Source organism: Sturnira hondurensis, unplaced genomic scaffold, assembly GCF_014824575.4.
Source record: "Sturnira hondurensis isolate 20B ecotype Veracruz unplaced genomic scaffold, ASM1482457v3 Scaffold0014584, whole genome shotgun sequence".
Lineage (NCBI taxonomy): Eukaryota > Metazoa > Chordata > Mammalia > Chiroptera > Phyllostomidae > Sturnira > Sturnira hondurensis.
In genome coordinates, this window is record NW_028087215.1 from 2541858 (window position 1) to 2596940 (window position 55083).

General features: G+C 38.9%; 1 protein-coding gene and 2 long non-coding RNA genes across 4 annotated transcripts; 1 reads left to right on the plus strand and 2 right to left on the minus strand.

Moving 5' to 3' along the window:
• Positions 1 to 24251: 24251 nt before the first annotated feature.
• LOC118999110 (opiorphin prepropeptide-like) lies at positions 24252 to 33694 on the minus strand. 2 transcript variants are annotated; one of them, XM_037063468.1, is made up of 4 exons: positions 33570 to 33694; positions 31712 to 31780; positions 24883 to 25372; positions 24252 to 24777 (listed from the first exon to the last, which is right to left on the minus strand). In XM_037063468.1, the coding sequence occupies exons 2-4, from the start codon at positions 31763 to 31765 to the stop codon at positions 24332 to 24334; spliced, it is 990 nt and encodes a 329-aa protein (XP_036919363.1). In that variant the 5' UTR covers positions 31766 to 31780; positions 33570 to 33694; the 3' UTR covers positions 24252 to 24331. The 2 variants fall into 2 exon arrangements, with proteins under 2 accessions (XP_036919363.1, XP_036919362.1); XM_037063467.1 differs by having other exon boundaries at positions 24252 to 25372; positions 33570 to 33692.
• An 11638-nt stretch (positions 33695 to 45332) lies between these two features.
• On the plus strand, positions 45333 to 48846 carry LOC118999112 (uncharacterized). The gene is made up of 3 exons (XR_005069038.1): positions 45333 to 45360; positions 45574 to 45575; positions 48778 to 48846. It is a non-coding gene; the product is annotated as an uncharacterized LOC118999112 (long non-coding RNA).
• Positions 45347 to 52486, minus strand: LOC118999111 (uncharacterized). The gene is made up of 3 exons (XR_005069037.1): positions 52345 to 52486; positions 48774 to 48841; positions 45347 to 45358 (listed from the first exon to the last, which is right to left on the minus strand). It is a non-coding gene; the product is annotated as an uncharacterized LOC118999111 (long non-coding RNA).
• Positions 52487 to 55083: the final 2597 nt, after the last annotated feature.

Here is a 55083-nt window from a genome sequence, read left to right on the forward strand (position 1 = left end):
CGTGTGACTTTCTCTCTCCTCAACTTAGGAAAATTTTCCATTATTACTCTTTCAAGTAGGTTTTCTATCCCTTGTTCTTCTTCCTCTCCTTCTGGTATTCCTATTATTCGGATATTATTACGTTTCATGTTGTCTTGCATTTCTCTTAAATTCTCCTCATTTTTTCTGATTCTCTTTTCCATTATTTGGTCTGTCTGGGAGATTCTTTCTATCCCGTCTTCTATCTCACTTATGCGATCTTCCGCTATATCGATTCTATTCTTCATACCTTCTACTGTGTTCTTCAGTTCAGAAATTGTATTCTTCATTTCCTCTTGGCCTTTACTAATGGTTTCTATTTCCTTTTTCATGTTGGTGTAGTTTGCAGAGAGTTCACTGTAGCTCCCCTGTAGTTTCTGGTAGCTCGTTGTAAGCTCTTTGAATTTCCTGATAACCAGTGCTTTGAATTCAATATCTGATAGTTGGCTTGCCTCTATTTCATCTAACATTTTTTCTGAGACTTCCTCCTTTTCTTTCATTTGGGGATTGTTTCTTTGTCTTCCCATTGTTTGTGTTGTTCTTCTTGTTGGCTTCAGCTTCTTAAAGTGATCTGTTCTGGGTTCCTGGGTTTATGGTGTGAACTTCTCTGGTAAGATGCCTGTGAGATTCAGTGGTGCAGTCTCCTGCAGGTATCTTGGTGTTCTCCACTTCCACCTACTCCTCTTGTTGGTTTCCAGCTGGTCAGACCTTTTCTTCTGCTCTCCCTAGCTGCAGCAGCCTGGGGGGCTATTAGTGTGGCCTTTCTCTCATCTCGGTGAACTTAGCTGGTCTTGCCAGTGCCCTCCCAAGATCCAGAATGGCGCCGCTCTCCCGTGCCCCGCTGAGAGCAGGTTTTCCCCCAGGCTTCCCAGCTCTAGCTTGGTGTGAGAGCATGCACTCCCAGCCAGGCTTTCCTGGTCTTGCAGGCTTGGGCTTGGACCTTTCCCAGTGCTGTGGCTGCACACACTGGGCAACTCACAATTCTTCCAAGCCGGCAGCCACAGCCTGACTCCCGGTTCTTCTCAGTCTGAGCCCAGCTGGGTAGGGATGGAGCTGGTGACTGGCGCTCTTCCAGGAGCCCTGCCAGCAGCCCGCAGCTCCCCGAGGCTGTGTGAGCACCGGCTGGAGTCCCCCGCTATCGGGAATGCGCGCCACCGGGAATGCGCACTACCGGGAATGCACGGGACTCCTAGACATCCAAGCTGGTAACCACACCAGACTCCCGGTGCTTCTCAGTCTGTGCCCGGCTGGGTAGGGAGGGAGCTGGTGACTGGTGCTCTTCCAGGGGCACTGCTAGTATCCCGAAGCTCCCCGAGACTGTGGAAGCGCAGGCTCAGGCTACTGGGAATGCCGGGGCCACTCAGTTCCCCAATCTGGCAACCACAGCCTGACTCCACGGGTTATCAGAGCTCTCTGGTTTGCTTCCCAATGCCCACTCCTCTCTCTGCCACTACAGGCAGACTGATCTCTCCTGGTGTTTTCCAATCTGCACCCTGCTGGTTAGAGAGGATGCCGGTGACTAGTTCTCTCATAGGGTTGTTGTTGTTGCCCTCCCTCGGCTCTCAGAGATCAAGGCGGCCCTGCCAGGGCCCTGGCGCTGCCCGGTGAAGGGCCCGCAACCTCTGTGCTGTTCCCTTGTACCTTGTTGACCTGAGGTCCGTCTCCTCTCCTCAACCTCTGGTCATTCAGTGTCCGCTATACTTTCTGGGGTCCTGCCGTCCCATATGCTGGGTCCCTGTTGGGTGTTCGCTGTGCTCCTCTGCAGAGCAGCCTAGTTTTTCTCCGGCGCGTGAAGGGAAGCGAAATCCTTTGTCCTACTCCGCTGCCATCTTCCCCTCAACTGATGTACCACAGTTTTTGGATCCGCTCATCAACTGATGGGCACTTAGTTTGTTTCCACCTCTTTGCTATCGTATGTTGTGCTGCTATGAACGCTGGGTGCATAGGTTCCTTTGAGGGACCACATATTACATTTACTTGTTAAGTCTTTTAATTTATTTTATTCTAAAACATTTTCTTCTCTTTTCTCCCATAATATTGATCTCTTGAATGACAAGATCAGTTGTCTTATAAATACTTATCCTTAGAAATAAATTTAAAAACCATTTTTCTAAAGGTTTTCAAAATTAAATATTTCTACTATATAAAATCATTGAGTTGGAAGTGTGATTGTACTTCTAGACAATTTGTTCCTTTTCATGTATGGTTTCTGAGCGTAGGTCTGGTTATGTTGTTCTGGTTTGATTTCTTGCTTCTCCACTTATCAACAATATAATTGGTAAGTTATCTCACTTCTCTAAGTCTCATTTTTTCTATCTGAAGAAATAGGGGTGGTTTCTACCTTACAAAGTTTCTGTGAGAATAACATTAGGTAATTTAAAGGGCCTGATATGATGCTTTTATTTTTTTATTTTTTTCTTTTTAATATATTTTATTGATTATGCCATTACAGTTGTCCCATTTCCCCCTTTCATTCCCCTCTACCCCACACACCCCTCCCCCACCATCCTCCCTTTAGTTTATGTGCATGTGTCACAAGTTCTTTAGAGTCTATATTTTCCCTACTATTCTTGCCCTGCCCCCTGTCTGTTTTCTACCTACCATCTATGCTACTTAGTCTCTGTACCTTCTCCCTCCTTCTCCTCCTCCCACTCCCCTGTTGTCTTACATGTAATCTCCATTTCTATGGTTCCATTCCTGATCTAGCTGTCCTCTTAGTTTGCTTTTGTTTTAGGTGTGGTTGTTAATCACTGTGAGTTTGCTGTCCTTTCACTGTTCATATTTTTATCTTCTTTTTCTTAGATAAGTCCCTTTAACATTTCATATAATAAGGGCTTGGTGATGATGAACTCCTTGAATTTTACCTTATCTGAGAAGCACTTTATCTGCCCTTCCATTCTAAATGAAAGCTTTGCTGGATAGAGCAATCTTGGATGTAGATCTTTGGATTTCATGACTTGGAATACTTCTTTCCAGCCCCTTCTTGCCTGGAAGGTCTCTTTTGAGAAATCCGCTGACAATCTGATGGGAACTCCTTTGTAGGTGACTGTCCCCTTATCTCTTGTTATTTCTAGTATTCTCTCCTTCATTTTAATCTTGGCTGAAGTAATTATGATGTGCCTTGGTGTGTTCCTTCTTGGGTCTAAATTCTTTGGGACTCTCTGAGCTTCCTGGATTTCCTGGAAGTCTATTTCCTTTGCCAGACTGGGGAAGTTCTCCTTTATTATTTGTTCAAATAAGTTTTCCACTTGTGGCTCTTGCTATTCCCTTTTTGGTACCCCTATAATTTGGATGTTGGAACGTTTAAAGGTGTCCTTGAAGTTCCTAAGTATCTCCTCATTTTTTTTGAATTCTTTTTTCTTCATTCTTTTCTGTTTGGTCATTTTTTCCATTTTTCTGGTCCACTCCCTTGATTTGAGTCCCAGTTTCCTTTCCATCACTATTGGTTTCCTGTGCATTTCCTTTCATTTCAATTAATTTAGCCTTCATCTGTTCTTCTAATTTGTGACTAAAATCAACCAGTTCTGTGAGCATCTTGATCACCAATGTTTTAAACTGTGCATCTGATACATTGGCTATCTCTTGGTCGCTTAAAAGTATTGCCTCTGGGGCTTTGATTTGTTCTTCTGTTTGAGCCATAATGTTTTGATCTGTTTGCTCCTCTTAGATATGAGGGGCGGAGCCTTAGGTATTCACCGGGGCGACCCAGTTGCTAGGTTATGACGCTGTATGTGGGGGCGGAGTCAGAGAGGGGCCATGGCGTTTGTTCTGCTCTCTCTTGGATTTCAGTCCCTCTGCTGTTTCCTGAAAACAAACCAAGCCCCCCTGGTGCCAGGTCCCGGGTGTGTGGGCCTTTGTACCCTCCAGGACCCTGTGGGTCTCTTCAACAAACTCTCTGTGAGCCTGGGAGCTTCTCCCAGCACCTCGACCCCGAGAGTTTTTCCAGTCAGCACTGTTAGGCTTTAATTCCTGTCACTGGGGCCCTAGCCTTCGTAGTCTGTCTCACTGCTTGCTCCTTCGCCTGGTTTATTTGCACACGAATGTGTGACCGCAGTCAGTCAGCCGCCCTCACTGGGTCTGCTTGCTGCCACCCTGCGCCTGGGATCTTCCAACGGCCACCTGCATGCCTGGGTAGGTCCGGTCCGGCCGCTTTCTCCCGTGTGATCCCGCTCCACCAGCCGCTGACTCTGCCCCTCTTACTGATCTGGATGAATGGTTCGTTGTTGTCGGACTTCAGTACAGTTCAATTTTCCGTGTTTTGGTTGCGTTTTTGTTAGTAAAACTTGTTGTCTTTAAACTTTGTTGTGCAAGGAGGCACAGTGTTTCCACCTACACCTCCATCTTGGCCAGAAGTCTCTCATGAACAGTTTTACGTAGTCATATAACTCGCTTTCCGTTTCCTTACAGTGCCAGGGCCTCCTGAGGCCTAAACTAGTTGTACGCAGTCGGCCCTCGCCAGCCGGCCTCTCAGAATGCATTAACCAGCGAAAGAATCCTCCACTGGCTCCAGAACATGTGCGTCTCTCACCTGAGCTGCCTCTGCTCTGGGTATGATATGGTGCTTCTAAATTATAAGCTCTCAGCTATTGAATTGCTACCAGTGGGAAATAGTAGTTTTGACATAGCATTCAGTTAGAAAATATGGGCCACAATATCAATTACTTTCCCTCTTTTTTGTTAGTAACCCTTGGTGTAGATTCACGCTTGTTGTGGTCAACATTGACTGTGGAGTAGAAGTTTTATTTATTTAAGTTGGAGCCACTTGGCGCTTTAGGAACTTATGATCAAGCAGCAGCATTTGTACTTCATACACATTTTAACCTTAACATGTAGAAATTACCAACATACAGACTGTAAACCACCATTGTCCTGTATTTTAAGTTAGCATTGGGTGCTGCAACACGCAGCCCTGCATGGTAACCTCGTGGTGAGCTCACTGCCCACGGAGCTCTGCTTTTCTGGAATGAAACAACTATAGCTGGTTTCTGCTCCTCACCACACGTTCACCTTCGTACCAGAATGCTTCAGAGCTGGAAAAAAGAAAGTTTGTTATCTAATTCAATAAGACCAGATGTAGATTAACTGAAAAGTTTATTAGAGTTCATAGAAAAAGGCTTTTACCAACCTTCTCTCTACCCTGATCCCCAGCCCCATGGATTCTTCAGATTATTTTATGTTTTCTGATCCTTTGTAAAACCTAATTAGAATATGGAGAATATTAATTATTTTAATCATTGCATTAAGACAGCTGAATCACTCTTATTTTAGAATTCATTTTTCTAATTTAAAATCTATCTCTGTTTTTATGAATTTGGTAGTTGGCTTCCTTTAGAGTTTAGATAAGGCATGTCCAGGATTGGAGAGTCTATGGAATTTGCTTTCAGGTTTAGAGAAATAATCTGGATTTAAGAGTAAGAAAATTTAGCAATCACACAATGGAAAATTGACCTGGAAAAGTGGTGGGAAACCCTATCTCAGCTTTGGCTAGCCTTGGTAGGGACAATATAATCTAACTTATGTCTGTATGTGCCAGAAAAAGGATAGAGAATAATGTGCACCTTCTTTAGTTTTGATTTCCTGCTATTACCAATCACAATATTTTAATGTGCTTTAATCTTTTTCATTTTCAAAGTACTTCCACATAGTCCATAATTATCAATGATCTAGAACAGTTATTAGAAGCAAATGTAGTGTCCTGGGACTCTTTTTAGGGACACTGATTTAGCTAAATGTAACAAAGCCAGTGGACTAACAATAGATAATGGTGACATTGATAATATGGCTTTCTCAAAGTATGTTTATCAGGGGAAGGTTAGGTAAACAGTTTGTACTTCCCAGTAAAATGCCTTATTTAGTTTCCGTTTCTCTGACATTAATCTTCTTTTGCCATGACCATATCTTTTGTTTAGCTATGTACTAGCTTCAGTTTTATAAAACTGACACTTTTTATCCTGGAAATAAGCTTTCTCAAACTGTTTGTTAGGGGAAGGTTAAATAAATAGTTTGTGCTTCCCAGTAAAATGCCTCAATTGTTTTCCATTTCTCTGGCATCAATCTTCCTTTGCCATGACTGTACCTTTTGTATCAGCTGTATCCCTCTGGCTTCAGTTTTATAAAACTAACAGTTTTTATCCTGACTATCATTTTCTTCTTAGTTTTTTTGATATCAAGGTTTTTATATTGATGATTTCCTTCTGGTTTGGGTTTAGCAAAGCCTAAGCTAAATCATTATATTGATTGAGGCACTTCTTCATTAAGATAAATTGCAATTATTTTTCTCACTGCCATGTCTGCCTCTGGAGTTTTGGGTCTCCTTTAAAGAGGGCATTTTGTATTGTAATAGACAAAGGCAGAATTAGAAGTTCTTGGACTGAAGGGGAAAATGAAAAAAACAAGTCATTCTATAGGGGATATAGCAGGACCAGTGGGCATTCATGGCAAGAATGGGGAGGTGCTCCCATCTATCTGTAGTCACCTCACCGTAAAAGGATTGCTTGGGTGAGTGGTTAAGTGGATTAACAGCATTTGTGTTCATTACCTTATTATTTGAATGCAGATTTTAATAAATAGAACAGTAGATAACGGGGCAATGATCTTTTGGCATACTCTGGAAACCTGTGAATTTTTGTAAAGGGTAGAATCTTACTTCCTGAGCACAAGAGGAAGGTTGATTGATGTCTGTAATGAGAATGGTTTTTAAAATGTGGTATATAGTCTTCTAAAAAGCTTGCTTGAAAACAGCTTTTTCTCTATAAACCTCAATTATTTTTTTCTGGGAGTGATAAAAAACTAAAAGAAATGTTATAGACTACATTAAGATGTTTGTAATTTTGAATTCTATATAACAAAATATCTTTAAAAATCTGATCCTTTTTCCAAGAAGTTGCTGAGAAAAAGATTGTGTTTAAATTCTACCTGATCTAAGAAACAGATTAGGTAAACACTACAAAAGAAGGAAAGATTCAGAGTTTCTTTTCAGTTAAAACACAACAAAATGAAGACATCTTACCACAGAGATACTCACTGGGAAATTGCATGGAAATACTGGAAATCCATAATTTTTCATTTATTTTGTGCTAAATATAGGAAAGGAAACAAAACAAGAGCTTTAAATGTGGAGAAATCTTTTCTCCAATTAGCTGAGCACAGTGAGAAATATGGAAGGAAAGATACTAGGAAGGGCAAAATCAACTTGCAATGATTTTAATGTTTCTCTGCAGTCGTGGAAAGATGGATCCTAATATGTGTCAGGAAGGAATTTGTTCTCTAAAGAAAATGAATGAATAATAATGGAAGGTCTAATTGAGATGAAAAACATAGAATGATATGTGTATTACAATGTAGGTTTAGTGAAAATAGTAACCAATTTACTACTAGAGCAGGATTTACTAAAACATAGTATATGGACCTAATTTGGTCTGTGGCCTTGTTTTATACCCAGCAAATAAAGGTGTTTACATTTTTAAAAGACTGTAAACACACACACACACATACACATGTACCCACAAAGACCTAAAGTATTTGCTGTCTGGCCCTTTCCAGAAAAAGTTTGTTTGCTGATCCCTGTTTTAACTAGAGAAACGTTTCAAAGGAAGTCTATTTTACCATTTGATGTTTGGGCTTATCTGTTTTTAAAAGTCCTTCGAGAACCAAACAAGTATTTTCTGGAAAAGGTAGGGGTATTTCTGCATTGATTTGTATTCTATTGAGCTCCTCATTCAACTGGGCTCTGCCTTTTGGTGAATTAGTTCTATGACTATGCAAGTTATTTACCTCTTCTGAGAATTAGTAATATGGTCCTGATTTTCCTCATAGTCATATATGTATGTGATTACGGGATCAACCTCACAGGCTCTTTGTGAAGATTAAATGTGGTAATGAGTATTGCATGTGTTTAGCTGTATCTGTCACAAAGTCAGTGACCAGTAAATGTTATCTGTTATTGTCTGTAGAATTGTTAGATGCAAACATTCCAGAATTATGGCAACAAAGAAGCAGATTTACCATGCTATTAGGGTAGAATTTTTTGTGGCATCCATGCTTTTGCCCAATGGGGAAATTTGGGACCCATTCAAGAATTTGCTTTTCTACTCCAGGTCGTGGAATTTAACTCACAACTGTGTCACAGGTGAGCAAACAGTACTTGCAGTTTCCTACAGACTTTGGCAGAAAGCTCAAAGTGGAGAAACATGAAACATGCAGAGACACAGCACAAAAAAAAAGGGAGAAGAAAAAGAGAAAAAAGAAGAAAAAGCTGTTTTCATGTTGAATAAAGCAAAATTACCAGTGTTTTACAGAGCTTCCTGAAGAAAGTAACATCTTTCACTTATACCTGATGAAGGGAATTTTAGACCACTGCCCAAGCAGGAACTGAAATAGCCACATCTCACCCCAGATTGGCTTGAGGCAAACCTTAAATGGTAGCTGAAGAAGCTCGTATTTATCGAATACTGAAATGTCTCTAATGAGAGAAGCTGTCCGAAGTAGGATGGCCTTAGACATTACTACTGCATCTCAAGGAAGCACCTATACCATTACCAGAGTGCCGAGTGTTCATCCCTGATGGGTCTGCTAGTGCACTGTTTTTGTTAAATCACATGAAAACGCAAGTGAACACCAGAAGTGATCTCACCCCTAGCTTTTGGGATTTAATAAATCAGCAATTTGGATCATGGGGCTATTAGTAGGAAAAAACTGTTACTTATTTTGTGAATCATCACCTTAATCTGTGTTTTCTTTTACACACGTCTGTATTTTCTGTGGTCTCTACCTTTAATGCAGCCAGCTCAGCAGTCAAACTAGCTGCCTCCGTGCTAGTGAAACCCTTGCTGATCGCTCAGGGAACAGTGTGGAAGGGGATGGCGGCGGGGGCTGGGGGTGTAAGACTTTAAGAGTTGTTTTCCAGGGCAGGGAGTGTTAGAAGATTTCACTGAGGGGATATGATCAGCAGTTGACCTGTGAGCTGGATCTGGGCAATGTGAGACTCCTTTGTCCTAGGGATGTTTGCCCACCTTTCCACAGCCAGAGTCATTTCAAGGATGGAACCTCGAAAGAGTAAGATGTTACTGAGACTATCTGGACTGACTGAACCCAGCTAAGTCCTCTGTATGAACTTTTCAGACACTGGTGAGCACAGAGATCCACTCATCTTGCTGCCTCTAAGGACAAGCCTCCTAAATTCCCTGGCTTATTAAACCTGATGCCTACCATCTGGAGAGGTCTGAGTTTTTCTTAGCTCTGTCATTGTCCTCCCTGTTTGGAGGCCAGAGTACAAACCAATAGTATTGTTTTAGGCATAGCTGTTTTGTTTTGTTTGTAGATACTCTTTATCAGTTTGAGGGAAATCGTTTCTCTTCATTTACCGAGTTTTTGTCACAAGTGAGTATTTAATTCTGTTGAAAACTTTTTTTGAATTCATTGAGATGAACATAGGGTTTTTATTTTAGTTTTTCCAGGTGGTGAATTATATTGGTTGATTTTTTTTTAATATAATTTTTATTTAATTCTTGTTCAAGTACAGGTTTCTGTCTTATAATCCCAACCCTGCCCGCCCCCCACCCCATGCTCCCTGCCTCCCTCCCCTTTCCACCTCCCACCCTTAGTTATTGTCCATGTGTCTTTTATACTTGTTCATGTGAGTCCATTCCCTTTTCCCCTATGATTCTCTCCCCTCTCCCCTCTGGGCCCTGACAGCCTGTTCCATATTTGAGTGTCATTGGTTGTATTTTGCTTGCTTGTTTGGTTTGTTTAGATTCCTGTTAATGGTGAGATCATATGATATTTGTCTTTCACCGCCTGGCTTATTTCGCTCAGCATAATGCTTTCCAGTTCCATCCATGATGTTGCAAAGGGTAGTAGTTCCTTCTTCCTTTCTGCAGCATAGAATTCCATTGTGTAAATGTACCATAGTTTTTTGATCCAGTTATTGACTGATGGGCATCTAGGCTGCTTCCAACTCTTGGCTATTGTAAATTGTGCTGCTATGAACATCGGGGTGCATAGGTTCTTTTGGACTGGTGTTTCAGGATTCTTAGGGTATACTCCCAAGAGTGGAATTGCTGGGTCAAAAGGTACGTTCATTTTTAGTTTTCTTAGAAAATTCCATACTGTTTTCCATAGTGGTTGTACCAGTCTGCAATCCCACCAACAGTGAACTAGAGTCCCCTTTTCCCCACAACCTCTCCAGCACTTGTTGTTTGTTTCTTTGTTTATGATAGCCAATCTGACTGGTGTTAAGTGGTATCTCATTGCGGTTTTAATTTGCATCTCTCTGATAGCTAGTGATATCGAGCATCTTTTCATGTGTCTCTGGATTCTCTGTATGTCCTCCTTGGAGAAATGTCTGTTCAAGTCCTCTGCCCATTTTTTAATCGGGTTGCTTGTCTTCTTTGAGTGGAGCCGAATGAGTTCTTTGTATATTTTGGAGATTAAACCCTTATCTGAGGTATCATTGGCAAATATGTTTTCCCAAGCTGTTGCTTCTCTTTGTATCTTGATACTGTTTTCCTTAGCCATGCAGAAGCTTTTAATTTTGATGAGATCCCATTTGTTTATTCTTTCCTTTATGTTCCTTGCTCTAGGGGACGTATCAGTAAAAATATTGCTGCGTGGAATATCTGAGATTTTCTTGCCAAGGCTCTCCTCTAGGGTTTTAATGGTTTCACGGCTTATATTTAAGTCTTTTATCCACTTTGAATTTATTTTGGTGTATGGTGTAAGTTGGTGCTCAAGTTTCATTTTTTGCATGTAGCTGTCCAGTTCTCCCAACACCATTTGTTGAAAAGGCTGTCTTTACTCCCATTTTATGTTATTGCCCCCTTTGTCGAATATTAATTGACTGTAGAGATTTGGGTTTATTTCTGGGCTCTCTGTTCTATTCCATTGGTCTATGTGCCTGCTTTTGTGCCAGTACCAGGCTGTTTTGATTACAGTGGCCTTGTATATATTGGTTGATTTTTAAATGCTAAATCAACATTGCATTATTGAAACGGAGCTCACTTGGTCATGATGTGTTATTTTCTTTTTTTTTAAGATTTTATTTATTTATCTTCAGAGGGGAAGGGAAGGAGAGAGGGAGAGAAATATCAATGAATGGTTGCTTCTTGTGCATCCCCTGCTGGGAACTGGCCTGCAACCCAGGCATGTGCCCTGACTGGGAATCGAACTGAGATACTCTGGTTCGCAGGCCCGCACTCAATCCACTGAGTTACAACAGCTAGAGCTGTTATTTTCTTAATCTACTGCTTGATTGGGCCAATGCTCACAAAGCATAATGGTCTTAAAATTATGAAATTTTATTTGATCAGCTGTATTTTGTAGTTTAGTCTGGCATTGACCATATCTTATACCAGCTGAAGAGAAGGATGATTTGGGGTGTTTCAGGTAATGGAATAAGATTGAAATTTCCTTGCTAATTTTTTAGCAGTTTTACATTGGTGAGATTTGGTTGCTTTAGGTTTTCGGTGATCTGTTGAGTTCCTGGCACTTGAATTTACTGGACTCTCCGTGGTGCAGGAGATGTTTGGTGGGCATTGGGTTGAGGTCTATGCTTGGCTAGCAGTAACCCCTTTTGTCCATTTTCTTTTGTTTTCAGTTTGGAACCTCTCATCTTTATTGTTTGAGCAGTGCTGAAATGGTGGTTTCTCTGGTCATTTTGCTTTTCCATAGGGTTTTTTTACTTTATGTGGTTGCTGTTTAATAACTATATATTTTTGCAGTTTTGAATGTCTAAATATTTTCTGTTGGCATGATATGTGTGGCTTTGTTTCTTGGTGACCACTTATACATGAAGACACTTTGGTTTGGCTTGTGTTCTGTGGAATAATAGTACTTGTGGAATATTAAGATGCCTTTGGCCCTCCCCTTTTTCAGGTATTTTACCTGTATGAGATTTGAATGTGCTAGATTTTTTTTTTTGGTGAGCATTTCCTTTTGTATTATTTTAGGTTTGGTGGCTCCTTCTTTGTGAAAGAAATATCTGATGAGGTTTTGCTTGATCAAGTTGATCTTTTTCACTAGGCTGGATTTTTTTTAGGCTTCAGTTTATTTGTTTGTTGTTTTGTCTCTTGGGCTTGTTTTGTCCAGTAGATTTTGCTTTAGACTTTGATAATGGGGCTTTTCCTATTTGAGAATTAATGAAGTTATGTTGTCCTTGGCTAGTTTATAAAGGAGTTTTTATTTGACTATTGGGATATTGCTTTGCAGTTTTAATTTTCCAGTTTTGATTTTGCAGATGTTTTCTGTGAACCTAAAATTTGTTGCTTAGTTTGATATCGACCATATTTTTTACCAGTTGATGCTGTAAATGTGTTAGTCATATCTGGATTCTGTTGAATATTTATACTGGGAAAAGATTTAGATTTCCTTGGTAATTAATGCTTTAGGACTTTTGACTAGATAAGATTTGTGTTGATCTTGTTCTTGAGCTATTATATTCATATTACTTTAGAGTTGGTGGTTTTTCTGATGTTCAGGTTTTTGACTAGCTTTTAGTTATCTAATTTGATGGTTATTTGTTCCACTTGGGTAATATCTCTTTACAACATGCTGTTCTTCTTCCATTAACTTTAATTTTGTTCAGATATTTTTGACTGAGATTTTGGTTGTCTAGGTATTTTTGAATCACTTAACAGGTGTAGCTTAATTTGGGGCTTAATTTTTTTGGAAATGGGGGAGCTTTGGCTTGATCTGATTTTGGATGACTGTAGATAACCGTGGGAGGTTTATTACCTTCAATTAACTTTTCAGCAGGTTGATTGATATCAGGTTTGGTAATTTTAGATCTTGATTTAACTGGTAAATTCAGATAATTTGAGGGTTGTCGGCTACTTTGTTGTATGGTAGAGCTTTGGCTAGATTTAATCCTTGCAGATAAGTGGGTTTGAGAGCCTCCATATCCTTGTTGAGCAGGTGAATTTTACTGAGTAAAAATCTGACCAGTTTTCCCGAAGGAATGTGGGTGCTGAAGTGAAGACAATGCCTATGCAGATGGGTTCACATGCCATCTGTTTTTCATCCTGTTTTGTCTCTGTTGTGCCATGTTTGTCTTACAGGAAGGAAAAAATGTGCTAGAAAAATAAACTCCTCACTTGTGGATTCAAAATCTTGGATGCATAAGCTTTCTTTATGCATCGATAAAACTCTATTATCATTGGAAGAACAGGAGAACTCTTTTCTCTGAGATAACTACTGCATTGGGAGTAGAGCTTTGGTTCAGGAGGACTCCCCAGATATCACACTGTGGCTCCCAGCACAGAGTCACAGAGCCTGCCCCATCTTCTACCCCTGGCTGATGTTGTGAAGGACACGAAGCTCTAAATTCTCTCACCAGTTGGTGCACTATGTCATAAGAACATAGCCTCTAGTCTAGAAAAACAGGTCTACCATTTACTGTGTAGCTACCATTTACTGAACTGTTCTAAGAAATGGGCTACATGTTATTTATATTACCCCCTTGATTCTAGCAAAAACCCTGGGAGTTAAATAAAACCACCTTCATTTTATTGATAGAAAAACTAAGTAAAAAATTTAAGCAACTTGTTCAAAGTCTCAAAGCCAGTAAGTGACAAAGCTAGCGTTTAAAAACACGAGTCTCTAAACCCAAAGCTTCTATTTTTGTTTTTATCTGTTATGCTGTCGTGAAAAATTTAAAAATAATGCATTTTTTTCTCTAAAATTTCACAATAAAGAGAAGAAAACTTCTCTTTTTTGGAACATTTCTTCTTTAATATGTTTTTATTTTTGTTAGTCCTTTGCCCTGATTTGGGAAATTAACTAAGCCGCAAGAATAGAATAATAGAATAAAAGAGAATCGCACAGTTAATTTAAAAAATGACCTCTTTATTATAACAAATAGATGTTATGGTTAGGTTTCTAAGTAGGAATAATATGAGCCATGATATTCAGTCATTAAGATAAACATTCAATGAATTTAAACCCATGGTCAAGTGAGTGAACATTATTTGATGTTAAAAGTATAGAAGTCTAGAAAGGCCCATTAACAGACCTGGCTTTTCTAAATGGAGTGTATGAGTACTTTCCTTTGTCATATTTCCTACTACATATTTTGAAGGTATATAGGAACAGCATCATTGACTTCTCTTTCCCTGAAAGCACATCAGAAGTTCATCCCATCACAGTGCCTGGAAATGTTCATTAACCTGAAAAGTCCATAGTTTAAAGGACTGACTCTGTGTCTCTATTGAAAATTACCAGTACCTACCCTTGTCATGTCCTTTCTTTCCAATGTAGTCAATTTAGTTAAATGGATTCTTGTCAGCTACTGTGTTTGAGCGTCTTCACAATCCAAGAGTGAGGAAAAGTAAGGACACAAATAAGAAGAGCCAGTGAGACAACAGTGATTTTTATAGCCTGTTTTTTTCTATTCCATTCTTTTTAGAGATAGGATATATTGTGCTAAAAGAGAACATCATGACTAAATTTGATTGAAGAGTTCTCCTTAAACAAAAGAATCAATAGTTGTCATTTACTGTGTCTGTCAGTTGCCTTTTGTCTTCCTCCCTGAGGCCATTGTGCTGTGTTTTACTGTGTCAAATTTTTCTGCATGCCTACGCTAAGTTTGCTGGAGTTTTTGGTAACCTGTGTTTCATTTATGCAACAATCACTTACTGGCATATTTCTATGGGTCGGTCAGTAGCCTTTATAAATATTTCATAATATTTATAAAATAAATATGATATTAATACAACACTTTTCTGAGATGAGATAATTGTTACAAAACTTTTGGTGTGAGGGTAGGTCTTCCAGTTATTACCTTTGTGTCTGCCCTTCAAGTTCATGATCGACATAAGGTGGTAATTATTTGAATGAAGTTATAAATAGAGCAGTAGCAGATATAGAAAGCTTAGAATCAGAACTTTGCTTCTGTTCATATAGGAATGTTAAGTGGCTGATGTAATATCAGAGCTTTTAAAAGCATTAGAAGAATTGATGGAGTCAGTGCGACTATGCTGAGGTCAGTGGTGTCAAGTTCATTATAAAGCATAGTGTCATCAAGTGTGTTTGAATAAAACGCCATGCCCTCTGTGATGACCAGGACATTTGCTATAGAGGTGGTGGGTGAAATTGTGACTACAAATATAGTAGAGTCAAAAAATGTGGAAGGGACAATTGAGAGGAAGTAGGACTGTCCATTGGCTCAGGGTGGTCTCAGTGGTATGGGTAAGCTGGAGGCAGCTGATCTGTAGTAGAAGGTGATGAAATGCTAAGAGATGGGGTGAAATCAGATGAAGTATTAGTTGTAGCAGTAGTGGAAGCAGCAGAGGATGTATTGGCAGCATCATCTGTATCAATGGTGGTGCCTGTGTCAGTGGCTGATTGAGTGGTGGGGAAAAGAGAAATAGTGGGTATAGTGTAGGGATGGTCGGTGAAACTGCCAGAATGGTAACATGAGCCCAAGTGGGGACAGCTGATGTGGTTCTCACTAGGGGAGATGCTGTAGAAGAAGCTCCCACACCAGAAATAGTAGTGCTGACTGGTGGTGTTGAGACAGGAGGTTGAAGCTGGTAGGGGCAGCTGTGCTCACAAGAGAAGGCCTCAGGTAGGTCTTGGTGGTGGTAGAGAGAACAGAAATGGTCTTGGCAATGGATATGCCAATGGCACCTCCAGGTGATGGAGAGAATGCAACTGTGCTGGAGGCAGCCTGTAGCCTGGTGTTAGTGAATAAAGTTGCAAGTGTTTTGGGGAAACAGTGATTATAGGAGAGTTAGGGACATTTGACATGATACTTGCTGTTGGGTTTCCAGGAATGTAGGAAGAAAGCGATTGGTTGGTGTAAAGAGTAGGTATAGGGGTGTGAGAAGAAGAGGTTGTTGTAGGAGCCAGTGTATATTAGCAGTTGACAAAGGAAACAGTAGTGGGAAGCACTGTTGAGGCAGAAAGGACACTGATGTTGAGGTCTTAGTACTGACAGCTGATATTGTAGAAGCAAAGATCATTGCAAAGGAATCAGACATAGGGGTAGCAAGGATGGTGATTTCAGGAAGCTCAAAAATGTTGGCTGGCATAGAATTAGGTTATCAAAGTAGACACATCCTCAGATGAGGGGCCAGCTGCTGTGATGATGTCCGATGTGGAAGTATATAGAGAGGGCGAGTCAGTTACCATGGTGGGGATTTCGACTGCTGTGGAAGGGGTAGAAGACTTGACGGTGGCCCCAGGCCGTGTGTTGGTGGCAGTGACTGTAGAGGTAGCAGGCTTGGAAATACTGACTTTTGTTGCCAGGAGAGAAAACTTTTTAGCAGAAATAAGTGTGGTGGTGGGTATGGTGGATGTGGCAGCATATGTGCTTGTAGGAAGTGATGTTGAATCACATGCAATGGGAGTTGTAGCAGTTACAGCAGAAACAGGTGCCGTACCAGCTGATTCAGATGCTGCCGGAGCACAGGCAGCTGAAGTGGAAAAAACTGGAAGTGACACTCGATGTGGTAGTTGTAGAAGATTTCAGATTGATAGCTATAATGACATTTGTGGGGGTGGCCTGTTAGCCTTAACATCTTTGAAGTTACTAACCTGATGGGTAGTGAATGTGGAAGTGGGTGTAATCATGGCAGTTATCATGGGTTGGGAGGTGATGGTGGAAAATGAATTCATGTTTGTGGTGTCTGATATGTGAGCAGCAGATGCAGCCTTAGGGACAATTGATAAGGTAGTATGAATAGAGGATGTTGAAGTGTTGATGGAGGATATCCCGACAGATAAAATAATCTTTGTATTTGTGGCCAGAGTTCCAGTAGTGGCAACCAACTTTATGGTTGTAGTGAGGTTTGTGGATAAAATGACAGATTTGGAAGTATTAGCCACTGTTTTGAAGATGGTAGTGAAGTTGGTGTTGGCACTCATATTCTTGTTAGAGGGAGTTGGTAGGAGTGTAGTGGCTGTCATGTCAGTGGTGATGGCCTTAGGTATTGCAGAAGTGGATGACTTGGTAGTAAGTGCCACAGTCTCAATTATAATAGAGGACTTGTGGCTGGCAGCCACAGATTTGGTGGTGGTGAGGAATATAAGTTTATAGGTTGTTGGATATGGTGGTAACTTTCTACCAGGTTGAAGCAGGCAGGACACTATTGGAAGATGATGATGTGAGTGTGGTTTAGGTTTAACTGAAGGCCTTAGGGGATATTTGTTTAGGTAAGGGTTGGGTTTTTTACTGAGTCAACTTGGATGATATTTTTTGGTGCCAGGTACTTGAATAGGTTTATGTGGATAGATATATAGAGGGATAGAATGTTTCTGCCCAATAGAATGCCAAAATAAAGGCACCTCTGGTTGAGGTTTTGATTGCCCCATAAAGGGATGCTGGGGGCATAGTTGGAGAGGTTTCTGATGCTCTTTTGTTGGTTTGCTTTTCTGTTGAACAGATGCTCTTGGCTTAAATTTTGAGCATCTTAGTTGTTTATATTTAGTCAAATTGACCTGATAGTTTCTTGTACTAGTTTGCTTTTGACAATTTTTGCTTGACTATGTTTTGCTTTATGATATCTTTTTCATGAAGTTTTATTTGGCCAGAAGTTTTCTGTGGTCTGAATGCTGGTGGCTTGATGTGGGTTGGTCCATTTCTCCCACTAGTCAAAGCTGAATGTGGTTGGGGTCATGTGGTATTTTGTTGGGAAATGGTTCTAAAAGTTGTTACAGATTTCCATGGTAACTTTTTATCAGTTTTGATTGGATGAAGTTTGTTAGCTGTAGATTTCTTATGCATTCCTGATTTCTTAGGATTTGGGGCTTGCCAATGCATTGGGCCTACTGGAGATTTTTTTTTTACCGAGAATTGTTTAGGTGCACTGAAGATGCCCAATCCCATTTGTCAGTTTTCTGTTTACCCAGTGGCTGCTTGGGTTGTTGCAGTCTTTTCTGTTCGTTTGTTATTATCTTTGTACTTGAGAACTTTGCTTGTTTTGACCTAGTTGTATTAAAGTAGTATGCACAAAATGTACATAATATATGCACATTTTGACATCAATGTGTAGGGCTGAAGGTCATATCAGAGTAAGAATTTATCTTAAGGTACCTAGCACGAAAAGAAATGTGGATAGAGGAAGAGAAATACAGTTTGAAAGGTACAGAGCCATAAGTGAGTCCATGCAAAATCTTTTAGTCATCAAATATGTAAATTTGTAAACAGATTTAATTTTTATGGATGCCTAGTCAAAATTAATGAATAATACAGAAAGTGGACATTTCATAGTTTTAGTATCTATAGGTTCATGGCCTACCAAACATTTAGATAAAATGTGTGATGCACTTGGCTTAAATCTTGGCTCTGACACTTCTAGGCTATTTAATGGGAGATAATAATACTTTTGTAGATTAACTGAGTTAATATTTGTAAAGCTCTTAGTGATTGGCCATACTATACAAGTGTTAAATTAAAAAACTGTGCCAGTGATGGCTGATGTAGATTTTCTCGGCCCCTTCTGTCAACATCCCAGTTCGGTGGCACCAAGTTGTCCTTACTGGGTGAGGCTCTCAGGTTCCTGAGGCTAAATGCAGACAGAGAATTCTTTTCCTTCCATGTTGTCACTTTTTAATCATTAGCTTTTATCAAGGTGATATACTGTATAGAGCAGATGCTGCCCCTTCACATCTTAACCTGCTCTCCAGGGGAAACTGTTTCTAACTCTTTTAGTTGTTTCTTCTATTTGCCTCCATATTTTAAAACCATGAGCTTAACAGCTATGTTAAAAGTGGTGGTCTTTTTAAGGGGGCAAACATACTTCCAGTAAAGTATGCTCGTCTTAATCTTCACATGCCACATCTTGAATGTTTACATATGTTATGTGTGTTTTTACCTGTGTGTCCAGAGCCTGGATGAAGACAGGAAAAAATCTCTGGCTCCCTAGGGACCCCTTTTGGCTCAATTAGAAAACCCTCACGGTATAACCCATCCATCACCTTAGATCAGGCTTCCTCGCCCTCAGTACTACTGACACCCGAAGAGCCTGTTCTGGACACTGGAGGATGTGTAGCAGCTCCCTGCCCTTCACTCACTGGAGTAGGCAGAATAATACTTCCTCCCTATGCCACATAATGTACGTGCCTAATCCCTGAAACCTGTGAATATCTGTTACATGGTCAGTGCGAATTAAGATGGCAGATGAAATAAAGGTTGCTATCAGCTGACTTTAATATAAGCAGATTATCCTGAATTATCCAAGACCCAGTGTAATCACAGGAGTTTTTAACTGTGGAAGAGGGAGGCAGAGTCAGAGAAGGCGATGTGCTAATGGAAAGTCAGGTTGGAGTGACGTACTTGAAGATGGAGGAAGAGGTCACAGGCTACAGAATTCAGGCAGCCTCTAGAAGCTTGAAAAGACAAAAAAACTGTGGCTCCCCTTGAGCCTCCAGGAGGAACACAGCCCTCTGGACACCTTGGTTTTAGCCAATTGAAACCCATTTTGGATCTTTGGATAGAATTTTCTGGGTGATGTATCATGTTTTATTGCTGGGAACTTGATATTAAAAATTATTTAAGTAAATTATTCCCTATTCTGGGCCATAATCAGCTTAGGGAATTTCACCTAGAATAGACTATTTCCTTCCTATTTGATCACACAGGTCCCTGTAGTTCCTCTTTATAAAACACTTGCAATACTTTGTTGAATGTGTTCCCCAGCCAAATGTCAACCCTATGTACACTGCTGAAACTCAAGCACCACATACAGTGCCTGAGCATGTAGACATTCGCTAAAGTGAATTACACTGAATTCCATGAAACCTCTCAGATGAAGAATTTTCCACTTTTTACTCAACCCTGTGAGTTGTGTGTAGTAAACCCAGTGCTACCGGTCATTGCAGAACACTCAGGGCAGCCACAGCTATTTCATTTGACAGAGCTGCAAGAATAATGCTCGCAATTTAAGCTCAGGAAGCCTAATTGAGGGGAAAGAGGTTGTGGGGAGGCTCTGAGTCTCCAGTGAAAGTTGTTCCTACTAGGAATGAAGGAAACAGACGATTGGAGACAAGTTACCACTAGGGCAAGGGTGTGCTGAATGTGAAATGAAGTTGATGGATGACTTGCAAAACTGATGAGCCCATGTGCCACTGCAGTGTCAGTGTGGTGTGACTCACTTCACAAAGGCTCATGGGAGAATGGAGAGGAATGAAAAGGAATCTTTCCTTACCAAAATGGTCCGTCCTGGTGGCCAAACTACCCTGGCAACTGAAATAGGGTCTATGCCAGAAATGGCAAGAATTGCCTGCTTTAAAATCTCTGGGGTGATAAGACAATGGCTACTAAAAGTCAAAAGGATAAAGAGCTCTTGATGACAGGAAATGTGCTTTTGACTACATTTGCGCACGGGTCATAGAAAAGTGCCTAAGTGGAGGTCATATTAAGAATTAAACTGGAATTGGCATGAATCTGTCCAGTTGTTGCTAGCAGAAGCTACAGAGGCAGAGAGAGCTGACAGTGCTGAGATTCTGATGGCCCCATGCATGGGTTTCTTTAAAATGCTTAAGCAGCACTTAGGTTTAGAAAATAGATAATGTTAGTGATACTTCACAAGGAGATTGGCTAAATCTGGCACGTAGTGCCCTGGAGTAGGAGTTCGAAACGGTTCTAACAGGCCAAATAGATATGGATGCAAATACATATAACTCTGACTTTTCATACTTTCCACAAAGAGTTGATGCAATCTTTTTGTGTGAAAGAATCAAAGAACAAGAGTCAGAGATAAATACAATTTAGAAGTGACAGCAATATATCTGACTGATATTGTTAGGTTGATTGAGCGCAAGTAAGTCTGTAATGATATTTACTGGTTGCATTCTGAAAAGCACTTCTTTTGCTGTAACCAAAATTCATTTTACTTCTACTTTTATTAAATAAAATACTGCCTCATATCTCATTCAGACAGTTCAATTTGCTAGGCTAGAATAGACTTTTAACTTCATGAATAAATCAGTGATGCTATTATTATAAAAAGTAATTGTATAATTTGAGAGCTATTTTCATGGGTCATAAAATGACCAATTCATTAAGATATTATTTTATGTTTTATGTTTGTAGGTTGTTCTGCTATATTTAAGAAAGCACCTTTAAAGTTTTATTAATTATTTTTATTTTATTTTAGTTGTTTAGTTACAGTTGTCCCACCTTTTTCCCCATTGGTCTTCCCTGCCCCTCTTCCCCGCTCCGACCAGGCAAGCCCCCGACTTCATTGTTCATTCCCTTGAGTCCTCTGTTCATGCTCTTTGGCTTGCCCTTTCTCCCACTTTCCCCCCTTATTTTCCTCCCCAAGCCCTTCCAGTCACTGTCAGTTTGTTCTTTATTTCCAAGTCTCTAGTTCTATTTTGCTCATCTGTTTGTTGTGCTATTAGTTTCCACTTATAGGTGAGATCATATGGTATTTGTCTTTCACTTCCTGGCTTATTTCACTTTCATATATATTTAGTTTGTTTTATATTGATATATATATATTATTTTTAAAATATATTTTATTGATTGTGCTATTACAGTTGTCCCATTTCCCCCTTCATTCCCCTCCACCCTGCACACCCTCTTCCACCCATTCCCACCCTTTAGTTCATGTCCATGTGTCTTAAGTTCTTTAGATTTTATATTTCCCATGCTATTCTTGCCCTCCCCATATTTTCTCACCTACCATCTATGCTACTTATTCTCTGTACCTTTTCCCCCTCTCTCCTCCTCCCCCTTCTCATGTTGCTAACCCTCCATGTGATCTCCATTTCTGTGGTTCTGTTCCTGTTCTAGTTGTTTGCTTAGTTTGTTTTTTATTTTAGGTGTGGTTGTTAATAACTGTGAGTTTGCTGTCCTTTCACTGTTCATATTTTTTATCTTCTTCTTCTTAGATAAGTCCCTTTAACATTTCATAAAATAAGGGCTTGGTGATGGTGAACTCCTTGAACTTGACCTTATCTGAGAAGCACTTTATCTGCCCTTCCATTCTAAATGAAAGCGTTGCTGGATAGAGCAATCTTGGCTGTAGGTCTTTGGATTTTATGACTTGGAATACTTCTTTCCAGCCCCTTCTTGCCTGGAAGGTCTCTTTTGAGAAATCCGCTGACAGTGTGATGGGTACTCCTTTGTAGGTGACTGTCCCCTTATCTCTCACTGATTCTAGAATTCTCTCCTTCATTTTAATCTTGAGTAATGTGATTATGATGTGCCTTGGTGTGTTCCTCCTTGGGTCCACCACCTTCTTTGGGACTCTCTGAGCTTCCTGGATTTCCTGGAAGTCTATTTCCTTTGCCAGGTTGGGGAAGTTCTCCTTTATTATTTGTCCAAATAAGTTTTCCACCTGTTGCTCTTCCTCTTTCCCTTCTGGTACCCCTATAATTTGGATTTTGGAACGTTTAAAGATGTCCTGGAGGTTCCTAAGCCTCTCCTCATTTTTAAAATTCTTGTTTCTTCATTTTTTCTGTTTGGTTGTTTCTTTCTTTCTTCTGGTCCACTCCATTGATGTGAGTCCCAGGATTCTTTTCATTACTATAGGTTCCCTGTGCATTTTCCTTCATTTCACTTAGTGTAGCCTTCATTTTTTTCATCTAATTTATGAACAAATTTAACCAATTCTTTGAGCATCCTGATCACCAGTATTTTGAACTGTGCATCTGATAGGTTAGGTCTATCTCTTGGTCACTTAGTTGTATTTGCTGTTGAGCTTCGATCTGTTCTTTTGTTTGGGCCGATTTTTTTAATCTTGTCATGTCTGTTATGTAGTGAGGGGCAGAGTCTTAGGTGTTCACCAGGGTGGGGCAACCCAGTTGCTGGGTTGTGATGCTGTATGTGAGGGCAGGGTCTGAGAGGGAACAATGGTGCTTGCTCTGCTCCCTGTCTGTTTTCAGTTCTTTCTGCTGTTTCCCCCAAGCAAACTGGGCCTTTCTGGTCCTGATTTGTGTGTGTGTGGGCCTGTGTACGTTCTAGGACCCTGTGGGTCTGTCCAATGAACTCTCCTGTGAGGCTGGGAGTCCCTCCCAGAACCTCAACCTCCACAGGTATTTTCAATGGGTGTTTTGAGGCTTTATTTCTCAGTAGTGGGACCCTGGGTTGTGTGGTCTCTCTTGCTCCTAAGTTTCTCCTGGTTTATCTGCATGTGAATGTGGGATCACCCGATCAGCCACCCACCTCGCTTGTAGTGTCTCACTTTACAATTGCTGCCTGGCTGGGTCTGCCTGTTGCCGCCCCATGCCCAGGATCTGCCAGCCACTGCCTATGTGCCCAGGGTCCACTTGCTGCTGACTTGAGTGCCCGGGGTGCCTTGTGAGCCCCATACCACCACTTTTTGTGCCACGACACCTCTCCGCTTGGCTGCCCGATTCTGCCCCTCCTACCAGTCTGGATAAATGTGTCTGTTTTAACTTCTTGGTTGTCTGACTTCCATACAATTCAATTTTCTGTCAGTTCTGGTTGTTATTTTGTTTCTAAATTGTTTTTGGTTGTGCAAGGGGGCAGAGTGTGTCTACCTATGCTTCCATCTTGGCTGGAAGTTATACTGATATATTTATATATCATTTTTATTTCAATTTTGTATTTCTTTTATTAGAAATTGTTATTTAGTTATATTTTTATTACCTAAAATTCCCAGAGATATGTGCATTTTCAGGAAAAGGCAGTAAAAATTAATATAATTTCATAATTTACCTTGCTGCCATCTCTTCCCTTTCTGTGCAGGAGGCCAAGACCTCTTATGTTTTGCTAAGTGCTCATTTCGCTTTAAGATGCTGAGCCACACCACTATGTGCTGTTAGTTCCCCATTAGCAATTCAGCCGTCTCCACTTAGCTGTTTACCTGGGTAGGATGACCATGCAAACTTTACTATGTGGGTTTCCTTGCCTGTTAGATTTTGGCTGGAGCCCAGTGATGAAAGCAATAGGAGAAGGAGAAAGGTAGGGGTGCCATCCTGGACTCCCTATGCTGTTATGCATTATTCTGCAGCAGTTACATCCCTTAACAGCAACAGATTCCACTAGGTGGCCTTTTTTCCACTGTCCTCAACTCTTGCTGAGGGTCTGGTGTTGATATTTGATCCCTTTGCCCCATCAAGCCTAGACACACTACAAGTTCCACTGTGGCTAGACCCTAAATGCCTCAGTCTCTTGTTTGTACACTTAATCTTGCCCTCTTTCTTTAATTAGATCCTTTATTAAATGCCTTTGTTAAAAATAAAGGTTCTTTGTTTTCTTCTGGGAAACTGACTGATCAGTTGTTGGTAGGTATTAAAATATAGAGTGGTAGTCATCATGACAACAATTGTTGCTCAAATAGTACTTTATTTTATTTTTTTGGTGTGCTGGTTAGATCAGGGTTGATTCCAATGAAATAATTGGAGTTCATTTTTCCTTTGAGCTTGAAGATTTCTTATTTTTTCCATTGAAGTATGAAAGCAATTGTTTCCAAAAACGCTGGAAAGCATTTAATGTAGTGTGATTGGGAGTTGTCACGTGCCGTGTGGTAGAGGGAGGGGTTGTGTTAATTTGACTAGTAGCTGTGATAGATGCTGTGGTGGTTGCTGCTGGTGTTGTGGTAGTGAGGTCTGTTGACAAAGTGGTAGGTTCTGTTGAGGAGGTGGCGGCTTCTGTTGTGCTGATGAGTGGTTCTGTGGAAATTCCGGTGGTGGTGGTTGCTGTAGTTGGTTCTGTAGAAGTGATAATGGTTGTCGTGGAGGTGGCTTCTGTGGGACTGATGGTGGTTGCAGTTGTAGTCTCTTCTGTGGAAGTGGTGGTGGTTGCTGTTGTGGTAGTAGGTTCTACTGTAGTGGTAATGATTGGTGTTGTGGAGGGGGCTTCTGTGGGACTGATGGTGGTTGCAGTTGTAGTCTCTTCTGTAGAAGTGGTGGTTGCTATTGTAGTGGGTGCTATCGATGTGCTTGTTGTTGTGGCAGTGGTGGATTCTGTAAGAGTGTTGGTGGTTGGTTCTACTGAATTGGTAGTGATTGATGTTTCAGTGGTGGGTTCTGTGGGAGTGGTGACAGTTGTTGGAGTAGTGGTAGGTTCTGTAGGGATAAGGACTTTGGTTGTAGCTATAGGCGTTGTTTTAATTGGGTATTGAGATTGATAGATGGGAAAAGGGGGATGGTTATGTCTATGTGGGAATGGTAAATATGGAAAGCCTGGAAAGAATGGAGGCTGTCTAATAGGTCTCAATGGACCGGGTAGAGATGGAATGGGCCGTGGTCCAAAGGGAGGATGAAAAGGAGGAGGAATATTCACTGGTGGACGAAAAATAGGAAAATGGGGTGGCAGAACAAATCCTGGACCACGGAAAACAGTAAGCTGTGGTGGAACCCCTCTTGGCGGGTGGTGTAGATAGGGTTGTGGCAGCTGGAAAGGTCCATGGGGTCCCCGGTGGTGAACTATGTGGCCATCACTGGACTGTGGTGATAAAAATTGAACAGAAACAAAAAAATAGTTTTAAATTTGATCACTTAAAGTTGACACATTAGTATATGTACTTTAAAAAGTCATAGTCAGGACTTCCGCCAAGATAGAGGCATAGGTGGAAACACTGTGCCTTCCCCCACAACCAAGTTTGGATACAACAAAAGTTTTGGTGAACTACCACACATCCAGAAGCCAGAAAACCGAATTATACGGAAGTCTGACAGCTACGAACCGTTCAACGAGGATGGTAAGAGGCAGAACCAGCAGCAGAGCTGGGTCAGCCAGGGCAGATCTAGGAGCGCAGGCAGCCCGGACCTAGTCGGGGTGCGGAACAGACTGACCAAGGTCGCACACTCTCTTGCAGTGAGACGGACCACACAGGCCCCAGGGGGCAAACCCAGTGGTGGAGGGCTGACAGCGGTGGCACACCCGCGTGCCGAGGAACGGGGCGAGTGGCCCTGGTGACGGTGGTGGCTGCGGTGCTGGTGGGGGTTGCGGCGGCTGCGGCGGCTGCGGGGGCGGGCACTGGAGAGAAGCCATTGTCCCTCTTTGACCCCGCCCCCACATATGACGTCACAACCCAGCCACTGAGTTGCCCTGCTCTGGTGAAAACCTAGGGCTCCGTTCCTGCTACTTAACAGGCACAAATAGCCCAGAGGATGGCTCAAGAAGAACTCAAAGTCCCAGAGCCAATAACTCTAAGCGACCAACAGATTGCCAGGCTCTCAGAAGCCCAATTTAAAACACTATTTATTAGGATGCTCACAGAATTGGTAGAGTACAGTCACAAATTAGAGAAACATATGAAGGCTAAACTAATTGAAATGAAGGGAGATGTCCAGGAAACCAATAGTGATGGAAAGGAAACTGGGACTCAAATCAATGGAATGGACCAGAAGGAAGAACGAAACAAACGACCAGAAAGGAATGAAGAAATGAGAATTCAAAAAAATGAGGAGAGGCTTAGGAACCTCCAGGACATCTTTAAACGTTCCAACATCCGGATTATAGGGGTACCAGAAGGGGGAAGGAAACAGCCACGAGTGGAAAATGTATTTGAACAAATAATAAAAGAGAACTTCCCCAGTCTGGCAAAGGAAATAGACTTCCAGGAAATCCAGGAAGCTCAGAGAGTGCCAAAGAAGTTGGACCCAAGGAGGAACACACCAAGGCACATCATAATTACATTAGCCAAGACTAAAATGAAGGAGAGAATCCTAGAAGCAGCAAGGGATAAGGGGACAGTCACCTACAAAGGAGTACCCATCAGACTGTCAGCGGATTTCTCAAAAGAGACCTTACAGGCAAGAAGGGGCTGGAAAGAAGTATTCCAAGTCATGAAATCCAAAGACCTACAGCCAAGATTGCTTTATCCAGCAAAACTTTCATTTAGAATGGAAGGACAGATAAAGTGCTTCTCAGATAAGGTCAAGTTCAAGGAGTTCATCATCACCAAGCCCTTATTATATGAAATGCTAAAGGGACTTATATAAGAAAAAGAAGATGAAAAATATGAACAGTGAAAGGACAGCAAACACACAGTTATTAACAACCACACCTAAAACAAAAGCAAACCAAGAGGACAGCTAGATCAGGAGTGGAACCATAGAAATGAAGAACACATGGAGGGTTAGAAACAGGGGGGTGGGAGGGGGAGAAGGGGGGAGAAGGCACAGAAAATAGCATAGATGGTAGGTAGAAAATAGATAGGGGGGAGGGTGAGAATAGTGGGGGAAATATAGAACCTAAAGAACTTGAGACACGTGGTTATAAACTAAGGGGGGGAGAAGGGTGGGGGAGGGAGTGTGCGGGTGGAGGGGAAAGAAGGGGGGGAATAGAACAACTGTAATGGTATAATCAATAAAATATATTTAAAAAAATAAAAATAAAAAGTCATAGTCACATATCCCACTGAAAAAATAAGTTAGGAGAAAAAATAGAATATTTCTCTGGAACTCTAGCAGTCAATAAAAAGTAGAATAATATTAAATGCAAAAAACAAAACAAAACACAAGACAACAAAACACTATCTTATATAGTGGCTGATAAGATTACATATGCACTATATGAAGTGCTTAGACACAGTAAATAAGGTAAACATTCTATAAATTTGAGCTATTTCACACTCTATGATTACCCAGGTGGCAGTTGCTAGCTTTGTATATCTGACAAAAGATCAAATAATAATTGATACAAGTGCAAAAAGGTTCTAGATGCAATGGCAGTTTGGAGGGAAAGTTTATTTTTGACAAAAGAGAGAGGACTAAGGATTGCCTAGTAGGAAAGATAGCATTTGAAACGGGGCTTAATAATAGACTAGAAATGGGGAAGGGGAAATAAAATTAAATGAATGTTAGCCATGAACAATGTCAGAAAAATACTAATCCTCTTTTAGAAACAGAACACCAATTTATTTTAACAGAAGTTTCAGGAAGGTACAAGACTCTAGTCACTCTCTTGTAACCTTCAACTTCTTGCCTGTGTGTCTTTTTACCCTATTGACTTTGAAAACATCAAACTTTTAGATTGATCCTATACAAGTTACCTTCTCTGTTTCTACTTCCAGGCTGATGAACATTTCTGGGGAGTGATACAAATCCCCAAATATTAGAAATGATAGAGAAATACAGTGTCTATCCTCATCTGGAACCTCAGCAATGCTAATTCATTCTTCCCTGTGTTCCACAAAAGACTATCTTCTCAGCATCCATGCTCCTCTTCCTCTTCTTCCCCCAAAATACAATCTTGCCTTCTATTTTACAACATTGATATGTCCAACATATCACATGAAGGACTTCACATTTCTGTCCACACACCTGTAAATCTCACCTATATCCAGTTACTTCTTCCTATTTATAACTAACATCTTCACCTGTGTTCTGTTTGGATCTCCTCTTCCTCCCTAAGGCTTTTCCTCTCTTAACTATTATATTTCCCTTAAATGTTTTTTTTAATCCCTGGCTCTATGATCTCAGGCTATACAATAACAACTTACACCTCATCTGCTAAAGCAGCCCACTGACCACCTAATGTACTCCTTCCCTATCATCACTAGGTTATCACTTTCCATTCCTAGCCAGATACTGGGGAAGACTAGACTAGATTTTCTGTTTCTGATTCCTAATATCCTATTCACTTTTCATCCTGGATTCCATCCCTGACACACAACCTAATATCTTTTATAAAAGTCAGCAATGACTCAAAAATGACATAAAGAATTTAGCATAGAATTTGGCCTATTTCGATTGTCAATGAAATTAAATGGTACTCAACATCTAGAATAGTTCCTGGTGGACAGCAGGTGCTCAATAAATATTTTGAGGTGAATAAACTTCATGAGCTAGTGATAAGCAGAAATAACCCTAACTTGAATTGTCTGCTAATTTCTTCCTTGCACAAGGCAAGGAGCATCAGTGTCTTTCCTTGAAGATACTTGAGGGGAACAGATACTTAGAAGTCATCATTTTTTTTCATTTTGTTTTTATGACTTTTGCTGGCTATGGCATTGCTATTCAAAATGTTAGTCACTCACCAAGGGCATCAACAACCAATATCACCTGAGAGGTTGTAAAATATGTAGATTCCTGGACCCCATGGCAGCCTATTGGGTCGGAATCTACATTTCTACAAAACCCTCCGTCATTTGTATGCCTTTACAGTGTGTGGAATTTTAGAAATAACCAGCTGGCCTATGTTATTTGATAACTGCTTTTAGATTGTTCTATTCTGACTAAGGGTGTGATTCATTTATGCTTGTTTCTTTATCACTTTTTTTCTTACACTCTTTTAGATTTTCCATTCTTAAAGATTAGAAATTGCCAGACCAACTGCTCTGTTTCAAGCATCTTGGTAGACAGAATGTGCCACCCTTAGTTTTCTTGTGTTCCTGGCAAATATCTCTTGTCAAACATGGACTCCTTGGCCCTTGCTGGGTGGTTCAGTTGGTTTGGTCCATCTTCCCACAGCAAAAAGTTTTGTGTTCAATCCTTGGCCAGGGCACATCCCTAGGGTTTGATCCCCAGTTGGGAGCATATGGGAGGCAACCAATCATTTTTTCTCTCCCACATCAAAGTTTCTCTCTATATATGTCTCTCCCTTCCTCTCTCTCTCTCTAAAATCAATAAATATATCCTTGGGTAAGGATTAAAAAAATAGATGTACCCTTTGTCTTAGAGTTTAGACTTAGCTGATTGTCCATCCCCACACCATACTTCAGATATTCTATAAAATGCATGAGTTAGTGGTAAGTGTAAGAAGCCTATCTGTTAGTCATGCAGTCAACCATGCAGGAGCTAAATCACTCATTCATTTCACTATTAAGGCTCACATCATCTGCTGCTCTGCGTATGTGTTGGTGCATCCCAAGTATCTATCTGGTCTTCTGGGATTTTTGCTAAGTTTAAGTCTAATATGAGCAAATTCATATACTAAATTTGTTTTTTAGGACATAGAAGCCTCTGCTTCATATATAAGTGGGATCCTACAATTTTAAAAACTAGAAAATAATTTGTCTTAAGTTACATTAGTCTTGTTTTTCAGGCTTCTGGAATAGGAATGTGCTATTAATTTGTAAGAATCTTCAAGATGGATGGCTTGTGCATGGCTCCTGGGCAGTTGCCGACTGTCAGGTATAACATACAGGGTTGTAGGAAAGGAAACCAAGGTACCATTCTCTTTATTATCTCTGAACATTGCTCTAGTCAGCAAAGTTTTATGTAATTTTCCCTAACTCTGCTTGTCCACAGAACTTTATCTTCTAATCTATTCATGTTTTTGGAAAGTCTGAAGCAAAGTTTACAAATGTGACCAGTGAAGTCATATTTATCACAATGTGTTGGAGAATGCTTCCAAAACAGTGGTTTATTGTAGCATGCTAAATTTGATAATTAATTACAATCATTGACCTGAGTATTTTCATTTGGTGTATTGATTTCAGTTGAATTGACCTCAAAATATTTTTATATAACTCATGTAATTATAACATAATAGTGTAAGAAGTTAATCTCAACAAACATATTTGAGTGACCTCAAATTTCAGCATGGAAAAGAGTCTTGTAAAATTCAGGTAGCCAGGCCCCACAGCCAGATTTTTTTTCTTTTTTTAGTTTTGGGATAGGGATTTTTTAAAGTTCTGAAATAATTAGATCACAAGTTTCTGATACAGATATCCCATGGAATGAAATATTTTTCTATTCCAACATTGTATTATAGATGAGAAATGAGCTCAGTGAAATGAACTTGTTGTCCAAAAATATTTATACAGTTGTCATTAAATGTATCTGAATAATAATTCTACTTTATCTGCTTATATTATTACATGTGCCTGATGGCAAATGTTGACATTTGTTTGTTGTGTAATGTAAATGGATTTTCTAAGTACTTTCTCTCAGGAAAGTACCATAAAATGAAGACCTAATCTGTGAGCTCCCAGTTTTGAATTCAGTCTTGGTACTTTTTGTGTTATCCAACACTGGGCTCAGTCCACAGCAGATCGTCAGTCATTATTAAAAGTGAAACATATTCTGAGCACACTCTCTCCTAACTCTCACCCTGATACCAGCATGGTCTATGGTAGTTGTTCTTTCTCTGACGTTCACATTATTCCATTGATATTTTTGGCTATGGGACTTATCACTTTCTTCTTTGCATTATATGTTTTGGAGCCCACCAAGTGCTTTTTAAAAGTTTGAAAATTCATATACTAAATTCTAGAAAGTGTTTCTAGAGTGAATGACATTTTCCCCACTCTGTTTTTATTTTTCTTTAAGTAATTAAAAAAAGGAAAGAGTAGAGTAAACAGTAAAGAAGGACTTTACTCCTCAATTAACAGAAACATGTTAATTGGAACCAATGTGTGTGTATAGGTCATAAATGCTTTCTAACTTTTGTCTTTACAAATATTTTTATTAAAATGATTATACAATCAGTGATATGTGCACTGGTGTATCATGTCTTTCTAGAATATTTATCTTGAACTTTCTATTTTCCCATTTTTTGTAACCTTAAAACATTAAGTAAGCTTCAATTATATTTTTCTGACAATTTGATTTGTCATGCTTTTGAAAAAGAGAAATAACAGAAAGAGCTGTTCCTGGAAAATGAGTTAGCTTTCCCAGATTCTACCTAGCCTTGATCCCTTCATGCCTGAAACTACTGGACAGAAAATTATATGTAAAAGTGAAAGGAAAAGGAAAATAGGAAAAAGTCTATAATGGTAGACATCTGACACTGTGTTGTTATATAAAGGAGACATAATTAGTATCAAAACTTTATATGAACTTATAATTAATATAAATATATCAACAATTTCTAGGATTGGAGAGAACTTACCAAAAAACATGCAATAAGAGCCAGTAGGCTGAAATTGAAAGTTAATTTTTTCATTTTTTGATGTTGCCCCTGAAAGCAGAAAAAGATTACCAGTGATGAATAAAACTTAATTTAGAATAAAAATTTAGAAACAATCCCAGTACATTCTATGTAATGTGACAAAAAAAAAGCACAACAGGATTTTATAGATATGCTTGAAATTTAGAAGAAAGGAAGAGCATACCCTGTATAGTAATATTGCTATGTTTCTGATATTTTATGACAAAATCATGGGACTTGTATTTTATGAAAGGCAATTCCAGATAATTTTTAAATGCTTTTTGAAAGTTAAAGCTTGTTTGAAAAATTCTTTTTTTTAAATTGTATTTTAATTGTTGTTCAAGTTTTTTGAAAAATTCTTGTGGCCTCCAGTGGTGGCAAAATTGGAGAGATAGAACTTATTTGGTTGTACTTTTAATAAGATTTGTTAAAACTAGTCAAAACGTACAGATCTCTGTAGATTCATGATTTATATAGTGTTGATGTGACTGGATTATTGTAAAACTCAATATCTTGCTGTAATTATTTTTTTAAAAACAAAAAAAATATAATTCCTGTGTGACATGTAGCTGAAGGGAAAATAATTGTACAATGTGCATCTTTTCTTTAACACCAACCCACTGAGTTCTTTCTGCAAGTGATTCCCAAAAGCAAATTATTGTCCATCAGTGACTGAATGAGGAAGAAGGTTTTGTCCTTAATTTGATTATAGTTTTCAGCAGTATTTCACAAGTATGTGGCAACTCATGCTCTGGGAAAGCAAAGTTCAAGTACCCTCATACTGACAGTTTGCTTGGGGTCAGTGTTAGTGTCTGTCATCTGTGCCATCTTTAAAAATGGCACAAGAGGAGAGCTCCCCAGATTCCAGTGCTGTGTTCTTGTGGCCAGCTACTTAAAAGTGCTTTCTCTACTATGTTCTCTTTGTAGACAGTTTAAAAACACATAAAATGCCCAACTCAAACAAAACAACAGAAATGCAGATCTATTTTTAATGTGTCTTTAAAACTCTTCCACTCATGATTGACTTTAGAGACCATTAAAATGTATTAGCAGAAAAGAATCAATAAAGTGTGAAGCTGGATGTAAATTGTGCAACCATTAAACACCATCGTTCTTCCTGACACACTCCTTCTGAAATGTTAAAGATCTGGTGAGCTTTTTACCCTTGACAATATATTTTCTTAAAATATACCTAAGGTTTTTGGGTAGTGTAACTATTTCTATTTTTTCTTCCGCTTTATTCAGCTATGATTGACCAATAAAATTGTGAGATTATTTAATGGGTCCATTGTGATGAGTTGATATATGTATATATCGTGAAAAGATTCCCCTCATTGAGTTAATTAACACATACATCACCTTGCACATTTACCCCTTTTTCTTTATCTTTAGGTGAGAATGTTTAAGTTCTACTCTTAGCAAGTTTCAGTTATACAATACAGTGTTGACAATGACAGTCACTGCATTATACTTGAAACATCAGACTTTATTCATATTGTAACAGGGGGAATTTGGACCCTTTTACCAAGCTTTCCCTATATCATTAACCACAGCCTCGGCAATCCCTTTTCTACCTTCTGTTTCTGTGAGTTTGACTTTTTAAAAATATTCTACATATAAGTAATATCATGCAGCATTTTTTTTCTGTCTGGCTTAGCAAAATACTCTTCAGATTCACCCCCATGTGGCTGTAAATGAACTAGTTCTTTCTTTTTAAAGACTGAATAATATTCCATTATACTTTATCACATGTGAGAATGATAAACTTAAGAATATGAGCAAAAGTCAAAATCCTTACATCTGTATTTCTAATACATACCTTGGTTGGAGATTCTTCTTTGAAACAGCCAAACTGTTGTTTAATTTTACTTCTCTCAGGTAGTCAGTTTAAATAGCCACCAGCTGAAAATTCAAGATGAGAGAGAACTTCCACATGAAAATCTTCCTTTATAAATATGTTCGTCTGAATTTTTATTGGAGTTAAGAAGGTTGAGTGAAGGTGATCTTTTGAGTTGACTTTTTTTTTTTTTTTTTTTAACCTAAACAAAGAAATGACAGTTGCATTTGCCAGTTTGGCAACTTCTTCCATAGACCTGTGATCCAATCACTTAACAGGCCTTGGGAAACATGCAGAGTGGTCTGACACAGTGGTTTTCAAACTTGGCTTCACATTAAAATTACCTGGGAAGCTTTCACAATCTATGGGGCAGGGAGACAGGCAAAGGCATTTTTAAAACTGTCCTATAGTATTCATAAAATGAAACCATATGTGAGAACCACTGTTGTAAAATTGGGTAGATTCTGGAGTTTACTCTTGTCTAGGCATATGAATTAGAACTGATGTATACTGTGAGAATTAGCTTATTTGACAAGATGGATTTTGAAAAATGGAAGAAGGAGAAAGTTAAAGTAAATGAGGTTGTCTGAGTTTTGGAAGAAAAAAGATCTTGTGGTAGAGGAGGAGAATTAGTACACACAGCCTTTATAGTTCCTTAATCTTAATTTGATATTTCTTTTCTAGTTGTAATTTTATTTAAAATTGTTAAAGGTACTCTAGACAGGCTTTTAAGCTACTTAAAATATGAAATATGCCTAATAAATTTGCTTGTAGGTAATGAATAGCTGGGTATTTAAAGGGTAAGATAATACTTCAAGATATATTAAGTTCTATAAGTATGTTATTTCCATACCTGAATAATATGAATGGATACAATAGACACTAGCTTAGCAAAGATGGTAGGTATGGAAAATTTCATAACATTTTGAATTTATGGCAAATGGGTATAGTGAATCAGATAATTTTATATTTAAAGTAAATCCAAGTGTTGAGAGATTTAACCATATGCAATCAATGTATTCAGTTGAGAAAAATTATCCTATGTTAGAAAATGTTATACTTCCATCTCTAATAGCTATAGTTTGTTTAGTCCTTATCATGTCCTAGACTATGTAGACTCTGTGATAATCACTTCATGTGGACTAGATCATTTAATCCTCATAAAAACCCTTGCAATTTATGATATTATTGCTAGATTACTGATTAAAAACAAATCATAGGGAAGTCAACTTGGTTAAGTTTGTTAAATATTTAAGATAGGGGTGATCTTAAATATGACACATTTAAGAATTTGAATTTTTTCCACTGTGCTATTTTGTCCCTAAATCTGTTTTCCAATAGCCTAAGTAGCATTTTTTTTTTACTATAGTACAAATTAATGTGTGGATGCAACCTCTTAGTAATCTGTCCTATCAAGCTAGAGAGTTATAAACATTATTTAAAGAATGAATAGAGAGGAACCAAAATGAAAATATCAGATTGTATTACATGTAACTATTTTTCAAGAAATATTTTATGGTTGTACATGGGGGTATGTACTGGGTTATGCAAGTTACATGTCCTTGACTTGCAGTCAGAAAAGTATAAAAGCCTTTTGTTATAGGGTAATTTAATGGTGTGCGTGGGATGAAGTCAAGTAGCCCGACTGGATTCCCAACTTCCTTCTGTGTTTAGCTATATGCCGTATGGGCGATTACTAATTACATGTGTGCCAATATAGTCATCCCAAAATAGGATAATATTAATTGTATGTGATAGAATTGTTCTGAGAATTAAATGAAATTGCATATAGAAAATATGATCCTTGTGATTATTAAATGTTAGGCAAAATTTTAATAAGAATTTTTTTTTTACTTTTCTTATTTTTTAAAATATTCTGATGTGATAGTTCTCTGGTAATTAAGATGTAATATGTGGAAAAAGACTTGACTTGCGGTGATAATGTATTGCAGAATTGTGTACCTGAAACCTTCATACTTTTATTAACCAGTGTCACCCTGAAAACCTCAATAAAAATAAAATAAAAAAACAGTGACAAACCATTCAATTAAAAAAATAAAATTTAAAGGTGATTTAAAAGCTTTTGGTGGTGATAGGGGAATTGAGTTAAAATTGGTGTTAAACTACCAAGTTTTCTTTGCCTTGTCAGATCTTTGGCTCATGATTTCACGTAGTTGACAAGTAAAAATCATACAGAAATTATTAATTTATTAACTTATTCAGGTCCTCTGCCCACTTTATAACTGGATTAAGTTTTTTGGTGTTTGGTTGTCTGAGTCACTTATAAATTTTAGAGATTAGCCCTTTATGTATATCCCCCAAACTTCGATATGTTGTAATGTCTTTCTCATTTGTCTCTATCTTTGATTTCTTCTTTTATTTCTTCCGTGACCCAGTTGTTGTTTAGTAGCATGTTGTTCAATCTCCATGTATTTGTGGTTTCTCCAGCTTTTTTTTGCAGTTGATTTTCAATTTCAAAGTGTTGTGTTTGTAGGATATGATTGGTATGATTTTAACCTTCCTAAATTTGATGAGGCTAGTGTTGTGTTTCATGTCTGTTACTTCAAGACCTGAATGCAGAATTAATCAGTATTCCATGATTCCTGCCAAATCTAAATAACCTTCATAAATGTAACTAACATTATATATTAGTGTGTTGCGGAGATTAGTCAAGAGAATTCAGTGGGGTCATTTACTTCAAAGTGTAATATGAACATTTATACTGGGTGATACCAGACAAGCTATTTTAATTCATCATGCCTCAATATCTTCATTGAAAAAATGTGCATACTTATAATTTTTTATGTCATGGAGTTTAGCTAGTCCATCATTCATCCATTCACTCATTCTACATTTATTTAATGCCTACTGGGAGTCAGACCTGGTGTTAGCTATTAACGTCCCAGACATTAGATGGTTAGAGTTTTAAGAATATTTGAGGAGGCACAGGTGGTTTAGGAACAAAGAAGGTAGATTTTGAGAGCTGATCTTGAAAAAAATTCTGATGATATAATTAAGAGTATAAAACTTTATGACTGGTTCTCTTACCTTAGGTCCTAATCAGTTACTGAACAATTACATATTCAAACAGGGAAGTTAATTTTCCTATTTCTAAGTTAACACAAACAGTTCAATAAACTGAGAGCTTTCTTCTCTGACATTAATTTAGGTTGTCAAAGGTGGTGTATCTTTTCTTTCTTTCTTTGACGACAACATATTGTTCAGCCAAGTGTTTTAAACCCAGGAACACTCTGAACTTTAATGGATCATTGGCTCTGAAGGACTTAGGATGAACATTGGCAAAACTGAAAGATAGTTTCTAGTGACTTGTGACCAACAAAAGATCAGAGCAACATAGGCCAATGAAAGCATCTAAAGAACAATATAAATGAACGAATAAATCAGAAACAGACTCATAGACAGGGACAACTGATTGGTGGCTGCTGAAGAGGAATGAGGCTTAGGGGGCTGGCTGAAAAAGCAAAGGGATTAAGAAGTACAAACGGGCAGTTACAAAATAGTCACAAGAGATGGAAAATACAGCATAGGGAATATAGTCAATGATATTATAACTATGTATGGTGCCAGGTGGGTACTGGAAGTGTCCGGGGGAACACTTTGTAGAGTGTATGATTATCTATGCTGAATATTGAATATTAAATTAAATAATATAATAATATTATTATACTATGCTGTATATAATAATATTAAATACTATGCTGTATATTGAAACTAATACAAAATAATATTGAATGTAAACTGTAATTAAATTTTTTAAATTAAAAAAGAAAGAAACAGTCACTCAAGTTAATCTTTAATTAATTCACGGTGTTAAGCGATCCTTTCTAGAAAGGTACCTAACTGAGCTAATGTCTCTGGTCTCGGGAAGTTCAAGATGACAGTAGAATGACACAATTTTTAGTGCAGAGACTTATGTGACAGATAGAAAATGTTTTTGTGACATATGTTGTTAGGTTTAGCCAAATTAAACTAGGTCACGCAGCATCATACTTGCAGTTTGCTGCCGTGTTGTGCAATAGTAATACCTCTGATTTTGGATGGATGAAAAGCATATGAATGTGTTTCTTCCAGATTTTTTCCAAAAGAAAAAATATAATGAGAGATGAAGGATTAAAAATATCCATAAACCAAGTCACAGTAATTGTTTAATATAATTACCTTTCCTTCATTTCAGTACCATGATAAAATTTTTCATTTGTTTTCAAGTAGAAAGAGTATTATTCTGTAGTAAACATGAAAGTGATCTTCACAATATAACCTGAATGGCTCCAGCCTATAAATGTAATTAAGTGTACAGTTACCTTTTAATCACAATTTTGTTAGCTAGATAACTGTAACCATCTAACCAAAGAACTCCAGTTCCTCTTTTAAGATCTCTGTTGGGGAATTTCCTTGGCTTTTATCTTATTATACAAAATATATTTTCTTTGTTACAATTTTATTTTATTTTAAAAACATCTAGTTGTACACAAGTTCTTGCTATAAACTAGATCTAATACTTCTTAAAAATTAAAATGTAAGTGTGACATATTTTTAGTTGACATGTCATGTTACATTTATTTTTTAATATGCAAAATAACTCTAAGACATAGAAAGTAACTTTCTAGTTTTTTAAATGAAAAAAAGCTGAGGGGTAGAGTTAGAGTTAAGTTTATCACCTAAAAGCTAGCACAAATGCCATAAATAACAATTTTAAATTTGGGGGGAAGAATGGTGTTGTTCTCCGCAATGGAAATCAAAAGACCTCAGCTTCAGAATTGACCTAGCTATCTATGCATAGTACGGCTTTGGGAGAAATGTCATTGACCTTTCAGGGCTTTATTTGCTTCCTTTGTAAAATGGTAAAGTTAAGTCCAATAGCTCCCTTTTGTCCCCAGTACAGGCAGATTCATCAAGGTACATGCCTGGCTTGCGGGGCCAGGTCCCCAGTAGAGGGCGGAAAAGGTTTAGAGGGGCCCACAGCTTATATAATGTTGAGAACTGATGCTAAGAAAAAATACAAACTTATAATCACCAACTACCTGCTGTTTGGTTGACAGCAGGCACAGAGAAAGGAAGAAAGAAGAAGGGCCAGGTTTGCAGGCTCCACTGCAGCGGGAATCGTCTGTTAGAAGATCGGAGGGTAATGGTCTCCTTACTATCTGGCTTCCCTGCAGCAACAACAATCGCAGTGACTAACGAAAGCAAACGTTTATTTCTCTCGTATCATGTCTTGGCAACAGAGGGCAGCCTGTTTCTGCAATTTTGTTGTGTGTGCTCAGAGGGCCGGATGCCCTGCAGCCCTGTGACGTTAAGTGGCCATCTGTAGTCCTCTTTTTACGAGGGTGGTGAAAGGAAATGGTTGGGAACAGTAGTACCATCTATCACAATTGGGAAGCGGCAGCCAAGGGGATGACAAATCCATTTCTTTTATTCCTCATAAAAGAGCAACCTTTGTCTTTGAAAGTCTACTTCCTTCTAGTTTCTCTAGGATACATTTTATTAATGATCATCTATTCAAAACTAAACATTCAGCTTCTCATTTCTACTGTATATAATTCCTAATTCATCTTTCTTGGAATTAATACTGCTTGATTGCATTACCTTCTCAAGCCAGTGACCAGTCTCTTTATGGTCTGTTTAATAGGAAACCTCTTTTGTTGCTATCTTACTTTTTGCCCCTTAACTTTTTTCATAAATTGGACAAAGTATTGAGTTTCTTATTTCCAAGCATTGTGACATTCAGGTGCTTCTTGTTCTTCCTTTCTTCTTTTTCTTCTGTAAGGGTTTAAAAATTCTTAAACCTTTTTCTCTTCTTGGCTTTTTTCAGTAGTTCCTGAATTCTCTAACCTAGGATTACCCCTTTTCTTTATTTTTTAAAAGGATTTTGTTTATTTTTTAGAGAGAGGGGAAGGGAGGGAGAAAGAGAGGAAGAGAAACATCAATATGTGGTTGCCTCTTGTGTCCCCTCTACAGGGGATCTGGACATTCAATTCAATTTACCAGTTGGTGGGGCCCTAGCCTGAGCAGTCTGTCTCACTGTTTGCTCCTTCGCTTGGTTTATGTGTGCGCGAATGTATGACCGCAGTCAGCCAGCCGCACTCCGCCCTCACTGGGTCTGCCTGTCGCCACCCCACACCTGGGATCCACCAACTGCCTCTGCCTCCGCTCCTGGGTCAGTAGAACCGTACTATCTTTCCAGCCTGACCCCGCTCCGCCGCTCTTACCAGTCTGGCTGAGTGATTTGTTGTTGTCGGACTTCTGTATAGTTCAATTTTCAGTTATGGCTGTGTTTTTGTTACTAAAACTTCGCTGTCTTTAAATTTAGTTGTGGGAAGGCACAGTGTTTCCACCTACGCCTCCATCTTGGCCAGAAGTTGGGCTAGGGCCCCAGCGACGGGAATTAGAGCCTTAAAGCACCAATTGGAAAGTTTTCTCACGGTCAAGGGCCCGAGAGGGGCTCCCAGGCTCACAGAGAGTTTGTTGGAGAGATTCACAGGGTCTGAGAGTACATGGGCCCACACACCTGGGAACTGGCACCAGCGGGGCTCAATTTGCTTGTGGGAAGTCGTAGAGGGGACAGAAATCTGAGTGAGAGCTGAGCAGAGCAAAGCACCATTTTTTTCCTCTGTGACCCCGCCCCTGCATGAAGTGTCACAACCCAGTGACCTGGGTCACCCCGCCCTGGTGAACAACTAAGGCTCCGCCCCTCATACATAACAGATGTGAACAAACCAAACATTATGACTCAAGATCAGCTCAAAGCCCCAGAGCCTATAATTTTAAGTGACCAAGAAATAGCCAACCTTTCAGATGCACAGTTCAAAATACTGGTGATCAGGATGATCACAGAATTGGTTGATTTTAGTCACAAGTTAGAGGAACATTTGAAGGCTAAACTGATTGAAATGAAGGGAGATACACAGAAAACCAAGAGTGATGGAAAGAAAACTGGGACTCAAATCAAGGGAGTGGACGAGAAGGAAAAAAGAAACAACCAAACAGAAAAGAAGGAAGAAACAAGAATTCGAAAAAATGAGGAGAGGCTTAGGAACCTCCAGGACATCTTTAAATGTTCCAACATCCGAATTATAGGGGTGCCAGAAGGGGAAGAGAAACAGCCAGGAGTGGAAAACTTATTGAACAAATAATAAAGGAGAACTTCCCCAGTCTGGCAAAGAAAATAGACTTCCAGGAAATCCAGGAAGCTCAGAGAGTCCCAAAGAAGTTGGACCCAAGGAGGAACACACCAAGGCACATCATAATTATATTAGCCAAGATTAAAATGAAGGAGAGAATTCTAGAAGCAGCAAGAGATAAGGGGACAGTCACCTACAAAGGAGTACCCATCACACTGTCATCGGATTTCTCAAAAGATACCTTATAGGCAAGAAGGGGCTGGAAAGAAGTATTCCAAGTCCTGAAATCCAAAGACCTACAGCCAAGATTGCTCTATCCAGCAAAGCTTTCATTTAGAATGGAAGGGCAGATAAAGGGCTTCTCAGATAAGGTCAAGTTCAAGGAATTCATCATCATGAAGCCCTTATTATATGAAATGTTAAAGGGACTTATCTAAGAAAAAGAAGATGAAAAATATGAGCAGTGAAAGGACAGCAAACTCACAGTTATTCACAACCACACCTAAAACAAAAGCAAACTAAGAGGACAGCTAGATCAGGAGCAGAACCATAGAAATAGAGATCACATTTAGCAACAGGGTTAGCAACAGGGGAGTGGGAGGAGGAGAAGGGGGGAGAAGAAACAGAATAAGTAGCATAGATGGTAGGTAGAACATAGGGCGAAGGGCAGGCATACTATGGGAAATACAGAATGTAAAGTACTTGTGACACATGGACATGAATAAAAGGGGGGGGAATGGTGGGGGAGGGGTGTGCAAGGGGGAGGGGAGTGAAGGGGGGAATGGGACAACTGTAATGGCATAATCAATAAAATATTTTTTTAAAAAAAATTCAAAGAAAAAGAAAAAGGAGATTAAAAACTGTGAACAGTAAAATGACAACAAACTCCCAACTATCAACAGCTAAACCTAAAAAAAAAAAGAAAAAGAAAGAAAAACTAAGCAAACAACTGGAACAGGAACAGAATCAGAGAAATGGAGATCACATGGAGAGTTTTCAGTGGGGAGGGGGCTGAAGAAGAAGCATAATTAGTAGGCATAAAATAGATGGGGAGAGATAAAATGGTACAGGAAACAGAGGACTCAAAGAACTTATATGTACAACCCATGGACATGAACTAAGCGGGGGAATGCCAGAGGGTTGGGGCCAAGGGGGGATAAAAGGGGGAAATTGGGAAAACTAAAAGCATAATCAATAAAATATACTTAAAAATAAAATGAATTAAAAAAACCTCACCAGTTGGAACCCTTTGATTTGCAGGCAAGTGCTAAATCCACTTTATCACACCAGCCCGGGCAATATTGACCATTTCCTACCTGCTTTCCTGTCTTTCTTCTGGTCTAAGAATGAGTTTCCCTCATGATTCTACCTTTTTTACCCCTCCGACTTTTGGTTTCCTCCCCACCAGTCCTGCTCCACATCCCCAGGTCTCCTCTTCCCCTCCTCCTCCTCCTCCCCCTCTTCCCTCTTTGCTCTACGACAATCAATACACAGAAGAGCTTGTGTTTCTGAGAGCAGTGTGCTCTGAATTGTGTCTGATGGTGGAGACGATCTGAATGCCATTGATGTGGAGTTCCTGCAGTCCTAGTGGAGCAAAGCATTTGGTTATATAAAAGTCCAGGATAAGCAGAACTCAAAGCTGACTGGACCATGACAATTGACTCCTTGTTTGTTTTTACATGGTAGATGTCCTAGGCATCAGTGGTGGGAAGAGTTAATAGTATGGGCCACAGCAGCCAGGTGGAATGCCTGTTCTTCATTTCCCTGCTATGTGTCCTTGGGTAGTTGATTAAATTCCATGTGCCTCAGTTTTCCTATCTGTAGGATGGCAGTAATGATGGCAATTATCTTATAAGATGATGGTGAGTATCACATAGTTATATGTGAAGCTTGGGAACAGAGTTTGGCAAATGTGAGAAATCCAATATTTTGTCTAGTTGTCAATGTGTATTTTTTTATAATAAACTGTGGTTAATTCTTTATAGATTTTCCCTTTCAATGGCAGTAATGTGAACTCTTAATTGTAGGCACCACTGAACTTGGACCAGCCAAGTAATCTGAGCTCTTAATCCTGGTCCTTGTAAATTTGATTATAAATTCCCATTCTCATAACCATTTTTCTAGGTAAGTCTGATACTCATGGACATCTTGTTTCATGGGGTAAAGAACAAATGAGAAGTGTGGAAAGTGTTGTAGTTTATCCATTTTCATGTTCCCAGAATTTAAGTCCTAGTATGTTGTAAACACTTAACATAGGTTTCAAGGGTGTGAATGTGATTGGCAATTGCTCTTACCTCCATACATTTGCTATATTGTTATCCAGCAGGGGGCCTCCTACGTTTTCCTGCCTCATTGAAATCAGTCTGTTTGTTTCATCTCCAAGAAAGCGGAACTAAATAGAATTAAACTAACTAGACGATTAGATCAGGTGCAGAACCACAGAAATGGAGATTACATGGAGGGTTAGCAACAGGGGAGTGGGAGGAGGAGAAGGAGGGAGAAGGTACAGAGAATAAATAGCATAGACGGTAGGTAGGAAATAGACAGGGGGGAGGCCAAGAATAATATGGGAAATATAGAAGCTGAAAAACTTATGACACATGGACATGAACTAAGGGGGGGGGAATGGGGGGAAGGGATGTGCAGGTGGAGAGGAATGTAGGGGGGAGAATGGGACAACTGTAATGGCATAATCATGAATATATTTAAAAAATGAGAAAGAAGAGGTTTGCAGGGGAAATGAATGAGCCTTGAAACCGTCTTTTCTAGAGACTCCAAAGAAGACTGTGGCCCTGCCAATGCTTTGACTTCAGCCTTGCGAGACACTAAGCAGAGGAACTAGCTGAGCCATGCTATTGTGTGGACTTCCAATGAACAGAACTGTGAGAGATAATACATTTGTGTTAAGATGCTAAATTTGTGACAATATGTTATGGCAGTAATGAAAAATAATACTGAAGTAAAATAGAGAGCTCAAAGTTCACATATCCAATGCAGAATCTTGGGTATTTCAAATCCTTGTACACTGATTCTTCTCTGGTCTTTCCTTTCTCAATAATATTACTATTATTCACATACTTCTTTGGGCCCCACATAAAATTATTTCCAGATGATGTTTTTTGTAATTGCATGATGGGTTCTGGTACTCAGGGGGAGTCCTGTTGCCTACTCTTCTAGCTGTGTCACCCAGATTTCAGGTGTCTCACTGTACTTTCCCTAATTACTTCTTTGGCCCCATGGTATAAGGCTTGGCTTCTGTCAGCTCAGATCTTCATTTGGGTGGCTCACGTGGGAACAAACTGGTAACTTTCTCGACAACACTGGGCATCTCATATTATTGCTCAACTCTTTTTTTTAAATACTGGGAATAATCTGTTTTCAAGTGGAGAGTACTTTGCTTTTTTTTGAACATTTTTAAAATTGTCGTTCAAGTACAATTTTCTGCTCCCCCCCACCACTCCATCTCTCCCTCCCTCCCTCCCCTGTTTTCACTGCCCTCTTGTTATTGTGCATGTGTGTCTTTTATCATTTTCCTGCAAAATCTTCACCCTTTGCCCGTATAATCCCTTCCCCTGTCTCCTCTGATCACTGTCAGCCTGTTCTCAATGTCAGTGATTGAGAGGCCTTTGGTTATATTTTGCTTGATTGTTTGTTTTGTTCATTAGATGCCTGTTAAAGGTGAGGTCATATGGTATTTGTCTTTTTTTTTTAAGGTGAAAGATTTGTGCATTCTGAAGAGAAACCAGGATATCAACTCTTTTTATAAAGGTAATAACAGTTTCTTCCTTTCTCATTTATATATTTATTTATTATGATCACCCCAAACATTTCTAATTGTTTTATAAGAGAAAATGAGAGAGAAAGTGAAAGAGACAGAGAGAAAGACAGAGACAGAGAGAAAGAGAGAGAGAGAGAGAAACATCATTGTGAGAGAGAAACTTTGGTTGGCTACATTCTCATATATGCCCTGACCAGGAAGTAAGCCGAAAACGTGGGAATGTGCTCCACAAGGAATCCACACTATGACCTTTTGGTCCATTGACAGTATTCCAAGCAACGGAACCACACACAACAAGCCAGGACTATTGCTCAACTCTTTATTTTCACTTTGTTAGCCTAATGTTTATGTGAGTTGTTTTGGTTTCTTTCTAAAATTATTTCTCCACCAGTTTAGGACCACTGGAATATCTCATCCTTATTCCCAGTTGGAAACTACTTTATGGAAAAGCCTTTGGGTGAAGTAGCAGTAGTTGTATGTTGGGCAGTAGTTGCAGGGCAGGTGGGTTATTCTGTGGCTGTGGTAGAGCTTGTTGTAGCAGTTTGTACTTGAGTTGCAGGGGTTAAGTAGGCAGGATACAGAGGAGGGTATCCAGAGAATTAGTTAGCAGGAGGGGGTGGAGGAGGGGATGGTGGACCACTGTCTGAGCCATTAGAGGGAGGAGGAGGGGGTGGTGGAGCACTGTCTGAGCCATTAGAGGGAGGAGGAGGGGGTGGTGGACTACTTCCTGGGCCATTAGGGGGAGAAGGAGGGGGTCGAAAAAATCCTGGGTCAACAAAATCAGGTAGTCCAGGAAATCCAAAATCAAACAACGGTGGAAATAGTCCTCTGAGTCCTCTGTAACTCTCACCAGGCTGTGGGAAAAAAAAAGTAAACAAGTTTAAATTAAATATTTCAGTGTGAAGCCCAAGAACTTATAGTCTCTGTTGCAGGCAGAATTCTGAGATGGCTCCCAAGATTCCTGTTTTCTGTTGGCCAATGCTGGTCTGACTGTACCAGGTGAGCCTTTGAAAATAGGGTCCACAGGTCAGAAACACAAGATGTCATAGAGATTTGAAGCTTCAGCAAGTGGTTCTTGGCTTTGGAGCCAAGAGCCCTGATGTGGAGGGGAGCACATGGGAATAAATGGTAGGTGGGCAAGAGGAGCTCAGAGTGGTCGCTGGCTCATAGCAAGCAAATAAGGACCTCAGTCCTCCAGACAAGGGACCCAATTCTTATAATAGTCACACAAGCCTGAAAGAGGACGCTGGGCTCCAGAAAGGAATGCAGTTTTGGCAACACTTTTCAGCCTTGTCAGACCCTGAGCAGAGAATCCAACCAAGCCAAGGCCAGAATTCTGACCAGAGAATCGGTGAGATAATAAATGGAGTTTTGAAGCTACTAGTTTGTGGAAATTTGTTATGCAGCAAGAGAAAATATCATGTCTATGTAAGTCACAGAGTTTGAAAGTCTATGTTGGAGAAGAGAAAGAGTTTTTCTTTTTTGTCCTGTGAATGCCTAGGTGCTGTTAGTATTGAAAAGAAAATAAAAATTGAGTTAAATCACATCCTTTTCTTATGGTAGAGACTGCCATTGGCATCAGTTTCAAATGGAGAAAATTTCTCATATCTCATTGGAGAGTTCAAGATTGTTTCAGAGTTTGAAAGTAGTAAGTTGTCAAATATGTTACTGAGCGCCTACTTTGTGCAATATGCTGAAGTAGGAGCTATAAGGGAACAAACATGCAATTTGTGAGTCTACAGATTAAGTAGCTATGATAGTAGAAGGTACCAAATTACCCAAAGAGAGGCAGTTTCCTGCCACTGCGACTCAGAGATTGTGTGAATGGGACATGCTTTTTGAGCCTCTCTCTTACTTCTGGAAAATGACATTCCCCAAAGTACCCGTGTCCTAGGGTCATGGTGAGATGTGTTGTGAAACATTATTAGCAAGGTGCTTTGTGCAGTGCTTGGCTTAGGTGCAGTGCTCAGTAATGTTACATGCTACTATTTCTTATGTTAAGACCTAGGATAGTGGTTGGGATATTTGGAAAGAAAAATAGTGCAGGAAACAAATACATTTGGAGTGACTAGTTTTGGAGAGAGGAAAGGTTGTCTCAGTGAGAAGGCAGCATTTGAAAGGGGGCTTAAATAATACAAACCTGTGGAGGGGGCAGGTCAAATGGAGGGAAAGTATGTAAATGCTCCAAGGCAGGAAAACACAGGTCCTATTCTCTTGAGTCCTCTTCTCCTCTATGGGACACACACCTGAACTTCCTCCCCGCTGCCCCCGGGTCCTTCACCTCCTTGTGTGACACTGCCAGTTCCAAAGGGTAGGATTCCCCCAAATGGTTCCTTGTTTTGATCCCCACTTGCAGGTCCCTAACCAGAGGTGGCAGATGTCAAAGCCCTGTTCTGTTTCAAATGTATGGTCCTTCCGTGTTGGCCCGCATTCCCTTCACATGCCTTAGATTTATGCCACGCCATTCCCCAGAAGCCTACAGCTTTCTCAGTTGGTGCCAGGTTTATTAAAGTTCTCTACCTCTCCTTTAGCCCTCACCCACCCCACTAAGCTGATGTTTTCTACTGTGTCTTCAAAATAATCTTTATTGATTTACTGGCCCCACACCATAAAGTCATAATATTTGGATATTTCCTTTCTCTTTCTAAGCGCTTTTTCAGGATTCTGTCAGTTTTCCCTTTTTTTTATGTATGAACTTCAGTATGTGCCTCTTAACTGGCTTGTTTTTCCACAAGATAACTAGCCCCCGTGTCCCACTTGTAAACAAGGTGGCATGCATTTCCTTGTCACCACTTTCTCTTCACCTCTGTCCTTGGTAGCATGACTCTCTGAAAGGGTAGTCTAGGTTTGCTGAGACTAATGCCACTTCTCACATGTTAGCCACCCTTCAAACTGACTTTTGTCCCCAGCATGCCAGTAAAACTCTTTGGTGTCACCAATACAACAAAAATGCCAAGTCACAGCCATGAACCTCCTATGTGAGCGCTCGCTACTTAGTGATAGCGTATTGAACTATGGAGCGCATTTGACCCAAGTGCTGGGAATCTGAAAGCTAGATCAGGGTGTTTGAAAAGTTCAAGCCTTGATTTTAAATTGGCGAAAACCCCAAATCCTTAGTGTGGAGAAATATTTCCCATCATTTGCACTGTTGAGACCCTGTGACTTTGCTGAAAATACTCTTATCTCCTAAGCATATCCTGGATATCAGTCTAAAACTTATGTGTAATGCAAAAAATCTCTGTAGTGAATATCTGTATTTTCTAGCCTTTTACCTTAGCCGCAGTAATTAGCTTCCTCTTCAAAGTGGACAATGATAATGAACTTGGTAAAAATGATGAAGATACTATGTTAGAGAGAAAAATTACCCCCTCTGGACACTAAAATGAAGGTAATTTCTTACATTAGTTGACTTAGGAACAATTCAGCTAGGGTGAAAATACTTAGAATCTCCATTTATTTATTCTTTAATGGGATTAATATTTATTGATTTTCTTTGGTAGAAATTACTCTGGAATTTATCTGTTTTTCCCAAAACTGGAATGAATCTGTCTCTATTTTGTAGCTGACTATTATTCTATTACTTATAGAACACCAAAACTTGTGGCTTTTTTATCCCTTGAAATTTTGAATATTCTTTGAATATTTAGAAGCCTCAGTGGTGCTTAACCCAGTCCTCTACTCATGGTAGCTGTTTATTGATATACATGTTTGTAGCTTATCAAATATTTCCGGAGTCCTTGGACAAATGCACATTTCTGGGTCTTACTCTGAAACACTCGTTCATTCTGGAATATGTCTTGGCTTACTGTATTTTTAATAAGTGAGTCAGTTTACTCTGATACAAATGATGCATGAACCCTATGTTGATAAAATTCTTCAATTTTAACTATGTCATTAAGTAGATGAGGAAACACAATCCCAATAAAATTGAAGAACATATTCAAGTATATTCCAAAATGGTCACTTCGTATATTGGCAAATATTGCAGTAAATTAGTTTCCCTGCTTGTGAAGTTGCTAATGTCTGTGCACCCACTTTTATTCATGTCTGCATAATGCAGTCTGATATTACAGAATTAAACAGTTGTATGTGGTATGTGGAGCTATGTGTGGCAATTTAAATTAAATTAGATGTATAATTTAAGTGGAAATGAAGCAGTAGAACAGTGATTGATAGCTGCCAATAATAAGGAATAGTAATATCATTAATATAAAAACATCTGACTAGTAGCTGCGTGGAAAATATGAAGGTGTGATTAAGGAGACTTACCGAGAAACAGGCTTGAAGGGCCAAAAGGCCCAAGATTAAGCACAGTGATTTCATCCTTATTGTTACTCCTGAAAATAAGCACAATGGCTGATCAATATTCCTTGTTGTTTGAAAGTGTCCCAACCACTGGTATTTGAAATCTATAGAAATAGTACTGTAGAGCATTTTGAGAAAATGGTCCGACTTTATTTTGGACTCAGTATTAACAAGGAGCAATACTATTAGGCTTGTGATGTGGAACTATGAAATAATGAAACTCATTTTCACGTTTGACTTGTAAGCTAAACATAGGAGATAATGGCAAAAAGTTGTTCATAAAATGTTTTATTTGACAGAAGCTTTTATGAGGAAGGTTTTTACTTTCCTATTATTATCTTGTAAGCTGATTCTATTCTTTTTCTTACTATTGAGATGTCCCCAGAAACAAGGTTTATTTATATATTTTCATTGAACTTGTTGGGACTACACTGGTGAAGAAAATTTTATAGGTTTAAGGTATCCCATTCGATAATACACCATCTGTGTATTGTATTGTGTGTTTACCACACCAAGTCAGTGTCTTTCCATGTCTTTGCAGTTGGTTCTCTTTACCCTCTCTTGCCACCTTCAACCCATTTCCCTCTGGTAATGACCATAATTTAGTCTGTGAGGGGTTTTTTTGGCTTAATCTCTTCATCAAGAAATACAATTTAAAACATATGATTTAGTTATATTAATACCTCTAAAACAAATCTATAAGGTAATGCAGTGCCTATTATAAAATATCATGATGTTCAAATCTGAAAAAGAGTGCATTTCAAAGACAGTTGACCTTCGAGCAAAAGAGTTTTGAACTGCAAGTGTCCACTTATATTCTTTTTTTTTCCAGAAGATATACAGTGGGCACTCCATATCCCTAGGTTTTGCATCCACAGATTCAACCAAATGCAAACTGAAAACTCTTTTTGATCTCCTCATGCAGAATATGTGGGTACAGAGGGCCTACTGTGTGCATTGTTCTGCATTGTAGTATATATAAGGGATTTGAGCCTTCACTGATTTTTGTATACATGAGGGACCTTGAATCAATCCCTCTGTAGACACTGAAGGATGACACGTGAGTGTAAGGTTATGCTTAGATTTTCTACTGTGGGGGTGTTGGCACCCCAACCACTATGCTGTTCATGGGTACATTGTAGTTTAAAGAAAAATTGTCATGTAATATAGATCCTATTTTTAACAACATTCTACTAAGTTGTTTTATTCCATGTTAAGCCATCTCAAGTTACTTCCAAAAATACATATAATGTACATTAAAGACCAAGGCAGAAAAGGGGATATGTTCAGTTGTTTTACTCTCGATTGGCTTCAGATTTGCAATGAATTTTAGGTTCATGATAGTCTCTGTTCTGGGAAAGCAGTACATGCACCTTGGTGAAGACTGGCTTTCTAGTAGTCACCTCTACCGATCAGCTGAGTGCGTTCACTGAACAATCCAAGTCCTAAAAGAACCTTATGGAGAAATTTCACTGAATATTCCTTTATATTTGCATATAGCTTTTTATTTAATTATTACTTTCCCTATGACACATTCTTGGGTAACCTTTACAAAACAAAGACAAAACTAAGAATAAATTGTGCTGTAGAACAATTCAGTTCTCTTAGAGTACATCTGAAAGTGTTCTGGTCATTATGAAGCTCAAAAAATGTTAAGGCACATTAGGGCAAAGAAATGATTGATTGTGTAATTGGATGGATTAATTGTCCTAAGTGCTGACATAAACGCTTTTCTCTGACATACAGAATTTCACAAGATTTAGTGCATTTTATGCCTTATCCAAATTTCATGTAAGTCACATACTATTTTAGTGAAAAATGGATGTTCTCCAAAAGCCCATGAAAATGATATCTTTAAAAGTTTCAGAACAAAACAGAGTGGTAGTGGCATAAAAATATGTTTGTTTTTGTCAGCGGAAGAAAATATGTTTGTTTCACTGATATATTGATCAGTGGAACAAAATGGCAATCCCAGAAATAAATGCATGCCTTTATGGTCAATTAATATTTGGCAAAAGAAGCAAGAACATACAATGAGGTAAAAAGGTAGTCTATTCAATAAATGGTGTTTTGAAATTTGAATAAATATATGAAAAAAATGGAATCAGACCATTTGTTCCCCGTTCTCAAGAATAAACTCAAAATGAATTAAACATTAAATGTAGAATTTGAAATACTTAAACATCCTAGAAGAAAGCATAAGCAGTAAGATCTGAGACATTTCTTATGGCAATATTTTTTCTAGTGTATCTCTTGTAAAGGAGAACAGAAGAAAAAAACCAACACATGGGACTACATGGAACTAAAAATTGTCCTACACCAAACTATCAACAAAATGAAAGGACAGCCCACTGAGTTGGTGAACATATTCACCAACAATACATCTGATCAGGGGTTAATACCCGCAATTGATAGAGAACTTAGAAACTCCGCACAAGAAAACCTCACAACAACAACAAATGCAATTAAAAAATGGGCAAAGGACCTGAATGGACACTTTTCCTAAGAGGACATGCAGATGGCTAAGAGGTATATGAAAAGGTACTGAACATCACTGATCATGAAAGAAAGGCAAATTAAAACCATAATGAAATATCTTGTCAGAATGACCATGAACAATAAATCAACAAATAACAGGTCTTGGCGAGGATGTGGAGAGAGGAAACCCTTGCATGATGTTGGTAGAAATGCAGAGTGGTGCAGCCACTGTGGAAAAGAGTATGGAGTTTCCTAAAAAAATAAAAAATGGAACTGCCTTATAGCTGAGCAATTCCACTTCTGGGAATATATCCAAAGGAATCCAAAACTCGAATTGGAAAAAAATATATGCACCCTATGTTCCTTGCAGCGTTAATGACCATCACCAAGATTTGGGAGCAGCCTAAGTGGCCATTTACAAATGAAGGAGTCAGAAGTCCTGGTCCATTTGCCCAGTGGGGCACTACTCCAGTGTAAAAAGGAAGGAAATCTTACTTTAAGGAACAGCAAGGATTGACCTGAAGAGTATTATGCTAGGAGAAATAAGCCAGTCAGACAAAAAGACAAATAGTATAGGACTTCACTTATATGTAGAATCTGATGAACAGAATAAGGTAAGAGACAAAATAGAAACAGATTCATAGGTAGAGAGAACAGACTGACAGCAGTTCTTGGGGAAAGGGACTGGAGGCTGGGTGAAAAAGGTGAAGTGATTAAGCCAGAAGCACCGCCCCCCCCCCCCCCCCCATAGACACAAACAGCGGTGTGGTGATTACCAGGGGAAAGAGGGGTTGGGAGGTAGAAAAGGGTAAAGGGGGACAGTGGTCATGGGAGGAGACATGGCAGCTGGAGGGGAACACACATTACAGTATAGGAATGATGTATTATAGTATTATATAGAATTATTATTCTAGAATGATGTACACTTGAAATGTACATAAGTGTGTTAACCGGTGTCACCCTAATAAATCCAATAAACATTTTTAAAAAATGAAAATGTCAGAAAAGTTTAGTATTCAAAGTAAAAAGTCTTCATTCCATGTTTCCATGTACCTACCTTTGTGTGAGGATCCTTTTCAGGGCTGAGAATTCTGCTGGTCAGAATTTGTCCTCCCAGTTATTTGTCCAAGGATGGCAAAAGAAGGTGAGTAAGAACAAGAAACTGCAGCTCTTATATATGTTGCAATGGATTTCTAGTGATAATAAGGAAAAGCTAGTTGGAACCAATAAGTTTCTAGGTTGGTGTTATTTAAACAAAGATAGAAGAGTGTCATTGCCAATTTGGCAATTGTTTTCTAAAGGGTTTTATTTTTCATTTCTGAGGAGCTTGACCCATTCGATATTTCATGTTTCCTGCGGAAACACATATTAACAATGAATCATAATGCCCTTTTGTTTCAATAAAATAACCTGGAGTTTGTGGTGCACTGTTGCCTCTTTATTTTAAAGAAAAGCTCAAGCTGTTCTTTTTCAAGTAATTGTAATGGGTCATCTTTTTTTATATGTTACTATCACCATATTTTCTATTTTATCTGAAAGTGAACTACATTACGTGGGAAATGAAAATGGCAAGTTATTTTTATTTACTTATTTTATTTTATATTTTAAATGTCAATTTAATTTAAAGTAATTTGGGGGGTTGAAACATAGTATTAAAATTAGAAATTGTTATTAAATCAGTGTTGCTATATACCACACACAGAGCACTGTGGCCAGTGAGTGTCCTGAGTGCCTCGATTATGTTCCTGAGAGTTGGACCACTGTTGTATATGTTCTGTGTTTAATGTTTCTACTCGTGTTTTCAGTTGAAGTAGTAACATTGCATTAGTATTTTATTCCTAGGTATTTCTACACTTCTGGTAATCTATGTATTATTTCTCCCATTCACGTAAAATTAGCATAGTTGTGTATATGCTTTTGAAGGATGACAAAAGTGAGTGCTTGGATTAAAATTTGATCTAAGTTTTGGAAATAGCAAGAAAGGAAAACCTAGATTCATACAGTTTCTTAGTGTTAATTGTACTTGAATTCTCTGTGTCTCTGATTATGTCAACTCATGTAGATTATTTAAAAGATACTTAAGTGAACATTTATTAAACGGAAGTTTCCTCTGGCCAGTAAAGAACTAAAAGAGTGGTCTGAGACTGTGTTTTGACCTTGTTTCTTCAACACAAAGCACAGAGGAAGGAGGATGGAGGAAAACTGATAGATTAAAAAAAATTGAAAAGGTAGACCTTATTTGGTTCCTAATTCACATGCAGTATAGAATTTATACACCAACAGGTTATTTGGTATTAGTAAGGGAATTAATGTCATAAGTGAAATAATTGTATTGTCATTACATTGTAAACAAGAGTCCTTTTGTTTAAGAGATGCATTCTGAAATTGTTACAGAGAGAACCTGAAGAATGGGACTTGCTTAGCTATACTCTGGTTTGAGGGCAGTGAACTGAGGTATGGGTGAAGCATGATGGATTCATTGTTATTGGGGCTAGGCATTGGATATGTAGCTATTCATTCTACAATTCTATTTTCTGTACATTTTATGTTCTCTGTAACAAAGTTTTAAAACATAGAATGTATCTATCACTTGAAAGAATAAGTAAGCTGTATAAACTGAACATTATCTGTTGGTGTGCTGCAGAGATTGAAGTGAATTTATGGTGATTTTCTTCAAAGCATAATGCCAATTTTATTTGCTGAGGGATATCAGATAAGCTATTTCAGCTCATTGTACATCAGTATCTTCATTGAAAGTGTGGACATTTATAATTTCCATGTCATGGAGTTCAGCTACTCCATCGTTCATTCATTCACTCATTGGACAGTCATTTAATCCCTACTTCATTTATTGAATGTCAGACATAGTTGTCAAAGCCACAGAATATTTAAATGTTTGGTGTGTTGAAAATATTTGGGAAGTCAGAGGTGGTATCAGAACAAAGAAGGTACATTTTGAGAGAGGCGCTTAATTTTAAATTATTGCATTTAATTTCAAATGCATTAGCTTTTCACATTTTGTTGGCTTAAAAAATCTCTGATGACATAATCAAGTGTAATAAACTGTATAACTGCTTTGCTGGACTTGGGGCTTAATCAGTTACTGAACAATTAATATGGCTTAATGATGAAATGATTCTATGTGTAAGTTAACATGGAAAGTTCCACAAACTACTCTCTTCTCTGAAATAATTTAGGTTGTCAAAAGAGAAGTGTCTGTTCTTTCTTGTTTCGGTGCCCACGTATTTTTTAAGCAAGTGTTTTAAATCCAGGAAGAATCTACACTGTAACAGATCATTGGCTTTGAAAGACTTAGGATGAACATTGTCAAAAGTGAAAGATGATTTCTGAGTGACTTGTGGCCAACAAAGGCCCAGAGCAACATTAGCCAACAGAAGCACATGTCTGTTCAGAAAGGAAACAGTCACTCAAGTTAATCTTTAAGTAATTCATGGCTTTAAAGATCCTGAGTGAACACTTTCTAGAATAGTACCTAGATAAACTAATGTCTCTGGTCACTGGAAGTTCAAGGTGACAGTAAAGTCAGAGACTTAAGTGTCAGAGACAAAAGTATTTTCATGAATAATTGTATTTAACCCAATCAAACTCGGTCATGCAGCAGCATATTTGCAGTCTGCTGCTCTGTGGTGCAGCAGTACCGCTGTGTCTTTGGACCTGCAGAAGGCGTGTAAGTGCGTCACTTCTAAATTGTGTATTCGGCTCCAGCCTGTGAATTGAAATGAATATAGAGATGCCTTTTAGTCAGAATTTTGTTAGATAGGTGACTTTCTAAGAA

What these genes read in the sequence shown, in the direction of transcription:
- LOC118999110 (XM_037063467.1), bottom strand. Translation starts at nt 31,765, where the DNA reads ATGAAAAAATTAACTTTCAATTTCAGCCTACTGGCTCTTATTGCATGT. An exon ending in CTCTTATTGCATGTTTTTTG is followed by an intron (nt 25,373 to 31,711) that starts GTAAGTTCTCTC and finishes TTATCACCACAG; the next exon opens with TCCAGTGATGGCCACATAGT.